Raw genomic sequence first — 72,089 nt, 5'->3', positions numbered from 1 at the left:
ATAAACTCCCAGACAGCATGTGGAACTCCGAACTGATAACCACTGAATGGAAACAGGATTGAGGGAGAGTCTCTGTTGGAGACTCTGTATTGTCGATGCATCGGTTACTGTGATTGTCAGTGAAAGGAAGAAGATGGAAAATGAGGAGAATGATTAGGTTAGGACGCTGTGCAATTAGGTCTCTGCTGGGATTCTTGGTTAGTACTAGGAAGTCAATGGGAAGTTAGAAGAGTTCCAGAGGTCCAGTGACAAATATTTTTAAAACACTCTAATTTAGTTTTGTTTATAAAAACCAGGTTCCTGGCTAACTGAGCAGAATCTCTAATGGCTATGCAGGGAAGATAATTAATTCTTCAATTTGAGAAGCAATAGTAGAACTAAAACAAAGTGCTGGAAGATAAGGCTAAGGTTAATATTGGATATTTTCTATATAACATCCTATATTTAAATCAAATAAATTAGGACTGTTATCAGTATATGGTAAACATAACAGACTGGCAGAGGTATTCCTTCTGGCTTAATTAGACAATTAGGTGTTTTGGAAATCAACAATACTTGTAATTTCAGTAGAAAGTGATACAAGCTTCATGTTAGGTCCCCATGTGCATTCTTATCACTCCTTGAAGCCCCTAACTATTCAATAAAATTTGGCTTTCGATACTATGACACTGTCAGTGGACATGAACTCCTTGCTCTTTCTTATGCATGATCAGTTCAGAAAGCAAATCCTGCTGTTCCTGGCACTTTTGTTAATAGCCTTATGCTCTGATGCAGAAAATATGTGAGCACAGTCAGATTTTACCTGTATTCACATAGGAACAACTTTCAAATTTGTTAAGATGCAGAAAGGAGATGAGCAGGGTTCTCAAAAACTGGAAGCAGATTTCCACCTGAGCACATCACTCCATGTGCTGTTTTGAACCTGGCCTCTGAGATAGCGTGTGTGAGCTAGCAGACAAACCTCTCTTTCTCATCCTTCTGGTTGAATTGATTTTCCTCAGAAAACATTTGTGGAACAAACGCTATTTGAGAATCTATTGCATGTGTTTGCCTAGGGATTGGTTTTGGAAGTACTGGCTGTTTAAGAAAAATTTTGTGCTTACTAACTGGCAATGGAACTTTTTTGGTAGCTTGGAAGAATCTTTAAGGCTTTGCACAAAAAAACCCCAACCAACAGACCAACTGAAAAAAACACAGTTGATGGTGCAAGAATGACTCTAAGCAGTCGAGTTAAGCAAAGTGTAAATGGGAGCCATTCAGATTCTATCATTCATTCTCTATTGAGTAGCTAAAAGCACATTGAAGAATTCTAGGATGATATGGTTTTTTGTATGTTAAAACAAAATAAGTAATTCTGCCTGCAAGAGTTGAGAATGGATCCACTCTTTCCAGTAAATTAAGGCTATTTCTTCAACATTACACTGATTCTATACGAACCTCATAAATCATTCAAAATTATTTTCAATAATATCCTTATAATGATTAAATCTGTATCAGTTGAGAAATGAAGTCAGCTACTTAACACATACACTAAATACTTGAGATTTATCTATGTGTTTTGTCTGGTGTCTGTAAAATTCACTGTTTGTGAATTTTATGGATTTGCCTGAAGCATATGTTTTCTATCAATACAATGGGATCAGATAGTCATTCCAATGAGGGTTAGCTAGTAAAATTCAAACAGATGAGCTGCTGTATTTTAAGGACCGTATATTATGTCCTAGTACAGGAAAGTACTTACAGCCAAATCCAAAAGGACTTTGATGTCTAGCAAGGGATCTAGGCAGAATTTAGGTATCTAAACAGAAAAACGTAATCTTGAAAATCTTTTCTCGGCTTCTGTTTAACCCAGGTGGTATCAAAAGTCCCTCAGCAGCTTGTTATTTTAAAGTTTTCAAGGTATCTAGTGTTGAATAATGCACTAAGAACTGCTTCACTAGTGGGCCTTGTCCACAAGTTAATTAGCGCTTCAGCACTTTGTTCGTTCCCCTAGACAGCCTTGGTCTTTAAAGTATGTTCCCTTGCTTAAATCCTTGTGAGTGAGTCAAGACAGTGGAATGGCTTGACAGAACCAGGAATTGTGATTATCCTGTTTAAATACAATACAAACAAGATTGGTATCCTTTTTTCTTTATTATTTTTCTTCTTTTCTGCCACAGTAATCTTTCAGAAGGTTACCAAATCAGACATTATTCTGTTCTCAACCTCTCTAAGAAGCTGAAGGGAAGGAAGAGTAAAGGCTTTTTTGGAGACTTAAAGCAGTGCATGATCACCAAGATTTAGTCTTACGAGGATTGGATATGCTTGTCTCAAAGGAATTAAAGATTGCTTGGGAAACAGAGAATGAGCAAGAAGGGTCTTGATTATTTTCTGTAGGGTATAGGCATTCACTTGATATCTCATGTCATCAGAGACTTTGTGGTCTTTAAGGAATTGTCAATTCCTTCTTGGGAGACCAAATTCTTAAATGTAAAGTATGAAAGCACATAAATATTAAATGTTGGATTTTTATCTCTGTCTCCCTCCGAAACTGATACACATCAGGTTCAGGTATATGTCCAAGACATTCAGTCAGGAGTCCCTGATCTAATACAGCAACACAGGTAACTGTTGTAGGAAGGGACTATAGATCATGTTGCAGTGCTCAAGCTCCACAAAATTGTCTATTTGGGTTATAAGATTCGAGGCTTCTGTTATTAGGCTTCTAGCTTACCTGTGGACTCTCTCATGCAATTACTCTAAATTACATTTATTTCACACAGGCATTAGTTTCCATTTTTAATAGTAAAGCTAACAATTAATAATCACTTACACTGTTCTTTATATTTTCAAAGTGCTGAACAAATATTAATTCATTTTCCTCACAAAACCTTGTGCTCCTTGTGATACTAATAGGCTAGTTGAATCTTACCTTCATATTCATAAGCTATAGTTTCTTTCTCATGTTTTAAATTTAATACAAATTGATTTTGCAGTCATTTATTCAAAAGAACTGCGGCATCTCACAGCATAGGTTTACATTCTTGTATTTACTTTATTAAATGACAGCAAAACTAGTAAGATTTGATATGGGTTGAAATATTTTGTAACATCTCAGAAAATCATTTAATTTTGTTATGCTGAAAATCTATATTTCTCAACATATTTTTGAAAAGTTTGAAAGTTCAGTTTTAAAAAACTCATGCTTCTTGGTACCTTATGCAACAGAATAACCTTATGTAAAAAAAAAACCCACAAAAACACAAAATAAAATGCTAAATAACAAACTCTACAACAACATAGAAAAAAGAATAAAGCAGAAATCATGCCAGTTTTTTTTGTTGCAATCTCTTGTTTCAATTGATAACCAGAAGAGCAAAAATATGTGCTTTGCAGATGGTATATTTCCTTGAACAAATAACTTTACAATTCATTTATTTTTATTCAGAAATGTGTGAAAACACTAGCAATGGTTTATAAATATGGAGCTATGACTCAGACAATCTACTCACGTCAGAAGGAGCCTGAGGTTTTATGAAGAAATGAGGCTGACTTCTTTCATCCTTTTCCAGTTCAAGGCCAGATTCAGCACTCAGATAAGCAGTGCATACAAACAGTTGCATAACCTGAAATCTCCATTGCTATGCCACTGTATATAAGCAAGGTGATCACATTTTCAAGCTCTATTGTAATCTCTGTATTATGCTCTTGAGACTAGAATCAGGCACTCTCGGGAAGGTGCTCTTTAGATAAAACATGACAATTGCTTTATTGGTTTTAATGTAACACAACTGTTGGCTTTTAGAACAAGCAATACGTAGCACCAATTCTGAAAGGACTGAATGATTGCTCTATTTCACATTAGGAATGTTTTAATTCAAAATTGAACAGCTGTAAGATCTGCAGATAAAATATGTACATCTCTTGTACCATCATACATCAGACTAGAAAATTTTTATCTATTTTTTTTTGTTGTTGTTCTATTTATCTATCTATTCAAGAAAGCCACTTATTGCTTTGGGAGGAAGGAAAATGGGAGTTTAAGTTCAGGATTTGCACCCAAAGTTGTTCATGTATTTTATTTTATTCAATGGCTTTTGGTTATGAAATGCATAAACAAGATAGTTCCCAATCCTTCTGGGAATGTACCTTCATCAGAGAGCTGAGATTATCAGGCTTCTTCTTTAGGTCTCTCTGAAAGTAATGCCTCCTATTTATTTCAAGAAGCCAGCTGGGTCCTAGTCTTTCGTTCACCATGTTATACACCTTTGATTTTGCAGGGAAAATTACCCAAACTGTGTTGTGAAAAAAACAAAACAAAACAGCTATGGAATTTTGTTGGGTCCTTTCCATGAACCACTCTAAAAACATTCAGAACTGGTTCATCTGGAAGTCTTTAAAACAAAAGTTGATTGAAATACAGTTTTTCAGAAATTAAATCATTTAGATATAAATCCATAGAATAAGGAAGTTAGATTTCTTTAGTGATTATCTGGACAGTTGAAATATAAATATTTAATAGCTCCTCCTTGTCATTTGGAGGAAAAGATGAGATCTTTTATGTTAAAGCTGTGCAACAAAGTTAACATTTTCTGTTGTTCTTAAAAATATCACTGCATATGTTAGTTTCATTTGCTTCTCTTTGTGTGGATGTGTTTACTAGTAATGCAGTATACATTTAAGTGCCTGAAGACTGTTGAAAAGCATTAATGGGCAGTAAGCACATTTATACCCTTTCAGACAAACACATCACATGAAACAAATCAAATTGACGTAATAGACTTTGTAAAAAGGGTGAAAATGTAGAGGGACTGTTTACTCATTAACACAAAAGAACCTACATAAGTTACTCTTAAAGCAATGCCTCCTATTAATTTCCATGGAAACTACAATAGGTACAAACTGCACAATAGCACAATTTAACAGACAAATTCTCAGCCACAAAACACTATTTTTCAACACAGTCATCACCATTAGCTGTGCATTTTCAGCAATGAACAAGAGCCTGCATGTCACAATCATAAAAATCTGTGCGGCCATCCTAAAATGGCTTGTCTTTCACACTGCTGTCACCACTGCTGAAACACACCACTGCTGCTTCACTGTGCTCACATCCACTGTTCAGTCTCTATAAACATTCAGCAAGCGTCAATGGACATCAGTGGGTGCAATTTTTCTGCACAGAGGGGTTCAATGACACACCTTTGCTTCACCTGCATTTCTATGTCAGACGCCATTTTGTCAGACTGCCTCTCTACTGTCATCTGTTATACAGTAGCAAAATGTGATGGAACATTGGCAGAAAGATTCATCCTCTGCTGCCATACCACCAACATCCACCTCTGATATCGTAAGCCAGCGTAACAGAATATGAGACATTGCTTTTGGAGCAGCACTTGTATATTTAACACAAACTTTTTTGTCTTGCACTTCTTGCTGGACAAGACATCCTGCTTGGTGGTAACAGGCTGATAGTATTATCACTGACACTGTGTTTTGCTCAGCTAAGGCAGTCCCCTGGGAGTGTAAGTATTTCCAAGAAAGTAAGTGTGGTGAATATGCTAAATCTGCCTCATGGACCGTGTGTCTCAGTGTTTTCCTCAGCATCTTTCTGTCTGAAGTCACTGTTTTATTTAGGCTTTGTTTGCCAAAGGTTTGAAGGAGCATCTCCTTCCAATTACTGCTTCTTCCCTTCATAACGTAGTTCCAGAAGGGACCTGATGAATCATAGCCTAGTGATTCCTAACCTTTAGGTGTGTGGATGCATAATAAAATTCACAGCTCTCAAATGACAGCCACAGGCTCCAGAAGTGATGCATTGGTTAAGCATGCATCAAAAAGTTAAGCTGCTCAGAGTCAGGTTGTCAAAAGGTCACGTATTATCCAGGAAGAGAAATATGTGCCCTAGATGTAGTTCGCTTAGCCAGGGTTGAGGGGAGCTGCTTCCCACTGCTTAGGATTCACAATCTGAGTCTGCTCCTGCAGTTAAGTGCCTAATGCCTTCTTTCAGAGACTGCGACTGAGTCAGCAAAGCTTTGGAAGATAATAAAATTAGTCCCATGGTCCCCCTTACCCACTACAAGTAGAATTTTCCCAGCAAGAAATTATTCACAGAAGATGAAGGAAACACATCTCCCATTTACCAAGAGTGTGTTCAAACCTTCCAGCTTAAGGAAATCTGTGGATGGGCATTCTTGATTCTTTGCCTTGAAAATAGTCCAAACAGCATGGTGTGATTAAATATCCATTCAGTCAGATTTAAAAAAAAGCTTGAATATAAGTCTCTAGCTATCTTATTGGGGCATTCACCTTGACAGAAGAGATTTGGATTTCATTATCTGCTCCTAGATGTATATAATATAAACTAAGAAAATTGTCCTTTGAAATAGTACATAGTAGACTTGTTTTCTTTATCCTGGGTGAAAATTTTCACTGTTAGCCTGGATTCTGGTCTCCACATTTCCCCACTCTACCCATCCAAATTAAGACTTCAATTAATACTTTATTTATTTGTTTGTTTGTTTGCTTATTTATTTATTTATTTCCCAGGCCAAAAGGAAAGGTTAAAAAAGACTTTTAGGGATTTTAAACTAGTTTAGTTTAGTTATGCCTGTCAGGGTGATACTTCAAAAGCAATTAGTTGACTAAGGAGCCTCAATTCCACTGAATTTCCTAATCAGAAATTATTTCTGTAGGGGTTGAGTTGAGCCTCTATTATCACTCCTAGGATTAAAACATGGTTTAGCATGCTAGGATTTCCACAGGAGGGTCTCTAGATGAGAGGTGTTCCAATTAAGCCTCCAGAATGCTGTGTGAAAGAGGAGAGATATGTCACGAGACATGACACAGCTGGCAGGTGCAGGGGCTTTGTATGAGCTTGCAGGGTACAATGGCAATCCAAATCCATCAAATTTAGATAAAGAGTACAGAAACACTGTGACTCACTGAAATCACATGAGCAACCCTGCCACAAACCCACTCATCATGAGAAGTATCTCTTCGAGGACTTACTGCATCCCTTTGTCTCCCCCAGAGTTTTTCAAGAGCATCTCAGATGTATTACTGTTAGCTGCTAAGGAGTCAGGCACTGTAATATGTGAAAGATCCACAAGGCATTCCAATGTAAAGATCCTATAGCTTGCTCAGAGGCGACAGTGAGATAGAAAAGCATACAAATATTAATCACAACATTTACAAAACATTTGGCTGATTGTTATAACCGATGAGCTTCTTAGTCGCACCTGGATTAACTTGCTGTTACATAGTTCATTTTTTCAATCTAATATCTGATCTTGAACCTTCTTGAGCCAGCACTTCTCTCCTTATTTTAGTTAACACAAGGTATAACCTCAGGCTTGATGTGCTGCCACAACGCACATAGGTGGCACTAATCCCATTAGTTGTTCCAATTGTTCCCAAACTAGGGATCATAACATCTACCAGCATATTTAACCTAGCAGAAATACATGTTCATCTACCACTGATGTTGTTTCTGGGCTGTGTGAAAATGACTGCAAGATAGTCAGAATCAGAAAAAAGGTTGATAATTGCTACATTAGACTGTCCCTTCTGGAAACTTATTCTATTGATATTTTAGTTTCAACATTCCTTATTGAATCATCATAGAATCACAGAATGATGGACTCATAGAATGGCCTGGGTTGAAAAGGACCACAATGATCATTTAGTTTCAACCCCCCTGCTATGTGCAGGATCACCAACCAGCAGACCAGGCTGCCCAGAGCCACATCCAGCCTGGGATTATTGCTCTTCTTTCTTTTCTCTCCAACATCTTAAAAAGCTTATTTTCAAAAACAGAATGCCAGAATAGTCCAAACCTTCTCTCCTTCATTGGTTGTCAAAAGGTACTTATATTAAAAACATCTGCTTAGGCCTTGGAAAACCAGGAAAACATTTTTTCCTCCCTTTTCATGTACCAATCCTCAATATTCCTTGAATTTCCCTACTGACTTTGCCTTTTTTTCATCTTTCACTATAGAAGCTCTCTGTTAATGCCAATATAAACAACTTAGATGAGAGGGACCCACTGCACTGTCTAGAAAACTGACTCTAAGAGGAGTGTGCACTTGAAAATTGTCATGAATGAATTTATTACTATAACATATGCTAAAACTTAAAACTGCCAGTGCTGCAAAGAAAACTGTCTGCAGCTTCCACTTGCATTTATGAGAGCAAAAGAGATAAAATTTTATTCTAATAAAGTGTGGTGCATTTGCAGCTGGGAGTGAAGTAGAATCAAGATACATCAAGTAAAAAAGACATTACAAGTACAATAGAACAGATGGATGCAAATGTGAATTTTTATCATGATGATCCATTAGTATTTTGAAGCCAGGCAGAGAAAAACAGTGACCTGGAACAAATCAAGAAGAATGATGCTTGACTTACCTTTCCTTCTGCAAAGTGTGACCCACATTCATAGTTTTTAATTAGAAGTATAATTCCTTTATGGGATGCTGAGCTAATTTCTGTCCATTTTTGTAATTCATTAAGTACCTAGGCTAAATTACAAATGAATGGGGGAAAACGGACCAGTTGTTGGTTCAGTTACAAAAAAGCTTCCCTATGAAATAGAGAAAATGATCAGTACATACCTGAGTGCTGACCAATTGCATAAGGCACCAGCAACCTCATCTAACCTTGAGTAAATCCTGCTATCAATATTTAAAATAAGTCTAGCACTAACCTTTTTTTAAAAAAATCCTCAGCTAGCCATCTAGAAGACTGATTTTGTCCCATAAATAACCTCTGGAATGAAAAACACATGCACAGCACTTTCTTCTGCTAGTGGAAGGATGCTCACCACATAAAGGATTAGCAAACACTGTGAAAGAAAGTGCATTGACTTAAAAGCCCTTTCAGGCAACTTCTGAATGAACACAGCAGTGCTGTCTGGAAACATAAAGTCCAAGGGGCCAGATCCCAAGTCTCCAATTTGGAAGAGTTTCTGTTACTAATTACCATGTTTGATATCAGATCTGACATGTATCTGGTCGTACTAGCTGATCTGCTCAAGCACAAGGTCAATCACCAGACACTCTCCTTGCACTGGGACACAATCGTCTACCATTTGTAAAATAAACCAGCAGCCACAATATGCTCATGCAAGCCCTGACATGGCATTGTTTAGATGGGAAGACCAAGGTCTACACCAAAAGTGCAATGACACTGGATGCTCTATCGCCCATGCCACAAGTCCAGTCCTACTGCTCAGTCACTAGGACCTGTGCTCACAGACTTTCATGACTGAGCAGGCAAATGCTATTTACATTCAGGTCCTTTGAGGGTCTGCAAAAGCAATGGCAATAGTTTGTGAATATATCTGTGAATTTAGAAAGCATTTTGCAACAGTGTTTTCATAAATAGTTAATACGTAAGATCTATTCATTCTACCCCTTCCTTCTCTCAGTGTTATAGTAAATGCTATCTTTGCACAATGGTATCTTCATCAAGTTCTTGGAAATAGAACTGTATATTCTTGTGGAAGGGGATTTTGGGCAGGAAGGTTAGGTTGGTCCACTCATGGCCGTGAATCTTCTAGAAGGTATTTTCTTTTAGTAGATGGTAAGTGTAAAAGAGTAATGGAAGTTGTTCATACAATGGTAAAACAGCAACAGTAAGTGACAATCTGCTGACTCATTTCCTTGTGTGGATTGGTATCTGGTTTGGTTCATATTTGAGGCGATATTGTATATTTCCCTGATCAAAGAATAAGAAGCAGAGATTCCAGAAAAGTGCTTTACATGGAGACTGGCAAAATCCCTTGGCATTGCTAGAGTATGCCTGTCTGCCTTTGATGGATGTTTCCTGCCTTCTTCCAGACAAGTTTTATTATGTCTAATCAGGAGGTACTGCTGATTCCAGAACAAATTCAGAATGCTTGATCCTACTTTTTTCTAAACTGCTTGAAATCAGAATCTGCGAGGAAAGAATTAGCATGGTCTTTGCACTGTCTTCTCATTCTTCTTATCAATTCACATGCTAAACACATGTGAGAGCTAGCCTGTATTAATCATGGTACTGCTCACACAGGACCAGTGCAAGGGTCTGATAAAAGCTAAATCATGGCAAATGGTGAGAATATTGAACCAGAAGATGGACCTTCTCCGTGAGAATAAAGTCTGTAGGAATTGTTGGAGAATACAGTACTGTGATTTAAAATTATGAAAGAAATGCTGGATCATAGTGAATGGTAGGTGCCTCTCAAGGCACAAGGCAGTGCTTAACAGACTAGAGCTGACGTGGATCTGATCAAGTACCCTGTGACATGCCATTCCCCAGATTGCTATGAGGGCAAGCTGAACCTCACATGTCCTTAGACAGGATGAATGATCAGTCAGAGTTCACCGAGGTTTTTGGGAAGCAGTCCCAGCCCAAGCTACAAATACATCAGCTTATTGATGGTGGATACCAACTGACCTAGTCATCTACTTTATGGATGCTACACATTCTCATAACCCTTTAAGAGCTCTTTAAACAGGCTATAAAGTCCCATGAGAGTTTTAAAGGTTTACTTTGCCAGAGATATTTGATAGGAGTTGCATAATGCATCGAGAGGTATTGCACAGGATTCACAAACATTTTCTTCGTAAATGAAGATATACATTCCTGATGTTAACAACAATTTTATTTACATATATTTTACTATTCTGTTTCCTCAGCTCTTAAGAGAATTTTTTCAAGATGGTGTCAGAGTCTACTCTGGAATCCTTCTTTTATAGCCCACACATTGTCCTCTGCAGCATAACATCTCCTCAGCTCTGCTTGTACATGTGGTGAACTTTCCTCATCCCAGCACTAAGGTCTGTCACCCGACCCAACCTGTTTCAGTACTATCCAAAGATTTCCATGACTAACATGACTAACAGGTTTCCTGCATAGCCTTTCCATGTTTACAGGCTATCCTTCCAAAAATGGCATAAGCTACTATTCTTTTTGTTCTGCTTTTAGTAGCTTTTTGTGTGTCAGTGTCAATCTACCACAGACGTGGCTGAAGCAAATTGATTTATTTGAACTTTTTGTGACTCAGACTGTTTTGACAAGGTTTAACAGTTACCCACTGGATTTCTACTGTTCCTACTTTGGGCTGAAGGGGCATATTCTTTCTTAATTTTTTTAATTTTTGGCCAAGAATGGTGGATATTCAAAAAAAGTCTTACAGTTTCAGCATTTTTCTCTCCAAATCTTTTCAGTGTGAACTAACAGTAACCCAACAGCAGATGGCTTATGATGCTGGGGCGGTTTAGGCTGAAATCAGCACCTAGCTCCTCAATTAGCTGGTGAAAGGAAAGTGGATTAGCAGTTTGCTTTCTGAGATTGGCTGCAGAAATAACTCTTAATCATGTGAACCGAAGTTGTTGTGTATGCAGAATTTGGTTGACCTTGACCTCTGTGCATTGCTAGACAAGAAAAAAACAGGTTACCCTAATTGTCAGCAATGTGAATACATTGCCATTTAATCACCATTCACTTGAAATGGCAACTTTAATTTTATGGTAATGCTTACTGTTCTAGACTCACTAGATGTGTCAGAAATCCAAATTCTGGTGAGCAAACCCTCAAAACTTGACTGGAAAAGCTTTTGAACTCATTGCCTGAGATGAAAAGCAAACCTTAAAGCTGCCAATATTTATGTTTTGAGGGAACCAGTTGAAAAAGAGAAAGAAATTTCCTGAGTCAAAAACAAAAATAGACCATTAAAAAAGCTATTTTGTTTTCTTCCTTTGAAAATTCCTTTTTCATTTTAATTAATCTCTCACAGGATTCATGATGTTGGAGAGTTTTCAAAGAAACAGAGTACTTGCTTGCCAGGTTTTTTTGTGCATCCCCCTCCTTCCTCCAACAGCTCTCACTGCTCCACTTGTTGCTAATATTTATCCACTATAAATATATAGCAGTTGAAGCAAAGAAATGGCTGGAAGTGTTCAGAAAACCCAAATAATTTTAATTGCAACTTCTACAGCTTCTATATATAGCGGATAGAAAAGTTCTTAATATTCTTTGATTGTAGGTAAATTGATCCAAACTGGAAAAAAATTTCCCCTAATTTTGTGTTGCCTTATAGTTGTAAACCTGGATCATTGAAGCTTGATTTTTCTTCTAGGACTAGAAGGATATAGCTGCTGCAATAATACAGTGATTTGTTCTAAATTCTGTGCAGTTTTGGCCTCCATCCTACAAACACCAAGCTGGTCATTTCAGATACGGGTTTCCTGAGGGGCTGACAGAGGCTTTATCTCCTTCCCACTTGGCAGCTCCTCTGTTCCCAGGAGAAGATCACGACTTTTCTTTACATTTGAGAATAGGTACTGCATGTGTCCAGAGATGCTCAGGAAACTGCTCAGCAGCTGCAGACACTTCTTGACTCTGGCCAAGAGCACTTTGTCTTCTGAACCCTGAGCTGCATTGCTGGGTTCCATCCACCTCTATGTCCCCAGGCCATGGTATGCTCATACCCCATATACGAAAAAGCTCTGAGCCTTTGGAAGAGTCGCTTTCATTGTAAAGTACATGAGAGACCTGAAATACAGGTTGACATCCAGAAAGATATTTCAAGTTAAGCATCCTGAGCATCAACTTTTATATCTAAGGTTACTTAGACATAAAATATTTGATATACTACATGAAAATTGATTGTTGCATCAGTTGCTAACTATATAAATGCTCTTGCTCATCTTCTTTGGTATGGTATTATAAAAATTAAAAATTACAAAAAATTCACAGCACAAAACATGGCTTTCTTCCATCTTACGACATGTTACTGATTTTAAAAGGAGACTTATTTGTAGGAGTAAAATTTGGCCTAATTAGCTGTTAGGAATATTTAAGTAAAATAGTATCACCACCCTCTGCCAAAGAGAGGAAATAACAGAAGAAAAAGTAACTAAATCATGCACCTCTTCGAATTCTGTTTCATTGCCCATATAACAAGAGTAGGTTCATTTCAAGATAAGGCAAAATCAATATCACATGGTTCAGTTTATGAAAATGTAGGGAGAAATAACTGCTTAATATAAAAATTGGTATTTGAAAATGATCTACTTCTACTTATGTCTTGCAAAAGAGTATGTGTGAAAGATTTATACGACTAAAGTATAAGTTTCCAAAAAATACATGCTATTTTGAATAATGTTTTTTCTTTCCAAAGATCATAGAAGTAGATGAAGTAGTTTGATGTAACAAGCATGAAAGAGTCCAGATACCAAATGCTTTATCTATTTGAAGTTATCCCATGACTGTAAATCCTTCTCAGGCTAGATGTTGGTCTTACAAAATGAGAAGGTATAATATGTTGCATGAATCCCCACGCAACCTGGTGCAATGCCATGCCTGACCCTATTGTTGGCAGGATGTTGTGGTAGCAAAGTTCCCACAAGTGGGTCTATCGCTCTGAGAGCTAGATTTGGACTTTAGGATGGCAATCAAGCATGTGCTCAGGTCTCTCTTTCTCTAAAATATGTCCATATGTGTTCATACTTTCAACTGTATCTTTTCTCAATTTGAACTATTATTAATATTTGTGATATAAAAATAAAACCTTTTTTTGCTGAGATGGAAGGATCTTCAGGCACTACTAAGCAATTCACTGTGTGCTGCAGCAAATAACCAATGACTGAAGAGTGTGAACTTCTAAACAGACCTCAGAAATAAGATGAATAGAGCAGCAGAGCACGTTCAATGGAGTGCTTTTTGTATGGGTGAACACAACTGTATATTTGAAATATATCAAAAGGTATGCTGCAAATTTCACACTTCTTAACAGTAAGGGAAAAATGTATGTGGTACCCTGCTTGTAAGAGTTACAAGAAAAATAATGGGAAATAAAACTCCTCTGAATATTAAAATGAGGTTCAGAAAATGCAGCTATAATTTTGGCAGCTTGGTCATATGGCAGCAGCAAACAAATTGGGGAGAGGAGGCTGAAATTAGTTTCTTTCTCTGCTAATATATTGTCTATAATAAGGTCCCAGATTTTTCCCCTTCGTCTGTTATTTAGTGGTTTATCTGAGCAAATATCTGTGCTTGCAGAGCATTCATAAACGATTAGAGTCCTTTGTCTGAGCATTTGCTATTTGGAATTTGCTCGCTGCCCGGGCTGGTTGGTCAACTAAGGACATGTTTGTGTTACACAATGGTGTGCCTTGGGAGACATAGCCAAGATAGCCCAGGAAGGACAGTACGTTTGCATGGCACGCTGCCACTCTGCATACTCACTTGGGTCCCAGAGGCTGCATAAATGAGTTAGCTCCATTCAGTTGGCACAGCTCTGCGCTGACCTGGCTGTCCTGATCCCAGGACTGGAATTTCCACATTTGGAGGTAGGTTAGTGTATACAGATTTTCTCTGCCTTGTTTGTCTGATATCTACTTTGCTTCTCAAGTTTATTCCCCAAAATACTTTTTTCTCATTAATTTGTTTGTTTGTTTCATAATTAGAAAACAAGCACATTTAGCATTATTTTCCATATACACTTGTATAAAAGTATATTTTCTGAGTTGGTTTGCTAGAAAAATTGAACAAAAACAGTATAAAAATAGTTATTTAATCTGCAGATAAGAATTTACAAACATTCTTGCAAATATATTTTGTCTCTGTTCACTCAGTACTAACTTACTTTTGGCAAAGCAAGTTGATATCTCTCATTAATAAAAGTACTGCAAGTAAACAATGGAAAATAATTACGCTAGTTGATGAGTCACATGTACACAACATGATAGATATTTGAATTTCTTGCATTTTCCTTTCTAGGCTATGAGCCTTTCATAATCTCATCACTCTAAACTAACTGGAATTATTTTTTTTTTACATAAGTGAATTATACAGAATGAATTGTCGGAATGCTCTGTAAAGCATCAGACTGTTCTGACATTTCACTGCACCTGGCTTAAATAATTTACATGGCTTTCCAATTATTTTTATGGCTTATTGCATGTTTGAGGGCTGTGTGAGAGCTGTGAAAGAATGTATAAAATAAAGCTAATTTTATCAATGGTTGTGAAATTACAAAACTTGATGAGCTTGAACAGTTCTGTACAGAAAGTGGCCTTTTTCACTGTCATATGGGCAATCATGTAGGAAGATCTCAGGCCCTGTGTTCTTATTACTGATGATCAGTATGTGTGAAGATGACACCTGAAAACCACGGAGAACTTTCTCTGTACCCTCCAGTTCTGCTACTTCTTTAAGGTTCATCTGCAAAAAAAGAACCCAACTTAACCACAGTAGCAAAAAACTTTGAAAATGATATGCGAAAATCTCAGACTCTATTTCTCTGGCCATAATCTGTTATCCTCAACACAAAAAAAAACAAGAAGCCTAAACAAAAAGCGTAAGAACACAAGGTGAAGGCATGGCAATAAAAGGAATATTACATATTTGATTTGAATGGGACAAAAAAAACCAACAACATTTTGGAGCACAACCTTACAGAGAAAATTCCTTCACATCCTCCCATGAAAACTCAACACAATTAATGGTGCACAGCACAGCCACCTTTTACTGCAGGATAGGAGTAAGTAATTCAAATGAATGAGAGAAATTTGTATCCTAGAAGGGAAGTATATATATATCCTCCCTGCAATCTCATGCTGTAAATGTTCACAGAAGAACTGTTACTGGATGGACTAACAAGGAAGGGGAAAGAGGTTGTTAAGAAAAGAAAGCCTAATGAGAACATGCACAAACCAAGAAACAGAAATGGTAAAAATGAAGAGCAAAGCCATAAACACTCCATCTCTGCTTCCCTCCATGAATGTATGTGATTAAGCTGGTAGTTTCATGAACAATTCAAATGCAAAAAGTGTTGCTACTGCTTGTGACTGTGTCTTCCAGATACACAGACCTGCTATTAATCAGTAACAACAATACAAGCTTGTGCCCATGTAACTGTACTAGGGCAATGTTGAGTGAAAAAATGAGTCCTGCAGAAGAGCATGTATAACATTTAGTGAGCTCGGAACATGTGCAGGATGAGTTCCCACCTACTGCAGTGTGGGCAGAGGGTCTGTGCGTACTTCAGAGTCCTGGGTGAATGTGGCCTGAGGCAAAAAGAAGGAATGTTTACAGAAAGGGAAAAAAAAAAAAAAAAAAAAAAAGGAAAAAAGAGAAAAATGAAAAAGGAAAAAAAAAGTATGCGTATCCAAGGAAAATTATTAAAAAAATAATGAAATGAGTGCTCCCCTTTCCCTCAGTCCTAATAGCTGATATTTTTTACATCACCTTAAATATAATGCATACTAAATGGACTAAAATATAACATGCACTTATGGACTGATGCAAGCCCCTCTCCAATGAGTATGCACCAAAACAGCTGGAATGTAAAGGGTGGCGGACTTGCCCAGTGTTAGCTTCATTGTTTGCAGCTACTTTGAGTTACACTGGCAGTGAACTTGGGCCATTTACTTCACTGACATCACAGTCAGCATTTTCTCACCACCCTTCCTTTCTTTCCTACAATAAGCACCAAAACAAGCAACAAAAAGTAGCAATAGACAAAGAAGCCACCTCTTCTCATACAGAGCTTGGCAGGCACAAATTGCTGGGCTTCAGCTAGCAGGTCTGTTGGCTTCTATCTGCCCTTGTAACATCATCCTTTTCTTTGTTCTCTCCAAGATTTGTGACTTTTGAGCAAGTTTTCCAAGGTCCAGACTCTGATCTAACCAAACTTTCCCTCAAATTGGTTTGTTTGTTGATGTGTTTTCTTAAAAACAAGCCTGTAGTGTGCTGCAGCAGCTTTATTTATACCACCAGGAAAGATATGTCTGTAGCACACATTTTTTCCTTAGGAAAACAACAACAAAAACAAGCAAACAAAAACTAGACCAACCAAACAAAATAGGACTGTTACCCTTCATTGTTGAGATTCCTCCAGCCTTCCTAGCAATGACTGAATGACCCCTCAGTATAGATCAACCTTCAATTTAATAGGCTTTAACTCTTGCTAAACACATCATCTTACCTGAGACATTTGTCAAGCACAAATATCATTTCATCTATGGGAAGCCATACAGCACACGAGGGCAAATAAAATGTTGTTGCATTGCAGCTGGTGAGTAAGTATTTCAGGACAATAATAAGACCATTATTAAATGTCAGTATGACTGCACTGTATAATTCTGGATCACAAATAAAAAAGAAACCACAGAGCAGATTCAGCATTTTCCCCATCGGAAGCGGTACACAACAGCTGAAAATGCTCTATTTTTACATCCCTATCAATAGAAGTCTGAGTAGCTGCTAACAGTTTTGCATCCATGAATTTACAGCTGCAGTTATTAATAAAAAAATTCACCTACCACTGTCCATTGTGTTACTCTAAAAGATTAGTGGCATGATATCTTAAAGGTTAGGCCTTTTCAATTTACTCATATGTTATACATGTGCATATATCCCCACCCAGATTTCCCAAGCAGGAAACATACCTAATTAATTTATAACACTGAATTTGGTACTAATCCCTGCATTTAGATTGCTCAGCAGTACTGATTATAATGGGACTGTTGTGGACTTTCCAATCTTCCTCTACGGGTATCCAGCCTTCTGTTAAGATGACTGCCTCCAGGCTACGGCAGCATCTTTTTCGCTTTCTGTGACATTTCCTTTTTGTCGTTAAGTGGTTAAAATAGTCATTTCCCTTCTGTGTGTTGCTGACTTAGGGCAACTTCAGATATTCAGCAAAACAACTGACAGAATATGTGAATACCCTGTAGTTAACTTTCAAGGCTATAGATACTTCTCAGTTGTGTTGCATTTTATGTCTCAGGCCAAAGCACATTACACAGAACAGTCACCCATGAAAGACGTCCTTCTCATTCCAACTGTGTAAGGATACTTTTGCACATTTAGTTTTCTTGTAAACGTTCTTCCTCTGAAAAGAGAGCCCTGGAATTTTTATTTTCAGTATGGCTTGGGAGAAGTAGAGAAACTCACTCTGAAAGTTATTTGTTTTCTGTTCAAACTTTTCTGTACTTTTTGGCTGCTAAAACAGAGATGTTTCACTCCTTAAATATCTCAGCTTCATCCAAGGTGTGACACATATCCTTTAACATGCCCTCCTGTGAAAATATGCTTTTAAGCCACAGTAACGTCTGCTAAAATAAACATAATGGGGTCTCACGCACATGCACAATTATAAACAAAATATTCATTAATTAGATGCTGAAGTATTTTCCAGCATGCCAAGAAAAAAAGCTTAAAAATCCTTGCTGTTTTTTATCCTTGTGTATTTCTAAAAATGAGGCATGATAGAGAGGAAGTTTCCTCCAGTAAAAAAAATGAAATAAAAGAATATTAAATCAAATGTTGGTATTTCCAGCAAAGCCAAGTATTAATTTTATTTTATTTCAGGACAAAAGCCATGCTGTTCATATAAATATATGCATATGTTTCTCACTGCAGATTAGTATTCAAAGATATCTAATCACCAAGGCATTGTCTTTATCAGTCAGTGAAGCACTGAGTATGGCACCCATTGTCAGACATAAGTACTGCAGGACAGTAAAAGGTGAAATGAATCCTGATAAGGGATATAAAAAGGGTCTGGTAAATTACCACAAGTTTCTGTTCTCAGAGTGGATGTCAGTCTGAGAGGTGGCTTCATCAACCAAAGTAACAACTGTGCTCTTTAAATAATCGATGCTCAATTAAAATGATGACACTCTTGCTGCACAGCTTTATGCTGGCCTCTTCAACAAAGACCATGAATCAATGAACATGGATGGTAAGATAGAGGGATTTAAAATGAACAAGCTGGTGGGCACAAAGAAGGAAGATTGAGAGTCCAGTGCCTATAGAGAACCAAAAGGTTTTGTTGAGAAAAAAACAATTAACAATTTTACTGAATGTCACATACCTGAAAAGAGAGATGGGTGCTGCTGTGGTGCTGCTGCACCACACTTTAAGACCTTCTCTACAATCCCAAGAGCACTGGTTGGTTAATGTAGGAAAGATTATTTTAAACTGGAAGAGGGGAAAAGACGATTTTACAGCACACACTTTGAAGTTTGGCTTTAGCCAAAAACATCTTTGAAAGAGCTAGAAAGTTTCCATCTGATCATGAGGAAATCTATGCTGGGTTTCGAAAAAGAGTTGATAACCACTAGTGCAGTGCTGTTCTGGACCAGCAGGAGAAGCCACTTATCTCCTGATGGAACTTATTAAGTATGAAAAGGATGATGCAATCCAGTGTTCGAGTACAGAAATTACTGAAATATTTTGTTTAGGGGGCACTTGATGATCTTTACCAGGTTTCCAGATAAAGATATTTGTGAAAACTATATTAAAAACTCCTTCAACTTTATATAATTATATCAATTTTAGTGGTCTGATAATAGTGGTCTGACATTGCTGCACTGCTTCTGTTCCCATGGCTTGGCTAGCTGAAGTGTTGTTAAGCATATCTTACCCGACAGTCAGCCTGCAGCATTAACCTACCAATATAAGAGAGGCAGCTGGCTTTACCTGAGGTAGGGTGCGGAGCATCCAAGGAGGCCTGAACCAGAAGAGCCACGGGGCAGTGACTGCCATGTGGAGAGGTAGGCACTGAGCCATCCCCCGTCAGCAGAGAGAGACCTGGAAAACATCTGTCTATGGCCTTGCAAACCCCGTGAAAGCACACACACAGCATGGCTTGCTGTGCACCTGGCAGAAACAACTGCTGGAAATACTTTGATTTGTATGAACACTCACAACCTGTGCTTCCTTTCCTAGAAAAGCTATGAATTTTAAACAGAAATACCTCTGGTTCTACACTGCACACTCCACTTCTGCAAGACCCCTGCTCAGTTGCTTCTGTATATCACTGTGTGTTTTCCTTCATTGCCATGGCAAGGGCTTATTTCTGAACTGAAGAGTTAAGGACTATATTATGTTAGTTTAGAGCAGCACAACTGGCTCATGACGCAGTTTATAAAACTAAAACATAGGACATGCCCAGACTTGCCTAAATACATTGCAGAAAGCCAAGACCTGTGTTCTTCCAATGTTCTTTTTATCATATTTCTCACAAAAATGCCTGAGCTCAAAGACTATAGGTGCCTTTCTTTCATTACCATTGTCTTTCTTTAAAGCAAAATATATATACATCAAAGAGATCATGTAATGCGATAATAAAAATTCACCTTATTTACAGTAAAATGTTATTGTTAAATATCAGAAATACAGATATTAGAGCACGCTAACACCATACACTGAGTTTGAAGACTTTTTGTGGTTTTCAGCTTTCTAAAAGAGAAGACAGGAAACACTTTAATTGATTTCCAGTCATGTCCCGTGCCCATGTTAGATTTTTCATAGAATCACAGAATGACTTGTCACAGAAGTGACCATGAAGATCGTCCATTTTCAACCTCCCTGCCACAGGCAGAGTGGCCAACCACTAGGTCAGGGCTCTATCCAACCAGGCCTCGAGCATCTCCAGGGATGGGGCATCCACAGCTTCTCTTGGCAGCCTATGCCAGCGCATCATCATCCTTCCAATAGTGCATTTTTATAATCTTTGGTTCACATATATCTAACTTATGCCATTTGTGCAAAGCTTTCCCAAACTTTAGCTCTGACAAGAGCTTGGGTAATACACCAAACCAAACTGAGTATTCTAAAATAATTAACAACTAAGCCTTTGTACACAAAACCTCATTTATCATTCTGAGAAGAAATATATTTGAGATCAGCCCAGCTTATTTAGTAGTACTTCAGTGTTTCCTTGTCGTGTAATATTTATTCACACTTCCCAATACTTCTTGGACAACAAAACTGCAATTATTGGGCAGTTTGAAGAGTTTGACAGTTCTTGTGTCTTTCTTGCTCTGCAGAGACATGCTCATTTTTCTTTTGTGCAGATCATCCTGCCTAATATACATCCAATATTTACAAAGCACAGAGGTGAAAAGTTTGGCTTTCATGCATTCAGTGAAATTTGTTCTTTGCAGACTGTTCTTTGTTTCGGGATCCAGAAGGTACATGCCTGTGGCTCTGGTATTTTCCTCTGGAACAGAAGTGGCCTGAGTTGCCCCAGTTGAAGGCAGGGTCCCAGACTGGCTGCATGTGCTCCATTCCCTGCATGTGGCCACTGGCCAAGTGAAAGACAGCTAAAAGACAGCTAAAAATTAACAGTCCTGATAAACCTTGATGGCTGTTTCAAAAATAGTTCTTTAGAATGAAACCCTTTTGTTTCCCCGACGAATTTGGCTTTGTGTGCATGTGGTTGCCTGTGCAATTCTTTACCAAAAGTGAGACCCCAAGAGCTCCCTTTGAAGTCACCCAGCAATCTTTTGTAAGTGGCCATTACTGAAATCGCCAGGAGCTGAATGCTGTGGCTTTTTTAGGGCCTAGATACAGAACTGTGAAAGAAGCAGATTCTCATCTCTCAGCTAAGCCATGTTTTCATGGACCCCAGAGCTTCCAATAAAGAACTTCTCCCTTTTGATATTCTATTGTTGATTTTTTCAAAGCCTCAACTCCTAGTTGGCCTGAAGGGAGCAGCTCAGTTCTTAAGCCCAAGAATTCTCAGTTCTGACAAAGAGGAGCTATCTGGCTTGTTGCTATCACCTTCAGAGCTTCTGTAGAGAACTCAAGATTGACAGCTACACTCACTGATCAGGGTTGTGATCTCTGCCTTGTTTCTAAGGATTTTTACTGATGCGTTCTGTGCTTACCTTCTGCAGATTTTTGTTTGTTTGTTTGTTTCCCGAATATATGTGTTCCAATCATACCCCATTGATTAAGTTCCTTCTGAATTTCATTGCTTTCAGAAGCAGCATCTATCAAAGTCACCTACAATTAATCACATTTCACACACTGAGTGGAAACAGTTGCCTTCTTTATAAGCCCTCCATAAACCAAGAAAAAATCATTTGAAAATTGCTATTTAAGCCAAAGCTACTAGTGGTTGAAATGTCGGATACCATACTCACAGGCAAAAAGAACATCAAGTTCTTCTTTTTTAAACTTTATTTTCTCTGTAGAGAAAAGTTTCCTATAGTTCCTTGACCTTCAAAAATGCTTGAAAATGGATACGTGTTGGAAAAGTCCTTTAAGTCTCTGTCAGCACTGTCTTCTATTCCTGATGCTGGCTGGTTGTGGGATGATTACTTCTCTACAGCACTCCTGCAGAGGGCCTAAGCAACAGACTAAAGCTTTCAAGTTTTCAAAGCAGATATTTTCACTAGCCTCTCCAGACACAATAATGCATTCAATTTTTATGCAGGCCATTCAGTCTTCCTTAGTTTGCTCACCCTGCTGACACTAATGTTCTGATCTAGCAGAATATAGCTTGTCAAGTCCTCTCAATAAACAGTGTGAGGAGGTTCACAGATGTCACAAAAGCTGTATGAAAGTTCAGAGACTACTCTGTAACAGCTCTAGCAGATTGCATAGAACTGAGTGCATATAAATAACAAGAAAGCAGTTCTGAGAAAACAGTCCTTCCAAAAACTTTCTTGAGCATATCTCCCATATATATCTAACAATTTGCAGATAGTATTGGAAGACATCTAGAAATAGCATGTTCAAGTAAGGCATTGATAAGGCAAGCATCAAACAGGTTTAGCCCCATATGAATTCTACCATTAAGAAATTCCGAAACAATATGGCTTAGAAAGAGAACTTAGCACCATCATAAATGAATACCATATTATACATATATTAAGTATAATATTAATTTAGTATAATAATAATTAATAATAAGTATTGTGTTTTTTTTTTACCAAGCAGGAAACTTTGAACTTTCCTGCCTTCATTGAAGATCTGCTCTTGGCCAGCAGCTGGCTGTCCTTAGGAGTGAAACCTGAGGCTTCCCAGTCTCTCCGCTTTTAGTAACTGCAGAAGTTGTACAGGGGCTCAGGAGTAATTCAGTTTTTAGAATTGATTACCAAATGTCCAGGGTGGCATAGCTTGATTTTATCTTTGCACAATTTCAGATATGTAAAATCATGACTATAATTGTTCTTGCTTGCCTTGAGTTTGTTAGCATTACTTCTACCAGGAAGAGCTTTGGGACACCAGCAAGGTCAGATTGTCCCACAGCCTCCCAGTCATGTTGCAGATTTTACATTTTGAATAAATCAGCTCCTCTCCTTCTCCTTTTAAATGCTGATAAATGCATCCATGGCAGAATAAAGCTAGTGGATAAATTACAGAGTCTAACTTTGCAAATGAAGGCAATGTGAAAGTAAGGGACCTATTGATATTCTAACAGCAAACTCACGCTAAATATTTATGGCAAGTAAATAGCAGCCACAAAATATCTTGGGTAGAATCTCACTTTTTCTACCTGAAGTAGTTATCTGGTGAGAGAAGTTTGCTGGTTGAGGGGGGTAAAAAAATACAAGTGTGAAGCCAGCATGGAAATCTTCTATGTCCAAGGAAAACCTCAGCTTGTTTTCTAACTCCCACTGTCACAGCCACTTCATTCATTGCTTTTTGTAGAGGATGCAGGTTTCTCTCGACATTTTTACATCCTGTTGGTTGCATTAAGCCAGCTCTTTTTGGAGGTCAACTATGTTATTTTGATTAGCTTAACACCTCCCCAGAAAACATAGCTTACCTGCATCATACTGTTAACAGCATCCAGTTCTACTTCAGGCACAGTCCCAAGATACATTTGGCTTTCCAAAGTGTTAAAAATGTGGAAAGCGGCCATTGCATCTTTCAAAATCCGTAATTTGTGTCATTTTCCAGAAGATCATGGGATTTAATTAGTCAACAAATCCTCATGCTTGCTAGTCTACTTCCCCAGCTCTGGAGTTAGCATTCGAGTTTTGTATCCACTTTTTAATAATTAACTCTGCACCACAGCCATTGGCATGGTGAAGCCTCACACCCCAAACGTTTTGTTGTAAAGATTTTTGGCAAAGTTTCTAATATATTCTTAGCCCTTAAATCTTCATGAAATCTTACCTGGAACTAAGTTAATTCGTGTTAGTTTCTTACATATGCTCAATGTCCAGAAAAAATACACTTGCCTGTGATTTCTGGATGCCACCTACAGCAATGGCATAAATGTGTTAAGCTCCATAGCTTTCCTCTCTTCCTGTTTTATAGAGCTTCTATATAATCAGCTTAAGATCATCTTAAGAAACAATCAAACATGGCTATGACTCTGAACAGTGCATTTTCTTGTGTTTTTTAACAGAAATTTCTTGCCCTGCTTAAAAATTCTGTTTCCTTCGTAATGGCCATATTCAGTGCTCTGTTCACCAATACAGATATTTTTTTCCCCACAAATGCATATATCCTGCATATTGTGTATCTCTCTTTAGAATAGAGTCTCTTTGTATATTTCTCTTTAGTAAAAAGAGACTACATATACATATATATATAGTAGAGAGATTTATTCATGTATTTTATACTTTTATTTTTTAACCACAACAGAACACTATGAATTCATCACAGAAGTTGAGGTACAATTTGTATTAGACAAAAAAGAGAATGAAAAAGTAGAATCAGCATATTCTGTCCTACAACAGTAAGATATTCTTAGGAAGAAGCATGCTTATTTTCCTCTGTGGAGGATGCATTAACTCTTCCACCTCACAGGGGAAAAAAATATTATGAATGTGTGCCTTAGCAATGCAAATAATCTATCAAATATCTTTAACTTTGAAATTCTTTCAAAGTGGCATATGTTACCAAAAATGTTGAAGAAATTTTCTTTCTAGGATAAAGACAGAGCAGTACATAATACTCAGTGTCTCAAAAAGTTATTAATCACACTCACAGTTAAAGTTTTAACTTATTGTGACAAATTTTGACATAAGGAGGTTGGTAATTTTTTTCCTGCTAAAGTGACTACAATGCAATAGACATGTGACATCATTAGAAAAGATGATGGATTGGCAGAGAAAAAATAGTGTTTTTATGTCTAGAGGTTTAAAACAAAGATGGAATTTTCATATTCCCACGGCAGTAGTCATTCTTTCAGAATGCTCTGTGATATAAAAAGTCTCAAGAACTAAAAACCAGTTACAACAACATGCTTTTGACCTGTTTCCCTTCTGGTCCCCACAACCTAATTACTGTCTTCCAAATACCTGTACTTTTGCACATTCTACCTGTACTCTGACTTAGAAATCAAAGCAAGTAAATTTAATATGAAATCAGATTGGTGTTTGACCAGGAGATTAGATCTCTGTTAATACCTATGTATTCCTTCAAAGGCAAGAAGATGTTTTATCTTAGCAAAGGATGCATCTGATTAAGTCAAAGGCTTCTGAATCCATGCAACATTTCTCAGATAAGTAGTGGGCAGACAGTGTCGGCTATTCATCTTACAAACTGTCATGGCTTCTCTGGCTGAACCTTCGTATTTATGAAGCTTCTTAGTGGAATTCTATTTGAATTCTAACGTTTTCATTTCTACCAGAATTCTCTACAGATATTCTTGACTTTTAAAACTCAAAGCTTATTTGTTACTTCAGAGACAGAGACTTCAGTGCAGTTCTTACAGATTATTTCAAAGATGACGTAAACCTTGAATATTACATAGTATATTCCTTGAAAAATAAATAATAGCATTTTTAAGGGCCATATCAGAGACAAAAAAAAAAACAACCTGTGAGAAGTCACTTCAAAATTATGTATGTATATAATTCTATATTGATCTCATTTCAATCATAGATTTATATTACATATATTCTATATTGACCATATTCTTGCTTAAATCTTTCAGTCTTCTTACAATAGACGTTGTAAATAACGATTATTTAAAATTCTTTTGCAGTGTACTTGGACAGTGGAAGCCACTAAATACTTGACAATTTGCTTTGTTATCTTAAACATTTTGATCTTCAGGTTTTCACACATTTATCGTGCTTGTAACTTAAGGAAGTGTTCTTTAATTAAGCACAATTACAGCACTATAAACATTAATGCAAGAACAGCATTTACCAGTACTACACTTCCCAAAAACCACCTAGCCAAACTTCCTGGATTTTCCTGTTGACATCTGTAGAAATTCAGTTTATACTGCTGTGATGACATCGAATTAATACATATAGGACTTCTCTTAACAGACTTTAAAATGGATCCCATGACTGGGATATCACATGTAAAACTTAAATACTTTCAGTTCACAATACAAAAAGGAATACAAATTCAAGGCAAACAGAAACAGACACTGTTTTCTAAGACAACTGGTTAAACTTTCACGAGAGAATACTTAGGATGCTAATACTATGAAAACATTTGTAAAACTACAATGATGAATTATTGAAGAGCTGTTTTATGAACTATAAAGACAGTATACCTGTTTCATGATCCTGCACCTGACCTCCTGTCACTAGACCCTGGCAGGCTACACACATGCCCTCTACTTACACTTTCACTTGGATGTTTACCACTGGTTATGCTCTGTTCTGTAAGTTTTCTTAGCTTTCCATGCATCTTTTTCTTCATATTTCATTTTGTGTATGTGTTCTTAGACTTGGTCCTTGTAGCCTAATATCTCTCCTGTTACTGAGCTTATTTAATTCACTCTTCCTCCAATTCAAAATATTTTTGCTTTGCCACTCTCTTCTCACTTTCCTATGCATCACAAGCACTCCAGATTTATGGTCACTTCCACTAAGTTGCTTTCCTTCATCTCATTCTTAATTAGCTTGGCCTTATTAATTAGAAGAGAATGCTTTCCTTATCTTTCAAATATATATTAAAAAGTGTTCATAGTGTACTTGAAGAACTTGCTGGACACTTTCTGCCCTCCTGTATTTCTTTCTCTACAGATGACAGGTTAATTACATTCCTCTTGTTTCAGTTTGTGTGCTTCAATAAATAAACTCTTGTGTAGCTTACAGAAAGCCTGTACAAGCAGATCTTTTGGGGTAGGATGTTTACCCTCACTATTAATTAACTTTTGGGTTCTTTTATCTTTTGAAATAGCTCTTGAAGAATGCATTGCTAGAGACGTCATTAACATTTTGTCATACCTTATTAACCCCAGCCTTTTTGCAAGAATAGGTAAGCCTCCACCTTCACATGTTGAATGAGATTTCATTTAGAAGAGGAAAATTATCTTCGAAGCTTAAGACGTGATACTCAATATTTATGTCCACTCCTGTATCTTTTTGTGGCACCATAGTTTATTGGTGACCTCAAAAACAGAGTGATGGAACAGATGCTTTTCTGGCTAAATTTTAAATAGTTCATTCAAATTGCATTCATTTCAGCTGGAAATTCACTTTAATATAAAGTTTTGATGGTGTTGGCTGTTTTTGTTGGCTTATGATAATGTTTCAGGATGAGTCACCATGACTGCTGCCAAGTGTTTTCTTGAAATCTTAAATTTACTAAGTGCTTTTTGCCACTCAGTGACAATCTTTGATGATTATACTTAAGGAGAAAACCTGTTATCATCTTACATTTTGGAATACAGACTTCTTTACACTGGGGTTCAGCTTAACTGCTTTCTTTGTTCTAGTTATGACCACTCTGTGGAAGACTTAGTTACTCAAAGCAATTTCACACTGTACAATGTTAACTGAAAAATTGTTCTTGCTTAATGAAGTTTTTGCTTCACTTGCTATGGTTCCCATCATTGTTAATTCATTACCAGAAAAGAGAGAAATAGATAAATTAGAATATTGTTGTCATGGCATAGGTAACAAGACCCTAATGGGAATATGAGTCTGACAGAAAAAAAACAAATAAAGGGCTATAATTCTTGGTCTCATGTATTTCATAATAATAATTTCTCAAAATTCTTATGAACAGAACATAAATAGTCTAAATAGTTACTCTGGTAGACTTCAAGGAAGTTATTCCTATTAAATTTTTGGTTAACATAATCAATTTTACTTGATAAATAATATCTGAAAAAAAAAAAATCCTATTTTTTCCCCAGAATACCTTGGACATGTTTCTGTCTTCTTCCAGGACTCCAGATTATTAATAACAAACAGAAGAGAAAATAAGATATGTTGCTCTCTTACAAACCTTTGTATATCCAAGACTTATCTTAGGGCATGATTACAGTAGTAGATTATAAGTCAAAACAGAATGGAATCTAACTGGTAGAAAAATAATTTGTGGTGGTAGCAATATCATTTCTGTGCTCTCTGTCTGCAACGCCTAGAAGTTGTACAAGCCTGGTTGTCATTGCATTATGTGGTCAAACAAAACAAGCCATGTGATAGTCTCCTTGAAAGGTTCTATTTAAAGATTACAAGCCTCAGTGCAGCAGGAAACACTTGAGACATGAAAGATAAAATGAAGCACCATCTTAAACTTCTCTGGTGACAACCTTGTTCCTATTGGCTTGTATTCAGTGAAAGACTGCTCTCCCCATTAAAAGACTTTTTTCCCTCCTTTGATTCTTTTGAATATACATGAATATATAACCCTTGAGCAGTATTGTTTTTGTCACCAACACATGAATTTAAGCTTGATATTTCCCATGTCTTCCCACAGTATATAATGCAAGCATCATTTAAAACCTGTCCATAAATCCTTTTTCACCTCAACCAATGCTGAGATAGATAGCCTCTAGCTTCATTTAGCCATACTTCTCCTCCACTTATATTTACTCTCAAATATTCACTTCCTGATATAAACCAAACAGTGCCTGTAGCCTGCTCATACCTGCTGCTTGCTAGCCTTCATCTTGGTTGTGTAGCCCTCATGGGAATCTGAGCAAACCTCTTCAATCAGAGATAGTACTGAGCAGAAAACAGTTCTTTAGACCTTGGTAAAAAACCCAGTCTTGTCTGGTAAACGTTGCTGGCTCAGGAAACTTTGGTGTAAATAAGTAATTCTCTGCTCAAGTAGTATATTTACTGTAATTAGGATGAAGTGAAGAAAACCTGTATTATTTTGTTAATCTTTTGAGTTATGAAATTTTATTTATCACCAGGAGGTCTTTGTAAAGAAATATTAAAGAAATATTAATACCTCAGTGATGTCAGTGCAGATGAGGGAAATAAGAGTAGAAGTAGCTCCAAATATGGAAATGTGAGTATCCAGCTGAGAGACATGTGGAAACCAGCTAAGACCTCAAAATCTCAGAAGACATTTATCTGCCTTCAGTGGCAAGGAACAATTGTTCACTTAATACTGTTGTCCCACCTTTTAGGATTTTATAGACTTCAGCCATCTTTTATTCCAGGCTTATGAACCCTAGTATATTTGCATCTGCAAGAAAAAAATAGTGTCAAACTCTTTTAACAGGTTGAAAGGATAAGAAATAATGATAAATGCCATGAATCTTAGGAAACCTTTTGATACAGCTACACATAAAACTTTTATAAGCAAGTCCAGAAAACTAAATGAAACTGCTACGGGGTGGATTCAAAACTGTTTTAAATTTAATGTCAGAATAGAAAGATGTGTAAGTAGATTTCAGCCAGTTTGTCCTGGACCTAGCTAATATTTCCTTTTATGATCTTGGATAAAGGAATAGGGACGAAAAGAGTGGAAATTTATTAAATCTTCAGATGATCCAGAACTGGCCAGGCTGTAATTAGATTGAAGAACACAATTAAAGTGCAAAATTATCTTGATAAGTTGAAGAAATATCTTGAAAAAAATGAGATTCATTCATTAAGGACAAGTACAGAGTTTTATATCTTATAAAAAATTATGAACTGCACAAATACATAATGAGGACCAGTGGGCTAGAAAGTTGTTCAGGAGACGAGGATGTGATGAGAACAGTGAGCAACAAGCCCAAAATGTCATTTAAAAAAAGAAAAAAAAAAAGAAAAAAAAAAAAAAGCAGTATCACTAGGTTGTTTAATGTGCACAAGGAACACTAGTAGAATTGAAAGATTCATCCTAGTACATGTCATTGATAAAGCTGCAGTTGGAGTACAGTGTCCACTTTTGGGCTTCCAGTCCAAGAAAGAGGGAAGGAGAAGAGGCAAGCACATTAACAACTGCAATAGTTTGGAAAACATCATTTACACTTTTTAAAAGCAAGTTTATAAAACATGTTAGACAAATATCTATCAGCATGATTTGAATAGTCTTGGTACTTCTTTAAATGAGTAGATGTGTTTTGATGACTATACTATCTCATGTATTTCTCATCTCTGTTTTCTTGATGATTTATATATGTTAGTAGAAATATGCTAGGTATCAGGGAATGCGGAATAAAATAATGATACTAGCTGACAAGACTTGGCTGTATTTATCTGCTTAGATAGGATATGATAAAGATCTGCAGCTGTAAAGCTTCAACTCAAACATTATTCCATCTTGAGTGCAAAATGGATATGAAAGATGACAATCCACCCAAGAAACAGGCACCTGTATTTATGGCCTCTGTGATATCTTATGCAATAAATGGATTGGTTTGATAACAAATGCTACAATTTATGTCAGCAATGAGCTACAGCATGAGTAACAGTACCTCTTGCTCAACAACAACTTAATACAAAAGTAATACATAAGTAATCTAGTTTCAAGAAGTAAGAACTACGCTTGGATTTCCAACAGATTCTTGGGCAATAACTTCAGATTCAGCATTGTAACCAGAGTAACCACTTAGTCAACACTGAATTAGGCAGTTCTTGGAATCAAATCTCTGTTCAATACATTCAAAGGAAGGATTACAACCACAGGGTAACTAGCTTTTGAAAAGCTGTCAGCCAGCCTCTTCTCTTTCTACTAGGGACATACTTGCCCTTAGAGTGCCCTCAGGGATAAGTAGAAATGCATTTTCTGAGAAATCATCACAGCTAACGTAGAGCTTTAAGTTTCTCAAGACTTGGACAGTCTTTATCTGTGTTAAATGACAGAAAATTATGCTGCCATGAGGAATTTTAATATGGGTTTCCTTTTGGTGCCTAATTTAAATGCCTCTAGCAGGTCACTGTTAAATTTGTCTGCCTAAATGAAATTTTGGATGCCAAAACTCCTGGGAAGTTGTTCTGTAGTGTAGAATTGTGATATTGCGATTATCTAAATATCATTCCTGATCTGCAGATAAAAAGGAAAGCAGGTAGTATGCATGCTTTTTCTCTTTTCACGTTGTAACCCAGAAAGGCAAGACAATGATGTTGAACACTTTTTTTTCTTCCTTTCTGTGCTTGAGAAATACTGCAATGGAAGTTAAGGTATGAAATTTCATTTTGTTTCTCCATGGAAATAATCTTTACAAGACCTCACAGCCTTTAAATATTCTTTCTTCTGAATTAACTTCCGATGTTTTCCTAGTTTCTTATATTGATAGAACTACTGTCCTAAGTAAGGACTGTCAATAGGACAGGGAGCTGTGCACTGCAACACTGAAGCAGAAAGTGAGGTCTTGCAGCTAACCTGGTTGAGCTAAGAGAAAAATACACATATACCATTGTAACACTATAATGTTATGGAAAACAAAGCAATGACAGGGGGTAGCAGAGTCCCAGGCTGCAGCAAGTGAGGATAAGCTCAAATGCAGCAGCCATGGATGAACAAAGGAAAAAAGTTGCTTAGGCTTCAGAAGGCCTCAGGTAGGCTGGGATCTCTAGCAAGTTACCCTTGCCACCACTGCCAACCTTTAAATGAGATCTGGGAAGGGATGCATCCTGGCTCCACCCCTTCTAGTCACTCAGATGCATTACATGCACCTCCCTAGGTTGGCCCTGCTTTCCCACCAGGTGCTCAATCACTGGATCAGGCCATGACTTAGCATTTCTGCTACAATCTTTATAAGCAGTAGACTGATATGAAACCTCTGAGAAAAGGTTTCAGTAATAAGTATTCTTTGCTTTAAGGAGGAGCTTAAATCACCATCATCAATCAACTGTACGTGCATAGATTTAAGTACAAGTAATTTCCATGAAAATAAATAGGAGGCATTTCTTTCATAGTGACCTACCGACAAGGCTCTGTAGTAATATCCATTCAAAGTATCACCTGCCTACAGATTAATACCTCCATTATGCTACACAAAGCTGCACTTAAACCTAATGACAGCAGAAACCAAGGAGGAGACAAGAAATTAAGGAGTAGGGCATTTTTTTTCTAGTCTGAATCGTTCCAGCTGTCAGCTAAGGGGCTTCATGATGCTTTGCCTGATGGATAGATTGGCCCTTTCTTTTCAAAATTTTCTACCTCAGGTAGGTTCTTGAAGGATATGATGAAATAAAACCAATCCAGCTCATATTTGCCATATAACAAATTGGTCTTTTAAGATATTAAGTAGATACATAACAGATGGAGTTTGTTCTCTTTGCAGAGGACAAATGCAACAAAGTCGCAGACACTTGGCTCTCAGTATGGCCAGCATTTAAATTTATAATCATTGTGTTTTTGTCCTGCTTTTTGGATTTCAGCAATGTTCTTCCTCAAAAATTTTACAAGGATACATCAGCAATGTCAAAGTTGACAATTTATCACATTTGAGTGAAACAGAATTTCCCCATCACAGCATGCCTTTTTGTCACATGTACATTATGGGATGAATCTTAAAGATCCCCTTCTGCTGTACCATAGTGTGATTTAGTGATCTATGTCAGACACAAACTATTACCCCATTTAATGTTTTTTGAAATTTGTTCTACAGATATTCAAGATAATTTACCCTTATCAGTAACTTTGGGAGAGGTCATTATAATATGCTTTCCCTTCTCCCACAACATCCCACACAAAACAGAACTTGCAGTTTTAACTTATCAATCATTTGCATCTTGCAGGATTTTAATACCTGTGACTAAATGTAGTATATGCTCCTAAACAAGCTATTCAAATTCTTCCTGGTTATTAGTCAGTTATTACCTGATGTCTTGGTAAATTTTTGTTTTGTTGCTTTAATTTGGCATTAAATAAATATTGTTCTTCTGCTCTTGTGCTGATACCTTAACTTTTTAATGGTTTAATACCTTTGTCCAGCCTTTCTCCCAGTGGAAATTTTTTTCCATGCTGTAATGGACACTGCAGTTCTTGCTTCTTGTGCTGCAGCATCATTGTTTTATATCTGACATCATATGCCTATGCAGTTGTTTAATCTGAGAGTCATCAAGGATAGGATATCATTGTGAATTGCTTCACTGCCAGTACCCTCCAAATTGTCCATATGTTATCACATACAGAAGTGTCATTTGCACCAGTGTGCAGTATCAGCAGTGGGACTTTTTCCTCCAGCCCCAGAAAGCCTTCCCAGAATTATGTCATGAGACTTGGCTCGAAAGAAAACAGCATAGTTTGTTATTGTCTAGTCCCATTTACAAGCTTTTCTTTCCATTGCTTTCAGCATAGTAGTTTTGAATCTATGAAGAAGTCTTGGAAAAGGCTTCAGTATCTTTCAGGTGGCCTTGAAAGCTAGACTTGTGCTTCTGTCACAAAGTTCTCTGTTCCATTTGACCATCTGAATCTTCAAAGAAAGCCTCTCCATTTTCCACTTGAAACTCAGCAGTACTTTGATATTTATAAGACTATTCAGTTCCTTTTGGCTATCTTCTTTGGGAGAACAATCTTTCAGTTTTCATTTGCATCCAGGATATTCAGTGCCATCCATTCTTTTTACCTCCAATAGTAATGAAATCCTCATTCTCTATTTTATATTCCTCTCTTCAGTTTCTTTGTTCCCTCTCATTCTGGTGTCCAAACTAGAATAGTCTCTGATGCCTCCTAATTTTAGTGCCTGTCCTTCCAATCACACTTCATTCCTAGAAGATCAAATTTCACAACATAGGAAGGAGATACCTTCTAGTTTCAGGAGGCAAACAATGCACAACACAGATTCTATCTCTTTTCATCATGGCAATACATATTAACTGTATACAGGGTAAAATATTCAGATATTTCCTAAAACTCTTTCTAAATGTTCCTGTTTGCAAGGCTTGGCTGTCTGCATAGGGTTAACAAAGCAGCTGAGAAGAATTCAGGCTCACAGCTTTGTTCAACACACTATTTGCTTCTAGCAATTAAGAAAATACAGATATAAATCCCAAGACTGATACTATACCCATAGGATCCAGCAATATTAACCTTAGGGGGAAACCCACACAACTGGAATGGTTTTTTTCATCCTTTTTTAGTCTATAAAACCTTCACTGTTGGCAAATAACTCTTGCAATTTCACTTGAGGGGAGATTGTATTTCAATAGGGGGTAGGGCAAACACTTTTTTTTTCCTTTCTGAGATATATTTTCACATTCCTAGATACATTATGATGTGACACAAACACTATGCATGTGTACTTATGCATAGCTACTGGAATCATGAATATACGAAAAAGATGCACATAGCTGCAGTTTTTTTGGTAAATACAGGTAGTTATGCTGTTCTTTGAAAGTATGTCTCATAACTCATAGTATTTAAGGCAGATTTTTTTTTTGTCCTCCAGATTGAAAAATATGTATAATTATCATAAGAGGCACCACTATTTCTAGTGCATCTCTGTGAATAAATATCAATTAATTCACGCATCATGAAATGATAATGAAATATTACAACTTCATCTGTGATAACAGTGTAACTTTTCATGCCAGTTCACTCGCAATCATCCTCTCTAGATTGCTAATTATATGCCTCAAGCTGTACTTAGTAGAAAAGATTGAACCATTTGTTCTTTTTTATATTTTGTCAGAATAAGCTTGTATGAAATATCTTTGTACTTGTTCACACAGGACAAAATTCAGCACTCTAACCTACTGCATCGTTTATTTAGCATAAATGGAAAATATCTTACTTCCATGTTAAAAACACTCTTGGAGAACATGGGTCTTCTATCTGCACACTGGACTGTTCTTGTGAATCTTTGAGTTATTATGCTGCAATTATGTCATGACACGGATGCCTGCACACTGTGGCAAGTCCACTAATGAAATAGAAGCATACGCAGATATTACAGGTGTCCTCAATTTTTATTCATGAATTGGTGTCATTGACTCTACAGTCTCCCATCTCCCACAGCATGGATTTTAAAACATTTTTGTTTTTTTTCCTTAAAAAAAGACCATCCAAACAAACACAGGAGCAAAATACTTGTGCGCAGGATATATTTTATTTGTAGTGTCTTTTTAACAATGAGTAGAACCTAAATGCCTTGGTCATCTTATATTCCACATAACTGCAGCCTTGTTTGTCGGTGCCTTCACTGTGAAGGTTTACTGTCCAGGTTTTATGTCTCAAGCTTTAACTGCAGCAATGGGGCTCTGAGTTTAGGTGCATCTTTCTATGTGGAGACTTCTATAGAAATTGTGTTACTTGTATTATGTACAGTGACAGAACAGTACTGAGGTTGGACCCTGAAGTATAGCTGGGTAGGAGGGATGGAGGAGGCACTGGCAAAATCCTGTGGCCCTGATTACACAAAAGGCGCAAGAGAACATATGTATATTTTTTCCCACTCACACCATACTGTTATATTTAGTTGAGACCACTTCAGTGGATTTGCATGTTATTTGGTAGTCTCCCTGCTGAAAGAATCTATTCTGAGGGATGGACTTGATAGCAGAGAGAAGGATTTAAGGACTATTTTGTCATGTATCTACTTTTATGAGACAGCAGAAAAAATGTGAAAATCTTAACAAAACAGAGATATCCTTCAAGTATTTTGTTTTGGTAAGAAAATCTTATAAAGTCAGGTGATTCAGAAAGCTTCCAAAATATCTACTGTTTCAATCTCAGTGGAAATGTGTAAGGAGATCAAGGTTCTTGTACAGGTAACAATCTTTACAGGAGGGTGAGCTGTCACATCAGTCTTCTTACAATGGAAATTCATGCATTTATGGCTCATAACATAATATTCCCTGCACCTGAAGTGCTCTCAGCAGGTATAAATGCATATTCAATAGCTCACGTTGATCAATATTAGCCAGCTTGTGCAATATGAAAGTGATGTATGCATATTTCCTAAACAAAGCAAAGTGCAGAGGAGTGGAAGGCTTATGTGCATGGCAAGAATTTGATCTTCACTTATGAGAAAAGTACTGTTAAGCCAATCATGTCAAGAATGACTGAAAATAGTTGTCATCTTTTAAGAATCTGGCATCCCATACGGAAGAAAGCTGTGATCTTTACCCTTTTCCTCCACATTTCCCCTTATAGCTGGCCCCAAGCAGATTATCTGGTGAGGCTTCAGTCACCTTGTCCTAAATATGATGGAGGGCAGTATTAATCCACTTGCAGGCGGTTGCCCATTTGTGCTATGCTCACAGCATCAGGAAGAGAAGGTGTAAGAATCTTTATAGTTCCCTATTCCTGCTGCCTTGGCATTGTGAGCAGGCAGTATCACTCTCCAGCCCAACTTCTGCATGAGCTCTACTAGCACTGAAAAGAGGGGCAACAATATTAAGTATAATCACTGAGATATGTGCAAAGGGAATCTGTGCAACCTTTTAGCTGGCAACTCTAAAGGAAAGGGAAAGAAAACCCAATCTTGTGGCAGCAGCAGACCTCTTTGAAAGCCTTTTTTTACTTTTACCTGCTGATTTTGAGCAAAATAATTTTATTCTGAGCAGGCTGTTCCTGGAAATGGCCTCATAATTGCTAACTTTATCTTCTGCTGCCAGTGTCTATTTAATCACCTCGTTGCGTTCACAGCCCACACACTGACGCAAAATCTCCTCCTGTTCTGATTCCTTACCTATCAGAGTCTGGGCCCAAATAATGGGCTCTCTAATGCTGAATGAGCAAACACTGAGTCAATGTGAAAGCCAACAAGGCATAACTTGCTGCAGAGAGAGTTTCTGTGAATATTCCCCTTTGCATCTCAAATGTAGCCTAACATTAAGGCCTGAAGGATGCTGGAATTCAATAGATGCTGAGCATTTTCTAAAAACAGATACTTTCACTGCTTAAGCTATTGCACTGATACATCAACAGTGCAAATGAAATTAAGTTTAGATAAGGAGAAAAGAATCAGAATGAGATATCAGTTTATGGTTTCCACTGCAGAGGTGCTGAACACCAGCAAATCTGTGCTGCAATACATAGACACTGCTGAAAATTTACTGTTTTACAAGTGTTTAGTTGCAAGGTGAGGGTTGCGGAGACCCCAGTTAAATTCTGGCATATCCACTTAAGCCAGCTCTAGGCCAGTTCTGGACAGCATGTTCAAACAGCTTCAGGCAGCTGGAGAACTTCTAGTTAGAAAGTAATGCATCCCCAGGTGTTCTGTATCTCTAGGGATGGAAAATAGTTGATCAATTACATTTTTCAATGGTTCTGTGATTGTTTGGCACTCAGGTGCCAGAATTCCATCTAAAGTCCACTTTCGGTACGTAAGCCCTTGCTTAGCTTGGGCTTCAAAGCTTAATTTTAGGCATCTAGGAATTTTGGCATAAAGCCAGCATTTCAATGCTGCGGAGGAATTTCTGCACTAATCCAAGAGATAAGGCAGCGATACGCACCCTGGAATTCACAGGGTGCCAGCATGTGGTTCTCTGGGAAGACACGCGTTGCTCAGGCCCTGTGGGAACAAGCATGGGGCCAGCCACCTTTCTGGGACTCAGGAACTACGTGGGAGGTTGGCAGAATGAGAGCTCAATGTTACAGCTGCCAGAAAAAACAGATCGGTAGAAATCATTTTGGTACGCATCTGTGCAAAACCGAGGAGATGCAGAGGGAAATCAGGCTGTTGTGTTTACCACATGTGTACTTTCACTATGTATGAACAAGCTGCGTTCCATTGTCTTGCTGCAGAATCTGTTATTTCCCCAGGAAGAGGATAAATACTATATTTCCATGCAGGGAAGCAATAGTTTGCTGGATTGGTAGGGACGGCTGGCATGTGTCTGTTGTGGCAGTTTCCCTCTGCGCCGATGTCAGGATGCAGCACAATGCTGGCTGCTGGAGTAAAACAGAATTTTAATGAACAAGCTGCAGGGAAAGAAATAAAACAAATTTGTCTCTATCCAAATGATCAGCCACCAAACATACACATAAAATTCAGATATGGCAGAATAGCGTGTAAGCATCTGTGATCAGTTTGAGTTTTTCTTTTCATTGACTTTCTCATATAAAATCTTTCCTGGTGCATCTATATGAATACAAATTTACCTTGAAACAATGCCTAAATCCCAGCCCATTAGTAACCAGCTTTGTATTGCTGCTAGTGCTGTCTGTTGCTGTTGCACACCTTACTTTTTTTTTTTTTTGGTAGTTACTTTAAAAAGTGCATTTTATGTAAACAATCAACTTATCTGGTGCAATGCACTCTTGCCTGAAATTCAGGCTGCATTTTCGGGCAATGAAGTACAATGCAATCTCCACTTTTCTTTCAGAAAAGCAGCTCACAGTTTCCTTGGAGAAGGCAGCAGAGCCTGAGGTTGCGTTCCCTTTCTGCACAGCCCAGCTGTGCCAAAGCACAGCCCCTGCGGGAGCATGTTGGGAAGCTTCATCTACAGACCCATGGTGGGAGGTCAGCTCCCAGTGATATTAAATCAAGCAATGACATTTTAAAATGAAGCACTGGATTTTTTATTTTATTTTTATAATTACTAATGTTACAGCAATATGCAACAGGAGTTGGGGGAATGGTGCTGTACAGCCAGCACTGCCTTATACTCACTGCAGCAGTAGGGCCATGGAGACCATGCCTGGGGCAGCTCAGAGCCACAGTGGTGACAGGGCAAGTTAGACAGAGGAAAAGCCCAAAGACTGAGCTTTAGTGCTTCCTTCTCCTGCTTTCAAAAGCCCAATGTGACCTATGCAAAATGGGAAAAAAGCTAAGCTGAAGCGGGAGGATGGGGGCAAAGTTGTCACAGACTGAGAATGGGCAGCATTACACTGCAGTGCTATTGACCCACAAAAAAGTAAATGTGTGTAGGTAATTTGCAGTTTTTCCCTAAGCAGTGACAACAGACCTCACAAAATGAAGCCCAGTCAGGAAGCCAAAGTACAGAGGAGAAGAAGGGAAACCTGCTGCATTTTTCATGTTGACAGTGGGCTTGTTAGTTTGTTCTGATTTCAACAGATTTCATAAAACTCTCTGGGAACCAGGCACTGAACTACTACTTCTGCCTTTCAAAATTGCAACTGCAGGCTTTGAAAAGTATGTAACTAACAGCTCATTTGTCCTCTTGCTAAAGTTCCTGTCTCCACCTGAGGCCTTTTCCTGGGAGCACCTATCTCAGCCCTTCCAATCTCATGACTTTCATTTCCTGCAGCCTGTATATACTTTCCTAGGAACACTCAAAGGCAATGAGAAAGTATTGACATTTTGATAAGAAAAGCGTAGAGGTATAACATGCCCTACACAGCAATGTGCTGTCATCAGACCACCTGGCATGAGGGCCAAGCTGCTTTCTGCAGGGGTGACTCATTTTTCATTCCACTAGCACACAAAGGGGGAACGGAATACCTGACCCAGAGTTCATTGATGAACCACAGGAGAACCTCCCCACTGCATTTGGCTTTGCCATGGAATCTGGCAGTAGTTTTAGCCTCTAACATTTTCTTCCTTGAAGAAACTCTGACTGCTATTAGTCTAGGTGACAGATTCTTCTCTTTGCTTTCTAAACTGTAATTCTTCTTCAAATTGAGTTGTCTGTAAGATAACTAAGTTAACACCAAGCTCTAGGGTGGCATTTTCTTTTTTAGTGTGCAATCTTGTAATGAAAATAGCTTGCAGCAACTTCTCCCTCCTGTCTTCGACTCCTATGCAGGCTCCGCAACGTCTCTATAAAATGTGGTGGGCTTGGACTCTACCCTTTGGCCTTACGTGCTCTCTCATTCCAGTATCTTCTTTGTTTTATTTAGTATGTGGAAGTAGATGGATAGACAGGAGCACATCAAAGTCTTGATCAGGAATGAGCCTCATTGCTCCCAGCAGATGTTTAATTCAATGGATGGGTCTCTCAGAACATCTGTAGCTCAATTTTGTGATGCAGTAGGACATGTTGCACGAGTTGGTCTTAACAGCAGGGGAGGTTGAAATCTCTTCACATGCCTTTACTTCTTCCTGTAAATTTGCACATGGAAAGCACAGTTTCAGCTAAAGCAAGATCCAACAAGAGATGATAACAATCTACAAAGAGAAAAGAGAAAATTGTTTTCTTGGCTACATAGGCTAATAAAGGGATGTGGTCCAAAGCTTAGTAGGAATCTGCTATTATCAATGATCTTTATATGAGGACCTAACTTATCTGCCCCTCTGTTTTTTCAAGTGATGATTGATCCGTATCCTTCACAGTGGATGATTCTGCCTCAGGTCAGGGCATTTTATTAAAGGTTTTGCCAACAAAACTCTGTTTCTTGCATGATTAATTTCCTTCAAGACTTTTGATGTATCTTGGTCTCAGCTGAGTGTATTTTGCCCAGTGTTTGGAGAACACAAAAGTTGCACATCCACCCACCAAGATTTAGACTCCATGACAGCAAAAAGAAAGTAAACAGGAAGAAATAAACAAAGAACAAAAAAGCCTTATGCTTTGTATCTCTATGAAAGGCACTGAATTCCAATGTTCCCTCTCTGTTGTTCATGTCTTGCTGTGCTATCTCTAACGTAGTTTATAAACTCCTCAGTGCAGACACCTGCTTGCTTTATTTGCACTCATAAGATGTTCTTTGAATAAATTGCTAACAACTAGAACAATAATGATATTGTGCAACTGTGGTATTTACCATTGCTAAAGTAGACAATGGGGAGTTCCTCAACCCAGAGCAAAGCGGTAGGAAGGATCTTACAAGTGCAGCACAATTAAAAGTTGTTAATATCATTAGTTATTATTAGCACTTATATTTTTGTAGCAGAAGGAGCTACAGGCAGATTCATATCCCAGTGTTACATGGTACTCTTTCAAATGCATAATAAAATCATTCCTGCCTGGAAAAAGAGTATATTGAAATGTTCTACTCTTGTGGAGTGTTTACAGATGAGGAACAAATGTACCTCTGAAGAGCAGCTTGCAGGACATCTAGACAATGCAGACAGAGGAAGAATAACTATTCCTGTTATACAGATGGGAACAGAGAGTTTTACATCAGCTTGCAAAGAAAACCTGCAGCAGAGCAGTGAATCCAAATCTCCTGATACCTAGTTCTCTACTTCACTACATGGCTGTCCTTAACTTACTGCTTAATAATATCAAGCATTTCCAAAAATTTCTTCACTAATGAATCATACAGTCATTCAAAACTGAGCAATCTAAATTTAATTCTCTTGAACTGATTTCAGTTTCAATTTCCTAAAAGTTTAAGATATAAAACATAATACTGTGTCTACAGGGAGAATAAAAGAGAAGTCTTAAAGATAAAATTAATGAGACAAAGATAGAAAAGGATAGTACGAACTTTCTAACCACTATCTTAATAAAGGATAATGTTCGGGTACACTGAAAACTGTTCCAAAATTCTTTAATGTATCAAATATTGTGTGACTGCAGTGCATACATGACTCTTCAGGTGACAACTGTCCTTGGCATTTGGGAACTCTTGTCCAGAACCATTTCAATTATCATACATGCTTTTATTTTATATATAGCTCTTCACATGTAAAATTCCTTCCATTTAAATTTTGTTTTTCTGACCCTTAATATTTGGCTCTGATAAACTTCAAGAATATCATCTACTAAAAAAATAAATCTTGAAAAAGAATTAACTACTTTTTAAACCATATAAAGTACAGATATATGACATCATTTACATTTTGTACAAGACAGTAAGAGAAAATTAACTCCACAATTAATTTCTTCCCCTCTAATCTAAGCATAATGGGGCAACACTAAAATTAAAATCTGAATAGGTCAATATTTTACTATTATCTGATATGGCTGAAACTGCCAAAATAGTACTAAGGCCCATACATTCCAAAGCTCCTCTGGCAGAGGATGGTATAGGCAGAGAGGGCCTGTACCAGCTCAAGCTTTTGACACAAAAGATTACTAATTAAATCTCAGACGGCTGCCAGAATACAAGTATTTGGCATTACTATACTTTTAAATATCACATATGATATTAAAATAATGTTTTTTTCACATTGTAAATCAAGTACTCCAAAGGCAATAAGTGCTAATATAAATATACATGGTTTGCTCCAAAAGTAATGCCTTCTATTTATTTCCATGGAAGCTACAACAGATTCAAATGGCCCAATAACACTATTTGATAGAGCAAATTCTCAGCCACAAAATGCTATTTTTCAACATAGTCAGCACAATTAGCCATAATGAGGTAAGACCTTGGTAGATGAAGACAGAGGGTAGAAAGACACTACAGAGGAATCTGCATAGACTGGACTGATGGGTCAAGGCCAACTGTATGAGTTTCTATAGGGCCAAGTGTTGGATCCTGCTTTTTAGTCACCCCAGGAAACCCTACAGGCTTAGAGAAGAGTGGCTGGAAAGCTGCCTGATGGAAAGGGATCTTGGTGTACTGATGGACAGTCGGCTGAATAAGAGCCAGCAGTGTGCCCAGGTGGCCAAGAAGGCCAGTGGAATCTTGGCTTGTATCAGGAATGGTGTGGTGAGCAGGACTAGGGAAGTAATCCTGCCCCTGTACTTAGCACTGGTGATGCCTCACCTCGAGTACTGTGTTCAGTTTTGGGCACTTCAGTACAGAAAGCACATTGAGGTGCTGGAGCAGGTCCAAAGAAGGGCATCAAGGCTTGTGAAGGGCTTGGAGAATATGCCCTGTCAGGAGAGACTGAAGGAACTGGGGCTGTTCAGTCTGGAGAAAAGGAGGCTGAGGGGAGATGTTATTGCTCTCTTCAAATACCTGAAAGGTGATTGCAATGAGAGTGGGGTTGTTCTCTTCTCACTGGTGACAGGTGACAGAATGGGGGGAAATGGCCTCAAGTTGCACCAGGATAAGGTCAGTTTGGATATGGGGAAAAACTTCTTTACAGAAAGGGTTGTTAAGCACTGGAATAGGCTCCCCAGGGAGGTGGTTGAGTCACCATCCATGAATATGGAGGGTTGTTAGTTAGAGTAGTATGGTTAGGTCATGGTTGGACTTGATGATCTTGAAGGTCTTTTCCAACCTGAACAATTCTATGATTTTATGATTCTAAGACATTCTTCATTTTGTGGTGTGACAGATATGCATGTGTCTGGAACGTGGCTTGAATTTCACTTTCTGTCACCATTGCTGGAACGCACCATCCACCACTTGCCTGTGCTGACATCCACCATTTGGTCTCCATAAACATTCAACAAGTATTGATGAATGTCAGTGGGTACCATTTTTTCTGCATGGAGAAATTCAATGACACGTCTTTCCTTCATCCGCACTTCCATATCGGAAGCCATTTTGTCAGACTGCCCCTCTGCTGCCATCTGTCACACAGCAACAACATGGAATGGAATATTGGCAAGAGGGTTCACCATCAACATTCATCTCTAACATCATGGGCCATATAATAAAGGAGGAAGCATTACTATCAGAGCAGCCTTGCATCTCCCCATATGCAAACTAATTCCTTATTTTGAATAAGACATTAAAATTAGAAAGGTTTGTTCCACTGTGGAGGTAAGAAAGACCTTTTTCACACTGCTCATTTTCCTCTTCAAATTCAGACACTAAAGAAGCTTTCTACCTTTAGCTTTAATATATTTATTCATCTCATAATGGAAACTCTTGCTCCACACTACCCAGCAGAGGGTAAGAGTGAATTTATTCCTGCAGCACTGTCTTTGCAAACTCATGAATTCTGGAGTGCCAGCTTTCTTCTTCATTCCCATTGGCATTACACTCATCAGAAGTCTACACGCAGTACAAAAGCAAACTGTGAAATTCATCCAACTCAGTGTCAATGTCTGCTATGCAGTGGTCCACATCTAAGTCCCTTTACAGCCATCTTACTGGAGAGAAACAGGAACTTTTACATAACAGTGCAATTCCTCTTCGGCAGGTAAAATAGGTCAGATGAATCGCTATTTGAAAGTGCCACACAACATAAATTGATTCCTAGGTGACTTGTTCAGTTACTGGCATCTGTGTTGTAGATATTTACATTTGAATGAGATTAAACTCATTGTCTTTTTAAGGTATTTGCACTTCTAATCAGCTGTTGTCATGCTACAGCATAGGAGAACTATTGATGTCCACTAGCATGTTTTGGGTTTAAGCACCCACAGGTTTCCTTAAGAAGCTTTTCAATGAATTGTCACCATCCCACATATCTTCCACGCCCCAAATTTAAGCAGATTAATCAAATTCTCTTTAAAAAATACAGACAACAACTTATTTCCTAAGAGATTAAATCTTTTTGAAGACCTATAAGCAAATGGTTTAGCTTTCTGGTTCTTGACGGCACCGATGGGATCAGTCCTGCTTATGAAGTTAGGGTTCTTCTGCAGAAGAAATGAAAGATTTCTGGGCACAGATAATAAGCAGAAAGTCACTAGTTCTATCACCACGAAGGTTACACAACAGCTAACAGTGATTAGAGACGTAAAAGCATGTCTATGTCTCTTTTCTTCCCTTGATGAGCTCTGTGACCCCCTTTGGGTGATGTCTGCCATGTCAAATTTCAGCTTGAACAGCTGAAGCTTGGCAGAGAGTAAGCAGCAGAAAGTGGGATTTCTTCAGGGCATGGGCTGGAAAACATTAATAATAGACACTGCTACCAGCTCTTTTCTAGTTGCTCCTTACTGACAAGGATTTATTTGTGGTCTTTCCTATGCTTAATTTAAAAAGAGAGATTCCTAATCCTCAGTGACTTTCTTGTATTAGATCAGGGTAGTTAAGTTGAAATCTCACTAACAGTGTTTTTTTCATTAAAAGAGATCATTTCTTTCCATAACTTGCAGAGTCATATTCTTACCTATGGAACCTATGGAGAACCACAGGCAGACTTGATCCTTGTAATCATAAAGGTGAAATTCCTGAGTTCTTCTTTTCCTGTAAAGGCCCTGAGCAGGTGAACAGTCCTGAAACTTTCCAGCAGGATCTAGATAGTGCAGAAGGCTTGGGCTATCTCACTGTACCTGTGTACTTTTCTCCTTATGGACTAGGACTGATCAGTTCTTAATTCCTGGAGGCTGGCAAACAAACAGACCAGTGCCCTGTTCATCTTCTGACTTTCAGCAATACAATACCTCCAAACTCCGAATGTCTTTGAAAAATCCTCTGCTAATCCTGACTTTTTTTTTTTTTTTTTTTTTTTTTTTTTGCAACTATCTGGCTGATTTATAACAGTTTCAAAGAGAAGTGAGCACCCCATCTATTATCAATCAAACCTCACCTCTTGCTAAGCTGTAGAAAGACCATTCCAGCTGTAAGGCTGTTACTCACCAGGCACCATGTACCAGTCGAGAGATTAGAGGTCTTGAACTTTATGGAGCACATTCTCAGAGTTCTCACTGAGTTATGTACTGACACCACAAATTCCCATGCATCATGATGAGAATATGCTATGCTTATGCAGGATACCATCATTTTCAATCAAATCTGGGGATGGGGGGTGTGGGAGGGATGGGAATTGATAATATATTTTCATGCTGTTCTGTTACTTGCAACACCACATGTATCAAGCAGCTGGAAAAAGCTTCAGAAACTCAAAGCTCCCCTGGTTTCCAGAAGTGACTTAGGGTGGAATTAATCTTATGTGACTTTAATCTCAAAATCGAACATTTATTCCAACGTAGTTTGGGAATTTCTGTGGCAGATGGGATGAACGTCTCTCTTAAGGTGCTTGTTTCTGTCTGTTGATAATGGAGGACTCCTAAGACACAAATGTCATGCCTAACATTTAGGTGGTTGAAATCAGATCAGTTGAATACCATTCTAATTGTATGGTGAGACTCATTATTCCCTAATCTATGAAAGGACAGGAATGTCACTATTAGAAAAATGAGTAATTTCTCAGTGTCTCTTATACTGACCAGTATCTAACTAATGTATAGTTGAAAAAATCACTGCTAGTTTTATTAGTCCAGTTTGCTTTTTTGCTTAATCTTCCTCAGCAAATCAAGAAGTAAGGGTTTCCTCCAAGTAAGGAGGCAAGGAATCTGACATAGCTTAAAATCCCAGATATCTGTAGCTTCATACCCAACTGCCTTATTCCCACACCAGTGTGCTATATAAACCACAATTCTTACTTTTAATTGGTCCATTGTTGGCTCCTGTTAGAAAGCTGCAGAGAATTACAGGTCTGCACAACAGCTGAGGTTGAAGAGATGGCAAATAATGCTTTCCTAGTCCCTCTCTTGCAACTCTCTATGTGATATAACATGACACAATGCTGAAATGGTGCAAGAACTGCAGCAGAGTTCTGTGTCTTCTATAAATGCGCCAAGGCTAAAAAGACCTTACTGAAACAAAGCATAAATAAGAAAAATGCAATTAGTTCATTTTCATACTTGTTACCTCCATTTATTTTTCCTTAGAAAGCATTATTTCATTAAAAAAAAAGACAAATTTCACTTGAAATTTCATTTCATGTTAGATTAAATAATGCTTTTTTAAAATTCCTTTTTTTTTTTTAAATGAAATAAAAATTCCGACTTCCAGCAGCTAAACCCAGAGATTTCCTGCTGAAATCTTGCAGAACAGAAAATACTAGAGTGATTATGTGAAACAAAAATTGCGCAGGATCAACTGTTCACTATTTTATTCACATGCTTAGTCCTACACAGATTCAGGACATACAGGCACAAGCTTGCAGATCAGCTTCCCAGAACTCACCAGCTGCTGTGCAATGACTGGGCTCTGCCTGGGTTTTCTGCCCATTACAAATGGAACTTGAGTAATAAAGCTTATCCTAAGCTTAAACACTACATTTAATTGTAATGTGAAAGCTTATTTTTGCTACAGGCCAAATCCTGGTTGCTTAGTCTGGTGAATTTCACTGCTCTAAATAGGACTTGCCATTTGGAAAAGCTATGGGACAAAGAAGAAAGCATTGCCCCGAGTGCAAACTGTTGTCCTCCTCTTCTCACCAGTAAAAATGAGTTTTTGCAAGCAATCAAAACGGTTTCAATGACATTTGACTCTAAATCTTTCTGTGATAAAGCAAACCAATAAAACTGCACTTTCCCCCGCCTTCTCCCCTCTTGATTTACAAAGGTGGAAACTTTCAGGATGTCTGAGCTGGAGACAATAAAACATTTTTCAAAAACACATTAAGAGTGTCACAAAGCACCTTTGAGATGAGTAACATCTTTTAAAGTAATGGGCTAAATCAAACCAAAACCTTTGGTGACATTTTGATTGCATTTGTGTTAGTCAGTATAATGAAAAATTAACTTTACACATAAAAAATTTATTTCAGCTTCTTTTATTGCCTAGGAAGGAAAGTTTAGTGTAGCCAACTGAACCATGCTTCTTCATGGGTTGTCACTTTATACACTTTATTATTGTAACTTATGGGGATGTTTGTAAGCAAAGGAGTGTTATTTATTCTGCAGTACTCCCATTTGCTCACTCGTTATACTCATCATGGCTCTCTGTAATAAACTTTGTAGTATCACACATTAATGGGGTTATTTAAACTATAACTGCTATAAGTTAATGTGCAAATGCCTTGCAGTTTTCCCATGTTTACTCGCAATCTTGAAATAATGTTCAGGACGTGCTCTGATTCTGGGACGAATCACACACTTTGGTGCAGCTATATATGGGGAAATGTACACTTATTTAATAAATATCGAAGAACTGACATTAATATCTGTGTATCACTGGGCATGTCTGTTCATGAAAATGATTCCTTGCTGCTTACTTTTTGCAGATAAAAAATACTTAGTGCCAATTCATGCAAATTGGTCTGATAAATACTTGCCTAAACCCATGCAAACTTTGGAAATCATTGTTGAAGACTTGTTTTCCTAAGAGTTATCAGAACTGAGAAGCAGCCAAACTGCAGGTACCTGAAGGTAAGAAATCTGGAGATTAACTTTGTTATTGCTTACTATATATTTTCTTTTGCATCACAACCAGATCCATAGATCTGTAATTCTCCTGCATGCTCTCTACCTGAAGGATCTCTTGAAGCAAAAGCTTGAGTGGTTAGGAAATAATGCCCAGAAAAATTATTTATATAAGTAAGAAGTATTTTCTGATCTACATAAAAGCTCACTGAATATTTTTATTCTTTCTTGAAACCAGAATGTTCATACTTGATCACTGATGCAGGAAGAAGTGTCAGAGTATTGAAATCACACCGATTTTCTATTGGCTAACAGAGAAAATCAAATTTGCCATGATAGCATAAATTTGTGATAAATTTGATAAACTTTAACCTGATTTTTCTTAATAATAGAATCCTAATCATAGAATGCCTGGGGTTGAAAGGGACTTCAAGGACCACCATGTTCCTACTCTCCTCCCGCAAGCAGGGCTGCCAGCCACTAGATCAAATACTAGACCAGATTCCCAGGGCCCCATCCAACCTGGCCTTAAACAGCTCCAGGGACAGGGCATCCACAGCCTCTCTAGGTAGTCTGTTCCAGCACCTCACTGTTTTCTCAGTAAAGAACTTCCCCCTGACATCTAATCTAAATCTCCCTTTTCAGATGATAATTATTTTAATTCATGAGTTTCAGACATTTTAACATCTCTTTAAATATTTTTAGTCATCTAACGGAGTATAAACAGAGTGTACTAAAAAGCTGATCCAATGAAATTACATCACTTTCAAAAGCAGATGTTGCCATTAGTCAAAAGAAGCCGTTGATTTTTCAGAGTACTTCCTGATCCTCCCGAGAACGACAACTAGTGATGAGGAAACCTCTTGGTAAATGCCAGTGAGGTAAGTTTGAAACACCATTTTACATGACAGATGATAGCTATTAATTTGCAAAGAGATGTGTGTGCTTTAGTGCATATGCCTGTAAGTGAAAAGTCAAACATCAGAACAGCTTCAAGCTTAACTAAAGAAATAAATGGGTGGAGGGGATGCCTAGTGTGCCTTGAAGGTCAACTCCTCTCCATTTTAAGTGAGCTATCCCTGGCTTGCTTGCAACTCCACTCCTTCAGATTTGTGTTCCCCCCTTTTATAACAGATAAAAGGACAGGATCTTCTGTTTCAAAATGACCCTGGAAAGTTCAGACCAAAGCCCTTTTAAATTCCATTATCTGAAATGCAGAAATCCTCTATGAAATTCTGCCAAGCATTGCCATGGCAACATTTTGTCACCCAGTGACAGAACAAGCATTGTAGCATTTAGCTGAGACCGTGTTGCTGCCTCCATAAGCAGAAAAGGTGATTTAAAAAGCAGGGGCCCAGCTGGGCAGAGGAACACCTGCCATCTAAACATATCCTTTCACCTTCAGACAGTGCGTCACCTTCAGACAGTGGGCAGGGTCCAGATCACAGAATCTCAGGATGGCTAAGGTTGGAGGGGACTTCTGGAGTGTTACCTGCTCCAACTCCTGCCCAAGCAGGGACATCCGGAGCAGGGTGCCCAGGCCCATGTCTGGGCAGCTTTTGGAGATCCCCAACAAGGAGATCCCACAGCCTCTGGGCAGACCATACCGATGCTCTGTCACCTGCACAGCACGGAAGTTTTGCTGCTGTAGGCCTTGGCTGGCCATTCTAAACATCATACCTTACAGGCTGCTCAGAGGCTGTGGGGACTCCTACTTGGAGATCCTCAAAAACCACCTGGACGTGGGCACAGGGACCCTGCTCTGGGTGTCCCCCCTGGAGCGGAGCTGGGCCAGATGTGCCCAGAGGTCCCTGTCAGCCTCAACCATTCTATGATTTTCCTTCAAGCTTTTAATAATCTTAAGAGCAAGTCAACAAGCATAGAAACTACCCACAGAATCTGCTACAGAATGAAAAAAATAAGTTGTTTTGGCATTGATTGAAAGTGAAGAAAACAGGAAAGATGTCTGGAGAATTTTGACTGTAGTGCATATACGTTTTCTTTTTTCCTTTTTTTTTTTTTTTTTTTTAATATGCTTCTGTCTTCTGTAATGCCTCCAAATTTAGGAACCCAGAGCAGCTGCTCAAAGGTACGAGGCAGAGCCAAAGCCATGCAATGCTTCACTGCAAATATTTTGCAAATGTGCATGTCAAAGTTCTCACTAGTTTGAATCTGAGTTCACAGTCCTTGAGGCATCAGTGAAACTAACACCTCATAATGAAACCCGGGCAAAACTGCAAGGCAAATGTGATTTCAATATTTACAGCAAATCTCAAGCACATTTCAAAGCTGTGAGCCAGCCCAGCTTTGTTGGATTTTACTTGGTTTTACACTGAGAACACTTGGAAAAGTTATAATTGGGATATTCATTTCTTCCATTCCTTCAAAAATAGGCTAGAATGCTTCACATTGGTTTAGTATAAAGAAACAGTGTTTGAGTGGCAAGAAACTGTAAAAACCACATTTAGAAACATTTGAAATCATGCAAGAATTTAAGTATTCTTTTTTTGTACTGATATTCTTAAGGTTTTGTTCTTTCTGGAGAGATCTTAAAATATCAGTTGAAATAGTGAATTCTGGTTTAATTAAAAAATAAACTTGATTAAAAAGTATTATCTTAGTTGACCTAAAACAGAATGTCCAGTCCCTTCACTTTTCTCTTTGCTCTTCTCTGTTGATTTAAATACAAAGTAAGTTATCTTCCTTTCACTCTGTATGAGATCTGCATCCTGGGTCTGTGAGTCTGACTCTACCACATCCACATTCCACTTCATCTTGCTCATTTTTGTAGACGTACTGAGCTCCAGTTTAGTTGCTGCGGTGGTGATTAGAATACCTTTCCAGAGTCCGATTTTTCTAATAATTAGCAATGGTCTCCTAAATTCCAGTCTTTGTGTTTTCACATTTTTTCAGCTAAGTCCCACAGAGTATTTTCAACAAGGCAGATGGAAGTCAAAGCCTTCTCTAACCCTCCTATTGACAGTCTGTCTTGCCTGATTATCTGTAAAATTATTTTTAATCAACACTTTGCTGCTATACATTTTAACAAAGGCATCATCCATAGATAGCTAAGAAATATGGCTAATTCTGTGTCTGGATTTTAGTGGAAACTATTTTGCAGCAAAATTGAGCTATTTTTTCCAGGCCATCATATATTTTCACCCCACAACCATCTAGAAGTCAACAAAGGATAATCTGGATTATCCCAGTTTTCACTTTAGAGGATACTTTTTTTCTCTGAAATCAATTATGATTACTCCTCACTTCTTGAGGATACAGCTAAGATCAGTTGCTGTTCAGCATCTCTCAAGTGTAGGTTTTGTATGAATATACTGAACCTTGGATGCAGGCACTACTTTTAAGGATTCTCACCTGGAAACTCTTGTAATGGGGATCTGGTGCTGCAAGAGTATCTCAAATGGTATTTGTGGTGCTATGTTCAGTTACAATGGAAAAGCGAATGAATCAGGCAGTTGTTCAGAATGATCAGGGGTTGTTGCTCTGTCCAGCTGATGCTAGCAGTATGCTCCAAGTCCTGTTTCACTGGGCATATGTTAACTGTTTAGCTGCAGTCATATTTCACAAGACTGTCAAGTTAACATTGCATGAATTATACACGGTTTATAAAATGATTATTTAATCAGTGGAAAATTAAGTTCATAGATGTTTTCCAAATCTGAACTAGGACATTCATCAGTAGAACTGCTAAATTTTTAATCAACTCTGCTGTGCTTGATGTAGTTATCACTCTAAATTGCCCTCTCTCTGCTGGTCCTCTTGTTGTAAAATATATCTTAGAGTTATCCATTCTAATTGATTTTTTTTGCTCAGCTCAGATTTAATGCAGGATGGCACATCACCCAGTATTTTCTTCAAAGGATAGTTTTACTTTAACAGAAGTACTTTAAATGTTAAGATCAGTGAGTTCAAACATTGCTCAATGCCCTTTGGTTTCTTCAAAATGCTTGGAGGTGTGCTGTGGAATAAGATATAGTTTAGTGATGAGTTTCAGTAGGTTCAGTTGACTAGTGATGGACCTGTTGATCTCTAAAGTCTTTTCCAAACTGAATCATAGAGTCATAGAATCATTAAAGTTGGAAAAGACCACCAAGATCATCTTGTCCAGCCATTTACCCATCACCATCATGCCCACCAGACCACGCCCCTCAGTACCATAAGTCTATGATTATGTGATTCCATGACTGAGCTCTCTGACAGGTCTAACACTGAGGCATGTGAGCTCCCAGCCATTTGGGCTGCATAGTATCTCTGGATATTAACAGTGCAAACTTGGGTATGTGTCTTGGGTATGTGAAGTTGTGGTTCTGGTAATACAGTGTGCATATATGCACTTGCAGAGAGCCTGGATGAACACCAAGTCATGCAGTTCAAGAAGGCAATCCTCTAATCCACTGCTTAATTCCTCTGCAGTTGCACCTGGAGGCAATAGCTGTGCTTCTCCAACTGATTCTGTGCATAGTTAACACCGACAGACAACAAAGTACAGCAATAATTAAGTTTCTGAGGGTCATAAAATATCAGAGTGTAACAAGTGACATTCTGGGTGTTAGAGTTGCTGTGATGGATGTAAATTCTGCTATTAGGTTACAAGTATTGGTGTGCACTCCTCGGGTTTTCCTTTTGTCCCTATTTTCTTAAATTATTGTCTAATGTAGCATTATAGGGAAGAGATTCAACAGGACAAGGGAAATCCTCGGTGTAATCCAGCATCTGTTTTGATACAATTCTTCTCAAGCAATATATTTTGAATACTATGTTCATTTTATGAACATATTTCTTCACAGTTTTGTTATTCATTCAACTAATATAAAATGACTGAAAATAAGGACCAGATGCTCAGCTGGAATAAAATTTACACCAGCTGAAGATCTACCAGAGTTACAAAAACCTCCTACGGTGAAACACAGATGAAAGTGTCAAGCCACAAAATGTTATTTCATATCACTCTGAAATCATGCAGAAAAAAAAACAAAGATCTGCATAGGTTCAATGGAGAATTATAAATATACCTTCACCTATTCAAGACATTTCATAAACCATTTTGATCTCCTGACAAATCTGAGTTTTAAGTCTCTAGCAAATCTATAAAGGTTTGAGGTTTTGTAACAAAAGTTTTCTATCAGATTTTTTTTTTTTTTTTTTTTTGAGGTAATGATCCAAGCTTAATTTCAGATTCTTATCCACTTCCTTACACTTTAAATCTATTCTGAATACAGACAGATATATATACATATATATGACAAATCCTGTTTGTTCCTACTGCACTTCTCAGATCAGCTGGGTCCGAAGTATGAAAAGGTTTTCAAATGAAATAGCTTAATCACTTCCATATTCTGCAGATCTATTTTTGGCAATAATACTAGACTCTGGTTTGCACATGTATTTATTTAATGACACTTGCTCCTCCTTAAATTGCCGATTGTATTGCTGATTTTCTTTTCATGGTAATAACCCAGTTCTTTCAGAATCTTTGTATTAGCTTGTCATCAGGGTTGTTGTTTTCAGTGTTGGTGAGGGTAGATGTTCTTCCTTTTTTTACAGGAGGTTGCATTCATCCATCCAGAGAACAGGCACTAATATAGAGATTTTAAGGTTTGTTTGTTTGTTTTTTGTAATCATTCCTGCAAAGACTTGTATCCATGTTCATTACTTTACATATGATCTGTCCTGCCAAGTGCAGAGAATTAACACTGAGGACAAATGTAAATTTTGGCAGTTTAAGAGCTTAAATAGAATTTTATATTCATGTAGGTATATAGAATTAATCTACTGATAATAACATCTTAAACAGATAGTTTCAAAATGTCAATTACAGGAAAATTCATGAAAGCACAAAGTTTTGAGCTGGGCCATACAAGGTCTGGGACAAGACCAGGTTCTTCCACAGCCTCATACAAGAGTTTGAAGTAAATTACTGATGTTCAGAAATCCAAAGTTTTTCAGCTTCCTAAACTCCCTGATGTGATATTTCTCAAATTTAGAATCCTAGATGTTCTTGCATAGTTAAACAAAATGTCTTACAGCTGATTACAGCAAGGCAGAATGCTACTCCTGTAAAGAATCTTTTGATGTTTGCACATCTGTTTCTATGCTTCAATTCCTTATCCTTTAAAGAAAAAGCAAGGCTGGGCTCAGGTAGATCTTGAGTCTCTCAGGGTAAGGCTCACTGCCTTTATATTTTAAAGTGCTTGCAGATACCGCCTTTTTACTTTGATTATTTTTGTTCTTGCCACTTTGTGCGCTGGTCAAGCAAGTTAATAATTAAAATAAAGAAGAAAAATGGTAAAATCAGTGTTTAGATACTCTTTAAACATGAGCTATACTCTATATCCATTTACATTCATATACTTTCAGCAGTATTGACCACATTATACCATTTGTTTTTCAGGGAAATTTGGGAAGTTGAAGCAGTGTTTCCTGAGCTCTTCCCCAAAGTGTCCTCAGCCAAACACAAGTCAGAGCTGCACTGCTTATTACAATATTATTAACATAAGTGGCTTTAGTAAAGTAGTAAATAATTCATAAGAGAATCTGCAAAAGCAAACATGTTTGTCTTCTCCTCCACTTTCATTGGGTTTGAAGAGTATTGTTCACTTTGTTCAAATATTCGATTTTAAAATGCAGTAACAGTACACTGTTTTCTACTCCACCTGGCTTGTGTCATTTTTATTTTCTGAGTAAAATGTTTGAAAATGTGGTGCAACAGGGAAAGCAAGGAATGTGCACACACAGCTGATGTTCTTACTCTGTTCTTAAAAGACAGAAGGACATATAATTTGGAGTGGATTTCTTCTTGTGAGTACCTGGTGCCAGGTCTGCATGATGTTTAAACAGAAAATTTCCACTGAAGTTTAATCATATGCTTGCATACTGGCTTAAAACATTACTACAACCCCTGCACTGCAGTTACATAACACAGTGAAAGTCAAGGAGCAAATAACCATTATAGTGGATGTTACAGAAAAATTAAAGGGAGATGTTCACCAGAGTCTCCCTTTGCCTCTCCCCTCCCTCAATCCCTCTCACTGGTTTTATCCAAATTCTTTTAATCTAATTTCTACGAATATCTAGCATTCCAGGCAGGTACACAGCTATAGAAGAAACACCAAAATGTCAACTGAGAAGAGGTATGTATCCTCTAATGGAAGAATGCTCTTCTTTTTACAAAGTTTCAAAAGGTTATAGCATTTCCAAAGTGAAGAGATTCCTCCAGACCACTGATTTTGACAACCTAACATATGTCCAGCCTTTCTGCAAGCCTCACACAACATGTCATCCTTCTGTGAAAGAAGATGCAAGTGGCATAAGCGAACTTTAAACAAGCACAGTGTGAGCAGATGGTGTTAATTCCAGAGTCAAGTCATGTTCCTAAACTTGGTTCATATCAGGAGGGACAAACAGGGAGAATAGCTGGGTCAGTTTGAAGTGTTATTTCCTAGAGGTGGTTCATCCAAACAGGGATGAACCCTTCTGTTTTAGTTTGAAACATTGAATTTAACTAAACTGGAGTTAAAGCCTGCCACAATTGAGTACAAGTGAAAGCTAGAAGAGGAATTTGTTCTACCGATGAGACAGCCAGTTTTTGTATTGACTTTTACATACCAAATCCTCGCAGTCAACAAAAACATGAAGAATCTGGGGAGAGAAAGAAAAATGAAGTCAGTATCTTAAAAGACTAATGGGTTCACATTCCATCTGACAGGGGAAAGAAATTTTAAATGTTGGTAAACATTGGCAAAAAATAGCTTATGGGAGGGCACTTCTTCAACATCCTTTAACTAGGAGGTTTAAAAATTGCCAGAGAAGTCAGTAGTCAAGGGAGAACTCTTCTACTTTTTTCTAAAATCTACTGATTTTAGTAGTTGAGAAACTAAGCCTCCAAGCTAGTTTGGCTGTCTAAGCTCTCATGATGACAAAGAGAAGTATCTCCAGAGGTAATCTACCCCTACTCAAGAGATGACTTTGGCTGGACCCACTCCTCATAAAGCTTCTGTTTCTTTCTGCTGGCTCTGGAAAGGAACCACAGTACTGCATCGCTCTAGAATTTATTACATGGACAAATAAAAAATGAAGTATGCTTTACCACCAATGGAAACTCTCTATTCTAATTAACAAATCAGACCTTCAGAAATACAATTTCCCTTCTGGTATGTTCTCAGCTGAAACCTTGTATACATCTGAGCCGAACTTCACAGCTTGAATCTTTGACAGCTTCTCTTCCATTGTAAGCTTGTACAGCACCAAGTGCATTGCTATCAGACAAATAAAAAGAATAATAAAACTCAATCATGCTTGTATATATAGAAGGCCAATCAATGTAAACACAGGGTTTCTCTAAACAGGAGAAAAGCGGAAGCCAGATGGCATGAAATCATTGATAGCTGTTTCATAAACTTTTCCTGCAATCAAATCTAATTGAAATAACACTAGATTGTAGGCTTTAGCAGGTGGGCAGCACACACAGCTGTTTCTGCTAGATGTTTTCCAAAGAATACATACATAAAACATTTCACTGGGACTGACATACGGGAAAAAAGGTTAGCCCAGATGGAATGCTCACTTTCAGGCTTTATTTTACTGACAGATTTCTGAAGCTTTCCACTTAAAAAATATGAAAAGGAGCATTTCTCTGATATTGTTGAACCATTAACAGTCATATGTAATGTGGCTAGGAGCTATGCTGTGGTCATGCAGTGTCTTCAACTCTAATTTATATTTTGAGGAAAGGCAGAGCAGAGAAGAACCTCCTAGTGTCCAGTTCATTGCTTTGCATTGAGGTAGGATGAATATAACTGAATCATTTCCAAGAACTATTTCTGTTTTATAAAAATGCCCCAAGGAAACATTCCACTAGCCTCCTAGGTTGTTTGTTGCAGGCTTTCCCTGAACTAATCTTTAAATATTTTCCTAATCTCTACTCTACTTTTTTAATGCCATTAAACTAATGTCTACGAAGAGTTAAGGGGAAGAAAGAGTTGATGTATTTCTTTGTTTTACTTTTTACATAGCGAAGAATTTGTCAGTCATCTCTCCTCCTTCCATCCTTTTCTGTAGACTCCCAATGCAAGACATGTGGGTGAGCTAGGAGAACTAGATGTGACTTCACTGAGAAGTCTGGTGTCCACTCATTTCACTTTCGACTTTTGTTTGCATTGAAAATGAAAATTCAAAGAAAATGTGAAGAAAGCATGGAAAAATGAAAAAGATCAACTTATATGGATCAAATGAGAGCATCTGGGAAGGAAAGTGAACTGAAATGAACTATATAGGTCATTCTAGCTAAGTGACAGATTAAGGTTGCTACTCTTCACCAATAATTATCCACACAGCTCACAATCTTTATAGAAATATGCTGCATAAAGACAAACTTTTTTTCTTTCTTTTTTCTGTTGCTATTTGTATCAGAATCTGTGTTTTTACACTTCAGTCTTAAGGATCAGAAGCTGTCACCCTCTCAGTAAAAGCAATCCTGAAAAAGATAGCATAAATGAATAGCAGGATTACATGCAAAATATGCTATCTAATAATAATGATCTATTGGACTGCAGGAGTCTTTGTGGATACTCCTTTGAAAATGTTCATTCTGAGGTTAATAGCATCCAACTTCTCCTCCTGCCCAGGATATTAGAAATATATACTAGTAGTATATTAGGCCAGGAATTGAAGGAGAGAAAACATCATTATATCACTGCACAAAACCCCAGCTTTAAATGCTAGGCATGACTGTGGATGCCCCAGCTCAGAAAGAATAAGGTTCAATGAAGGGCATAAAGGAGAGGTTTGAAATGGGCTCTGTCCAAAGAGATATTAAACAGAGCAAGACTTTTCAACATAGAGGAAAAAAAAAGAGTTTAAAAAAGATTGTGAGTTATAAAATGATGAATGGCAAGAGGAAAGGGAGGGAATGATGGCTACTATACCTCATAAGACAAGAACACGGAGGCACCAAACGAGGCTATCACACTGCAGGCTTTACAAAAAAAGTATGTCTTCACATAATGCATAGCCTGTAAATGCCATTCCAACAGAAACAACTCCTTGAGAGAAACTCAAGGAGTAAATGTCTGGTGTGTGCTGATAAAGATAGCGGATCAGGAAGTCCAAAGGTGTCTCATGAATGCCAACAAGGACCAAGGACACAGTGCCACACCCTGCCAGACCCTTGCTTTTCCTTATGCTGTTGCAAAGATAGCCTTTAGGTTTCCTCAGAAATCAGTGCAGTCTTGCAGTGAAAAAAATCTGTGCACCAAGCAGTGTGAGTAACTGCGCAAAGGGTAGTGAGAATAGGCCGTGGGGTGATATGACTCTGCAAGAAATAAATCAGTATGAAGCAAATTATTATAAAGGCACCCATTTCAGCTCTGTGATAGACAAATCAGGAACACTCAGAAAATATCAGTGACAAAAGATCCAAAAGAGGCAGTTGATTCCCTGCAGGGGAGATAACAAAGTGTTTACAAAGACGCAGAACAGTAAATCATCAAAGCGTTCTCTTGAAAATATTTCAAAAGTAATGTTCATTCCTACTTTTATATGGAGACACAATAAAGATAGGAAAAAGATACAGCCCTTGCCTTTAAGGGCATTTGGACTGAAGCAGATACAGCATGTCAAGTAACAACAGAAAAACAACAAGGAGAGAAAGAGGAGGGACTGCAGAAGAAACACGGTATGAGGATTATATGTAAGTTTATAGAGTTGTTTTGGATTGTGAAGGGGAATCTTCATCAGCTTGTTTATTGACTTGTTCTCTATCTCTTTACTTGCCTTAAACTGAAGTAATTATTCCAGGCTGCTTATTGCATCTGCTTTGATGGTCTCACAAAGGTTGAGTATGAGAATGGATTTGTGGGAGGCAAAAAAGTGAAGACAAAAGAAAAAGTGAAGATAAAGAACAATAGATCTTACATTGTTTGAGGGGGACTTCATACAGATCCTTGCATCACTTTTAATAACAATAGCTGTTTCTCATATGGAGCTTTTCAGGCGTAGATTGTAACATATTTTTAATTGAAGACTGAGTCATTTTCTTTATATCATAGCTGGAAAAATGGTTTGCTCAAGATCACTCAGCATAAAAAAAATGCACTGTACTCAAGCAGAGTACTCACAATCCATGAATGTTACTGCCATGATGCCCATTAGCCACACTTGTTGGCTTGGACTTGTCACCTGAGACATGGAGGTGATGTATTAGGAATGAATTCATCAACTTTTCTCTACATAAAACTCAACCTATTTGTAGGAAGAATTGACCTTGGTGGGTACATTCACTCCATGCAGGGATTTACTAGGGGAAACGAGGATTTAAGCTCTCTTCTCTGCCTTATGATGAGTTGATGATATAAAATGGGTACCCAGACATGTAATATTGTTTCAGCAAGACAGAAGATGTATTAAGATGTACATATGATGCCTGTTCTGGGAAACAGCCAATCCACCCTATGCCCATTTCTGACAGTGATTTGCAATATATCCAGAGAAGATAGCTGATCCCCAAAGTCCAGAGGTTCAGTAGGTTGCTGGCATGCTTGGATTGGACACCTTCTTTGTAAGGGAGAGCAGAAGAGTGCCATGCTCATGAATTGTATGAAAAGTCATCTCTCAGTGTTATACACGTACTAGCAAGTTGTTGCACATGATTTTTTGGAGGTTATTTTAAATATGCAGATTCTGTTGACTCCTAAATCACACAGAATGGTTCCAGACCTAAAACTATTTTTTGAATTATTTTGTATGTTAGTCTTACCATTATATGGTAGTTTGAATGAGTACAGAAACAGTTCAGTTGAACACAGTACCTATTAGCACTATTTTCATTAAAAAAAAAAAAAAGGTGAAATTTTAATTATAGCTGTAGCTCAATAATTTTTTTCAAATAACAGTGGAAAAAGTGTGATTATAATATTTAATTGCCATCACAGAAATGTTATTTATTTTACCAGATAGTTAATATCATTAGTCTTTTATTTGTTCTTCTTTGTAACTAACACAATTACATTATGATCTCAAAGTGCAGCATCCTCACAGAAGAAGGTAGTAGTTTTATGTAGCTGTACCGTGTGCATTTAATAGTACTGCCTTAATCCATTCCCATACTACAACAGAATTTCTGCTTGCCTGGTTCATTGCAAAGTCCACTCAACAGCTGCCCTGCAGATGCAGGCACACATATATCTGAAATTGCCGTGTCCCATAACGGTCTGATCTTCCGTACCTTGGAAGATGTTCCTGACTGGTTTTTAGAATCTTGCCTACTTTAGATCTATCAGTTTTAAATGAACAGATCTACAAGTAGCAAACATTGTTACCTTACTTATACAACAAATTGATTTAACTGATTTTATTGGTTGCAGTAACAATTTAAATGTTTCTTTCTTTTTACTGCTGATGCTACTCTTATAATGGAACAGTTTATTAGAAGGTATCTTTTTATAAAGGTGAAATATCAATAGCTTGAAACTTTTTGAATAACATTTGCTTTAACATTTGTAGTAGAAGCAGGAATATTCCAAGTATTGCATGAAATCATTTTGAACAACTATGTAACATCACCATCATCATCATCATTATCATCATCATCATCATTCACTGCTAATGAGAAAGCAAGTGGATGCAGCACCATACTGCAATCGCGAAAAGCGCAAAGTGCAGAATACCTATTGTATGGAGCAACAATGATTTTCCCCCTGTGCTTATCAAAAGGTAATTCTAATGTGTTGGCTAATGAATTCCACCCCAACTGTGCATGATTCTATAATTATATGGTTTAGACTCCGCATCAGCTAATCAAAGAATTTCTGAATTCAATTTTTACAGTGATTCAGACCACAACTAACTGGAGTATTTACCTAAAATCAGTTGTATTGAGTGTCCAATGGGTTGACCTTCACTTGTCAAAATGGATGTCTGAATACATACAGGATCATTCCCATGCTTACCTTTAAGCAGATCCTGATGCTAGTTTGATGAATAAAGATTATACTATGGAAACCAATTGATGTATTTGGAATTAATGTATTGATTTCTGCTAGAAATGGTTATTTAACATATGGTGCCCGTGGCACAAGACCTTATTTCACACATGCTATGTATAATCTAAAGAGAAAGAAATCCAATAAATCAACCCCCCAGAGCTAACAGCCAGTAAACTATACTCTATGAAAATATTCCCAGTCAATAGCCATCTTTTTCTTTAAAAGCTATAGATTATTATATATTTCTGGATTCTTCTCTTACTATTTTGTTTCCAGCAAAAGCTCTCTCCTTGTAAGAAAATACAGGAACAATGCATATCTCTGCATCAGCCATTTAGCTGTTAACAAACAGAGATAATGGCCAGTGGGAATGTAAAAGCTAGACTATTTGGCTGCTCTGACAAATGAAATCCAGGAGTAATGAGTCACACTAGATGTGATCCTTTAAAAAGAAACATTGGCAAACTCTCCGATTTTAAAATAACTTTGCTGAGATCAAGTGGTGCTGTCTTCAGCCACGATGAAAAAGCTAAAAATGAGCATCTGACTGTGCAGATAATTCCAGCATCCTGGCAGCATTCGTTTGCGAAGCAGCTCAGTCTGATAAGATGCTTGCACTGATGCTAATGAGAGTTGGACAGTGTGGATACATACTGCATAATCACCACATGCGTGGCACCTTCGTTCATACACTGCCAGCTGTGGTTATCAGCTCAGAGAGGTGATAATGTGTGTGTCTATGAGGCAGCCTCTGCCCAGGCTTTGTTTTGCTCGGCAGCACTGGGCAGACTGCAAAGTGCTCATTTTCCTGAGGAAGAAAGGCCATCTGAATATGAACCAAGCCCAACCACCACTTTGCAAGTTTGCAAAACAATTTTTAATGTGAGGCAGTTGCTGGAGGAAATGCTATTTTTCATTTCTGTGCACCTCACTGACAGCTCATCCCCAAGTTGTCTGTGATTCAGGTACATCTAAAAAAAATAAATTAGAATAGTATATTTCCATCTGCAAAAGTTGTGCATGCAGAAGTTCACAGCCAGAGAAAGACCTGCTTAGCTTCCTGGATCAGCAAGAATATCTGAAAGAAACAAAGTTCAGGGCTGTAGGAAAAAAGCCTACCTGTCATACCATATATCTTTTAGGCTTTGAGGAACCATGCATTAATCAGTGGGAGCAAGGCAGTGAGCAGATACAAATAGGGTGAAAAATCCCAGACACATTCCCATTTCATCACAGTGGATTTCTTACAAAGTTCTCTTCAGACAGACTTTCTTCTGGCTCCCAACTGAATGATCACTGCTGGATGAAACTAAAGTTTGCACTTCATTGCTCTGCTTCAGCAGAGTGCAATGCAAACCACTAACACTGCTGTCTGAAATCATGTTATGAGGCAACAGAGAATTTTTCAAATGCTTAAATTAAAATTGCAGCTGTTCACGGTTTTTCGGTATTATATACATTTTTTTCCATCTGTGAAGAAATTGTAGTCCTGCGATAGTGCTGGGCAGCGTTGTGTAAAATATTGGTATTTTACAGATACGTCACACTACAGAGTCTGATTTGGGATACACAGGAGTGAATGATGTATAAAATGCAAAGCAGAAATGTCACTGATCACTGATATAACTGTTATAGTCAGGAGTAGGCAAAGATTCCATTTTACTGTCAGCCAAGTTTGCAATACTTCCATTTTATCTAGTGCTTTCTCAGCAGAAAATTCACATTAAATAACATTAAGCAGAGGAGAAGAGAGCACGCGGTTGTGCAGTTCTGTGTAAAGGTTTTATCACTGGGAGACTTAGCCATTTATTAGTTGGAATAAGGCAGACTTTTCAAAAGGAATCAAATGATGGCAGATATACTATTCTTAGAATACACTTCCACTGTTTGTTTTTCTTTTTTTTTCATAAATATTTCTCTAGATTCCTTTATTATTATAGATCAGAAAGGAAGAAACCAATGCATAGTCAGAACAGCAGGGAGACTGCCTGTAAAGGATCTGTTTCAACCTTGCTGAAATCATTGGAGATCGTCCTTTGATTTCATAGATTTTTACATTTAGTTCTAATTCATTAAGAGTGTTTTTAACAGACTGGGACATTACGTGGCTATAAAGAGTCCTCTGCATCCTTTTGTAAAGACAGGGGTAAACCCCCTGTGTGCCCATAAAGATAGCAGTATGATCAGAGTGAAGGTTTTAATGGCAGATCAGAGGCATCTCCTGTGTCTCTAACAGAGATGTTACCTGTTACCCACAGAGGGGAGAGAGGATATACTTCCATAATGAGTGTTCTTTTGTTTTCTGGGTACAGATACTTTTTGGTAACCATTATTCAGCTGACTGGATTGTGAGTGATGTCCCCAGAGAAACAGATGGCAGACTGAAGGCAAGGAGAGGATGAAATGATCAAAAGCTCAAATCCATCAAACGTATATGAAGTTTTTAACATACATTTATAATTAATCAGGAAGAAATGGATAAAGCTATCCTGTGATATGTCAGGCACATGTCAGAGGAGATAATTCTTTTGTTTTGGCCAAAGGTTTGATGGGAATGAAGATATTTCATTGTGTTTTAAGTACAAAACTATTAAAAATCCAGTGTAAGGTTGTTTCAGCTAACGGAATACAAATATAGTCAAATGTTAATGTAATCCTGGAATCACAGAAAACAAGAATGGAAAATAACTCAAGGAGTCATCCACTCTTTTGTCTACTCTGAGACTAGATGAGCTATTGTTACGCCATTCCTGATAGGAATTTATCCAAACTGCTGTTAAAAATTTCTCAGGTTTCCAGTGCTGTCCTGAACACTTATCCAGTGCTGCATTATCCTTTGTTTTTATCCTTTCTTCTGCCTGCATTTGCCTTACTATAACTCAAGAGCATCTGCTCCTATCTGACAAGCAAACAAAAGGAAGAGCTCGTTCTCTTCCTCGTTTAAGAATGTTATCTAAAATTTCTCTTATCATTATTGAACCAAAAATATTGAACACCTTCATTTTTCCCCCAGATATCCATCCTTTATAATTTTCACTACTGCTGTCTTTCAAAAGATCCTTCTTGTGCTCCAGTACCAAGCTGACCACAGGACATGCTGAAGACATAACCTTACTCAGAAATAACAGTTACAACTGCTACTTAATGAGTACACCCACATGCACTTGTTTGCCTTTTTAACAACTTTTTTTTTCTGGTGACTCATTTTAAATCCCAGTTTCTTTCTGCAGAACTGCCTTATCTTCTGCTTCTGTGCAGTTCATTTTTTCCTGCAAAAAGGCAGACGAACTTTGTATTTTTTCAGTATTGAATTGCATTCTATTTTTCCAGACTACGTCTTCAATTTATCAACCATTGTAATTGCAATCTTGTCTTCTTGTACACATGCTGCCCAGATGGTGAACTTAATATGTGTGTTCTTCACCTTGTCTTGCAAATCACAAACAGAAGCATTGCATAGTCTTCAGGACAATTCCTGTAAACACCCACTCAGCTCATCCCTCAAATTTAATCACGTATTAAATAACACCTACTCATTTAATATGCTTAGTTCCACTGAGTAATGCAATCATCTAATAATTGTTTTCATATAGTCCATATTTCCTAAGTTTATGTATGAAGGTCCAGCTGTGTATTTAATTCAATATATGAGACATCTACTGATTTTCTACCTACATAGAAGGCCTGTTATCTCACTGTTGTAAAATTATTCCTTTAATTATCAAAGTTCACGTTTCATTGCAAAAAATGTATGTGATTAAGTTTCAGTTCTGAGATAATCTGTACAAAGTCTAAGAGAAAGAGGGTGCATATCTAAATCTGTTGTTTACTCCCCTGTACTCATGCTTTCAGAAAAATTGCTAACACTGAGTTGTATTGTCTTTCCTCATTATGTAACACACTTTCTGCTTGTCAAAGCAGAGGATGTACCTTCTTAGCATGTCTTGGCAGCACAGTCCTGGAAGATCACACAATGTTCTAGAAGATTCCTGGAAGACCATCACCTAGAGCAAGTGAGCTAACTGCTAGATTTAGTATCATGCACTGATCCAGTTTAGCTTTATAAAAATGATGACAGCTGCAGAAAGATTAAGTATGAAGAGTTCCCTGGAAAATACTCACTATGATGACTTCTAAATACAGTCCAGTGCTAAAAGTCCACAGCAGCCAGAGTCCCTGATTGTAAGGCACAGCACCGTAAGCTATCATTGCTCATGAAGAGAAACTATGGAAGCGGGAAAAGAATGATGCTTTTCAGTTATACAGTTCATTCAGGTGAGTGAATGTCCAAATGGTTGAAACAGAAAGAAAGAACAGTAAGAACATTTGTACTTTTGATACACATCTTAAGAGGAGGGGGTGGTGAAATAAAAATATTATTTAACCATTTCTGATCCTTAAAGAATTTTTACTTCAGTGTAAAGTTCAAAATTGCAAAATTTAAACATGAGGCTCTGTATGAGTCGTATTTCCTTGTGATAGCATGAAACACCACGGTCATATTTAGTGATGTAAAACTGGAATTGAGACAACTGTATTTTTTTCTCACAAACAATGGATCCATGCAAGTAAAACACACATATTTCTTGTAGGGAGGGCTGAGAGGGGAAAGAAAAAGACAGTGCATTTGGAAAGTTTGCAGTCATTTGTAACATCCATACAGCAAATACAAATCAGCCTGCATTTCAAAAAAACTTGCTACTTTCCCTTGTATTTGATTCTCAACTCCTTCACTTGCTCAGTGCTTCTGATTAAAGTTGATTTTCTTTGCACAGTTCTTTAACAAAATGTCTTCCTACTCTCCTGAACTGAAAATAGTGTCAGATGTCATAAGATTTGGAGTTTGTCCATCACTTTTAACCAACATATCCTTTCAATGAAATTTCTATTGAATTACTTCTTTTTCATAGGCAGATTAAGCTTGCACCAAAGCAAACATTTTTGGAAAGCATGGGAAGTGGCCATTGCTGAAAGTGCCAATAATTTGTGGAAGAACAGAAGCCATAGAAGTGAAGATATTTTGATTTGGGGGCAGTAAAGTGTTTTCACAGCCTTTCACAGAATCACAGAATGGCCAGGGTTGGAAGGGATCTCAAGGATCATGAATCTCCAACCCCTCTGCCACACACATGGCCACCAACCTCTCCATTTTATACTAGACCAGGCTGCCCAGGGCCCCATCAATCTGGCCTTGAACACCTTCAGGGACGGGGCATCCACAACCTCTCTGGGCAGCCTGTTCCAGCTCCTCACCACTCTCTCTCTGTAAAGAACTTCCCCTTGACATCCAACCTATATCTTCCCTCCCTCAACTTAAAACCATTTCCCCTTGTCCTGCAGTTATCTATCCTTTCAAAGAGTTGATTCCCCTCCTGTTTGTAGGCTCCCTTTAGGTACTGAAAGGCTGCATTGAGGTCACCCCGCAGCCTTCTTTAATCCAGGCTGAACAAGCCCAGCTCCCTCAGCTTGCCTTCACAGGGGAGGTGCTCCAGTCCCCTGATTATCTTCGTGGCTCTCCTCTGGACCCTCTCCAACAGTTCCCTGTCTTTCTGGGGGTTCCATACCTGGACATAGTTCTCCAGATGGGGCCTCACAAAGGCAGAGTAGAGGGGGACAATCACCTCCCTGTCCCTGCTGGCCACTCCATCTTCTGATGGAGCCCAGGATCCCATTTGCTTTCTGAGCTGATACCATTTGCTTTCCTCATACCTCCCCTTCTCCTCTAGAAGCCGGACAGGTTAGCTAAACACAACCTCCTCTACACAGCTCTCTCTAATGTTGAAGGTACAGTCTACACCTCCACAGCTGGGCGGTCCATCATACCCTTTTGGGCATCAGAGATGATTCCATTCATCAGCCCAGAGTGAGGGAGTGAAGTAAATCTCTTACAACACAGAAATGGTACATTTCACTGTCAAATATTCTTTTTTTCTTAAACAAGCAAAATCTTCATTTTCCAAAGAAAATGTCAGTAACTATTAAAACAAAGAACCTCCTCTTTCTGCTAAGCCTAGCGGTAGTTATGACCACATACTATGTGGTTCCTAAAGAAAGCAAATGGTGTCCCTCCTTCTCACTTTTGATGTGTTTTAGATCAGTTTCCCACTCTGGCACATAATGAAGGTGGTCTATAAATTTTACTGGTTGAAAATAGGTCAGTATGACACTGATGGTGCGTGTCTATCTTTTGTTGGTAGTAAAGATATTCTTGCTTTTCCTTAGTTATTCCATGAGAGAAAATATACAGAAATCAGAAGTAGTGCTGTTATTGCTGGTTAGTGTACCTCCAGCAAGGCATCTCTGAACAGATATATTAAATATCCTCACTATATCTAGGGATAATATAGCTGAAAACTGCTTTCTATATATCAGCTGTTGATTCTTGTGGGATTATGGCAAGATTTTAATATTCAAGCTGAGAAGTGAATTTATGCTGGTGAACTTATACCGTGAAGATTCAAAGAAGTGAGATATTGCTCACTCTTTGGTTTAGTAATATTAGACTATTATTCAAAAAAGGGAAAAATAAATGTTGAAGCTGGGGCATTAGAAGGCAAGGAGTGTTTTTGGGAGAGTTTATTGTTTTTTCCTTTTAGTGAGTTCCAAACTCTTTGTACTTAACTCTAGGAGCAGCAATCAAACTTTACTCCTCTCAATTCTTTCCCAAATGATTCTTCACTGCAGCAATACAAGATACATTTTTCAGTTTTGTTCTAGGCTGACAAGGTCTTTTTGCTCTTGACAGCTGATGACATATATAATAACAACAACAAATCTCTAAGACAATTCTCCCACACTCTCTGGTTTACTGACCAGCCCTCAAGGAATACAGGAGAAGAGTCAAGAATATAAAATGGTTTGGCCACATAGCAGCAGCCCTGGATCCATTTGCTTCTGAGACTTTTTTTTTCAGTGTGCTGGGGGGTTAAATCATGCCCTGCCATACCAGGAAAGACTCCTCCAAATTTTTAATATACTCAGGTTATTCACTTTGCTGGGACCTTGGAAAATAGATGGATCATAGAAGAGGAGATTTTGATGATAGTCTCCTTTTGGGGAATGAAAGGAACATGAAGACTTCCACTTTATGGTCTGGAGAATCCTACAGAAAGGAAATAGTGAAAAATAATTACTAAGTCCTCTTGTGCCCAAAGTTCCTTTTTATAAATTTTAAAACTGTTATTTATGGCTCCCTTCTCTCCAGCTGATGTATTTATGTGCACTGGGTCTTTCAGCTGGCACTGTTTGCTATCTTGCTTGAGGTTATATCAACAGTCTGATAGAGAAATGCATGCCAGTAAGTGTCAATGCCTCTTCTTGGCAACGTATTCAGGTTTCCTCAGGATCAAGTCATCTCACAAACTTTAGTTGCTGTTACTTTGGGTAAAGTTTAAAGGGACCTGCCATTGCATTAAAAAAGGCTCTAACACATAAATAAAAGTCAGTAACCAGAAATGCTGCAGAAAGCAGAAAATGAAAGAATATACTCTGTGGTATACCTTCCTTGTTAAGGATGGAGAACATTTGAAGTGAAGTGAGGAATTTTATTTTTGGCAAAAAAAGGATCATAGGCTGTTCAGTTAAAAATTCATCACATCACAGCTTCTCAGTCTGCAGCCTGTTAAGTCTTCTGGGTAGTGTAGTCTAAAAAGTAAAGTCTTAGACTAATTTTAAAACTCCTTGTGGAGAACAGTGAAAACACTACTTCCAAAATCTGCCATTACATTAAGAGGTTAAAAGAGAAGGTGCATCCTGTGCAGCAGCTGTTGGGTATCACAGAAGTCCTTGCTGGCTTGTACTGGCAAAGAGTGCAAGGCCTCATATAGAACATAACAGGTATGAAAACCCATTCAAGTTTCTTTTTGATAAATTCCTCAAGATGCAAGAAAAGTTTTACATTTCCAGTCATAGACATAGACTACAAATTGTAGTAAATAAAATCTGAAAGAAACATTAAGAAAAATCTATTTTCCTGACATGCGTTGATTCCCACATTAAAGGTGGTTTTAAAGTTTTAAAAGATTTTTACAAGATCCAAGACAAACATTGTCACATGACCTCAACTGAAAACCTTTGCTTTCTAGGTAACTTCAGTCCACTTATGAATGTAAATTGCAAAGGTCTGAAACAAAGATGCTGTTAACTGTAAGTTTTTGTTTCATGATGGGTCAATGCCTTTGGATTTTTTTAAGTGCCAAAAAAATAGTTTGAAGAACAGCGGCATTGTCATTTTATATTAAATATCTGCAACAGGTTTAGCAGCTGAAACTCATGGGATTATCCAGCTTTACGATCCCTGCTGAGTAAGCTGAGCAAGGAGAGAGCTTTGTTTCTGATGGAAAAGGTGCCACCACAGCCCAGCAAATCAAACACATTAGGATTTACGTTCTTGCCTCTCAGCTAAATGGTCACTTGCTGCACTATATAAACAGCAAAGAAAATACTCTTTTGGCAGATGCCCTGACCTGCGTGAACGGAAGGCTACATAAAAGCTTCTGAGAAAGACCCGATTAAGGCTGATCACAGATAAATTTTCCCTTGGAAACTGTAGGTGCCAGCAGTTTTGGATAATCTCTGTCATATTAGAGGCATTTGTATTGTATTTGTGATTTGCATAGTTTAATACAACATCAAAAATGAAAGCACTATCTAAGAGGCTACCATTCTGCATCTGATATCTCCATCCTGCTACAGACATTTAAAAATTATTAATAAAAATGGTAAATATTAGATTTTTTTTTTTTCCAGACGAATAAAGTGGGAATAAAAAAATGGGGAGTTTTAAAAAAAAAAACACACAAAAACCAAGGAAGACTCAGATAGATTCAGGGGGAAAAAAAAAGAAGTGTTTTTATAGTTGAGTGGTACATAGGAGCACAGGCTTTTGTCAAATTGTCTGCTGATTTCTTTCACTCTTCCCAGAGCTCATAAAAGTCTATGCAATATGACCTGAGTTATGGAATAGAACATACACTTATTAAATTTGCAGCTGACATGAAGCTAGGAAGGGCTGCAAGTAAATTGGAGGGTAGGATTCAAATTCAAAAATCATCTTGACAGTTTGGAAGAATGGGCTGAAAAGAACAAGGTGAAATTCAATAGAGACAAATGCGACTCTCAGGCAGAAATTATCAACTGTGGGAACTGAAGATGGGGAACTGGTGAGGTAGCTGTTCTGTAACAAAGCACAAGAGCTGACTGTGAACTACAAGAATGGTCAGGTCTCCCCCAGATATGCCCCAGGTTTGCTTTCAGGCAGTATCCTTCTAGAATGTTTCTGATCAGTTGAGGAGTATTCCAGAGATGAGATAGCAGTCAGCAGTCAAGGAAACATGACCTCGAGATCAAAGGGGCCTAAAGAAAAGGAGGATGAGTGTCATGATAACAGTTTTCAAATGCATATAAGGTTATTGTGAAGGGGTGAGGAGGAACATCTGGTGCTCACGTGCAGGACAAGAAGCTACAGGTTTAAATAACAAGAAGAAAAATGCAGGTCAGACTTCATGGAAAGTACTGAGAATATAGGGCTAGAAAATCAATAGAATGGTTTGGCAGAGGTATGCCAGGGGATCTCTAATATCAGAGCTCTTTAAGCACATCCTACTGTTGTAAAACAGCCTGTAATAACAGATCTCCTTCAGGAACAGTCAGAATAGTGATTATTCTGGGGAAATGGACTAAATGTCCTCCTGATAGCCTTCAGATATTTACCCTTCCATAGCTCTACAATTATAAGAGGCCATGCAACTATTAATGCTTCATTGCTTTAAGGGAAGGGTAGCATATCTTGTGTTTCAGAAGGGCAAAAATTTATCAGTGACTTTTAATGATGCACCATAATTTAGAAGGGCATACTACCGGAATTTCTGGCATCTTTTCATCACAGGCTCTGCAGTCACTCCCTCTGCAAAAATAACGCAGTTGCTTATTCTCTTGGTATCAATCCTCTACCTTTTAAATAGCTATAACTCAGTGCTATCATGAGGCTTCAGTTAATGAATGCTTACACTGCATACAGAAAATCCTGGATGAAAGGGGTTATAAAACTGCAAGTAAGTATCTCTTATTTATGATTACTATGCTTCAATAAATGCTAGTTGGTTCCAGTTTTGGTAAGTAGCACTGGTTCCTGTATTTAGGAATATGAATTCTGGGCAAAGTTGGAAACCAAATGCAAGCCTTTTTGATTTTCAGAATAAAAATGTTACTAGCACTGTGATTTCCAGGCTGCTGCACGAAACACTTTGTTTGCAAGGATTAGCAGCATGTAGACCAGAGAGCTGGAGAACCCTGACCTTTGCAGTGATGGAGTCATAACTCCTCACTTGTCAGATGCCTCCTCTCCTGTAACAACCTTCCACCTACAGCAAACACGTGCCATAGTGCACGTTTGAGCAGCTGTGACCTATGTTGGAGGTCAGCTGCATTCCCAGGAGCTCCCAGCCCATGAGAATTAAAGACAGTGCAGACTCGTTCTCCCCACTCAGTGGTGTTTTCTGTGCCCAGTATCACGCCATCTTTCTGCCTTCCAGTAGATCTTGGTGTTGCGCACCTGCTCTTGACCCTACTGTTTTGCCACCTACAAGAATAGCTTTTGTTCCATAGATTTAAGTGCAATCATGACTGTGACACAAATAAAATCATTTATTTTCTTTAGCTGTCAGTCTTACGGCTGTAAAAGTGCTCATAATTTCCATTATATATGATGCAGAGCACTTACTACTTTTGTGATTTTTACAGTAAGAAAACCTTAATTTTTAAAGAAAAGGAAAACTAAAACACATAAAAGTCTGAGACAGTCTTCAAGTGCATACCTGTTTTGACAGAGAATAGAGAAATGATTTGGCTTTCCTGGGGCTGAAACCTAGAGCACTAGATTTCTAGCAATACCAGAGGTAGGTTCTTCAAATCCTTATCCAGTATTGAGGAAAAATAAGCTACATTATAGAGGCCTTCAAATAAACTGCACTTTCTGCAAAGAAAATCCCTAAGGCAAACACACTGTAGAGGGAATTGCCTCTACAGTGCAGCAGGAAATCCTTGGGAATACAGTCCTCTCCTAAATACAAGTTCCTGCATCTGTTCAGAATCTGTCAAAGCAAAGAGCCTGTGACCTTTCCTAAAAGAAACTGGAAGGGTTTAATGTTTTATTCTGTGAGTAGAGTTAGGGATAATATTCTGCTTTTCCTTAATTGCTTCAGGGTAGTCTAATACTGATGTGCAAGCAAAGTAGACTCTTACCTGTTCTTGAAAGAACCTTTCAGTGATACCAAGGCAGAACAGGATAGCCTCTCCCATCCTGTGATACAGAGCTGACTGCTCCCAGCCTCTTGAACCTGAAACCATATCTCTGTGTTACTCTGGCAATCTTAGAGATGCCCCTCTGGGTAGGAAGCCGACCTAGAGCAGGCTTGGCTCCACC

General features: G+C 38.0%; 2 long non-coding RNA genes across 2 annotated transcripts; one reads left to right on the top strand and one right to left on the bottom strand.

The window, feature by feature from the left end:
* Positions 1 to 14,185: 14,185 nt before the first annotated feature.
* On the top strand, positions 14,186 to 53,363 carry LOC104910819 (uncharacterized). The gene is made up of 4 exons (XR_793447.4): positions 14,186 to 14,318; positions 47,531 to 47,675; positions 48,484 to 48,550; positions 53,232 to 53,363. It is a non-coding gene; the product is annotated as an uncharacterized LOC104910819 (long non-coding RNA).
* On the bottom strand, positions 34,916 to 57,721 carry LOC104910820 (uncharacterized). The gene is made up of 3 exons (XR_793449.4): positions 57,611 to 57,721; positions 55,293 to 55,325; positions 34,916 to 39,823 (listed from the first exon to the last, which is right to left on the bottom strand). It is a non-coding gene; the product is annotated as an uncharacterized LOC104910820 (long non-coding RNA).
* Between the last annotated feature and the right edge of the window lie 14,368 nt (positions 57,722 to 72,089).

Source organism: Meleagris gallopavo, chromosome 4, assembly GCF_905368555.1.
Source record: "Meleagris gallopavo chromosome 4, MGAL_WU_HG_1.1, whole genome shotgun sequence".
NCBI lineage: Eukaryota > Metazoa > Chordata > Aves > Galliformes > Phasianidae > Meleagris > Meleagris gallopavo.
Note: the sequence above shows the minus strand (reverse complement) of the source record. Positions and strands in the feature narration are given on the sequence as shown.